General features: G+C 35.5%; 2 protein-coding genes across 6 annotated transcripts in view; both read left to right on the plus strand.

The window, feature by feature from the left end:
• Positions 1-4,859, plus strand: part of LOC109045053 (toll-interleukin 1 receptor (TIR) domain containing adaptor protein) — a 5,050-nt gene extending 191 nt beyond the window's left edge. Inside the window, exons 1-4 of one of the 2 annotated variants that reach the window (XM_019062933.2) lie at positions 1-237; positions 556-613; positions 2,008-2,616; positions 4,589-4,859. The exon at positions 1-237 is cut by the window's left edge and continues 191 nt beyond it. In XM_019062933.2, coding sequence (XP_018918478.1) covers positions 583-613; positions 2,008-2,616; positions 4,589-4,647 — 699 coding nt within the window. In that variant the 5' untranslated portion in view covers positions 1-237; positions 556-582 and the 3' untranslated portion in view covers positions 4,648-4,859. Of the gene's footprint in view, positions 238-555; positions 614-2,007; positions 2,713-4,588 lie in introns of those variants that run through there. The other variant, XM_042743659.1, reaches the window with a different exon arrangement.
• A 9,975-nt stretch (positions 4,860-14,834) lies between these two features.
• Positions 14,835-57,213, plus strand: LOC109105646 (CMP-N-acetylneuraminate-beta-galactosamide-alpha-2,3-sialyltransferase 4-like). Of its 4 annotated transcripts, none has more exons than XM_042743424.1 (11): positions 14,835-14,961; positions 34,106-34,177; positions 38,698-38,770; positions 38,909-38,998; positions 44,348-44,445; positions 44,720-44,783; positions 46,040-46,138; positions 49,932-50,121; positions 50,204-50,341; positions 56,563-56,715; positions 56,838-57,213. In XM_042743424.1, exons 2-11 carry the CDS (start codon positions 34,156-34,158, stop codon positions 56,925-56,927), a joined length of 1,017 nt encoding a protein of 338 aa, XP_042599358.1. In that variant the 5' UTR covers positions 14,835-14,961; positions 34,106-34,155; the 3' UTR covers positions 56,928-57,213. The 4 variants fall into 4 exon arrangements, with proteins under 4 accessions (XP_042599358.1, XP_042599361.1, XP_042599360.1 ...); XM_042743426.1 differs by having other exon boundaries at positions 14,837-14,961; positions 46,043-46,138; XM_042743425.1 differs by lacking the exon at positions 14,835-14,961 and adding an exon at positions 16,080-16,426.
• Positions 57,214-72,089: the final 14,876 nt, after the last annotated feature.

Here is a 72,089-nt window from a genome sequence, read left to right on the forward strand (position 1 = left end):
CAGTGACAAGACATGCAACTCAAAGCTACACCCATTCTTTCTATACTTCCTCGTATTCTACTGTCTTCCTATTCTTTTATTATCATTATGTAGTAAGAATGGCATTAAGTTATATTGGTTTGCATAATGACACATGGCTTCCGATCGCATGAACTTCCTCAAATATCTCATGCTGATCCTTTGCACTGCGGCAGTGCCCTCAGACGACTTGCACTCTCTTTTCAACTAAAAACAACTGTAAGTACCGATCGTCTCACTCTATACATCATTTACTGTCTTAACCATGCATTAAATATGATAGAATTATGATATCAGCTTGCAGTCTACTTCATAATAAGCACAAATGTACTTATATCCAGACATAAAAACTGAAAGTGATCCAGGGAAAAGTGGAACTGATATTAACTGTGAGCTGATGACAGTGTGCATGTCATGCAGGGTTTTTTTTTTTATTTGTCTGTTGTTTGAAAATTACTTGTGTGCATACTTTATGAGATGTAGTGTGCTATACAGTGTTTGTTTTTTAAACATTGTCTGTGTATGTGCCTTTTGTAGTTTATAACCTTGAAATGATGGAGAAAAATGGAGGAAGACCGCGTCAGCAACATTATGGGTACGTCTCTATTGCAGTTTCATGATGCATTGTCACTATCAAACACAGAGGAAGTAGTGAACAATTATGTAATACAAAATAAATGTTTTAATGTGGTAGCAGAACTTCAAGAAGATACTGTTATTATGACAGCTAAAAGTAGAAGATTTTCATCTTCTTCCCTAGTGACTCAAAGCAAATGAGCATTTATTGTAATACAGATATCACAGTCATGGTGAAACTATACATATACATATATATATATATATATATATATATATAAATATATATATATATATATATAACAATATCTGCTGAGATGTTACACTACATATTTGACAAGTAAAATATTTAACTGAAGTACTATAAAAAACTGTAATTAATCTCTGCATTACACAAACAGCTGAATTTATTTATAATATAATATTGTGTGTGTATCTCACTCTCTGTGTGTCTGTGGTTTAAATGTTTAGTCAAAATATAAATTCAAAAATGCAAAAAAATTTAAAATTATTCCAATGTAACAGCTGATTTATATTTAAACGGATAGTTCACCCAAACATGAAAATTACTTCATGATTTACTCACATTAAAGTCATGCTAGGTGTATATGACTTTCTTCTTTCAGATGAATACAATTGGAGTTGTATTAAAAATGCCCCGACTCTTCCAAGCTTTATAATGGCAGTGAATGGCTGTTGGGATTTTTAAGTGCAATAAAGTGCATGCATCCATCATAAAAATTGCTCCAGAAAAAAAAAAAAAAAAAAAAAAATTCTAAATGTTTAGTTAAAATGTAACATATTTTAATCATTTAAATGTAAAACTCAGAGACACCAGGTTGTTTAAATACTTGAATTAACACTTATTGTCAGTCTTCAGCTGTTGTGCCCTAGATGGCCACTAGAGGACACTGTGTCTTTTTGTGTGAGCATGTACATGGCTTGTGTGTTTGTGGGTGCCATGTGCTCTCCTGTCTATTGTTTGCCCATCTTGTTACGTCATTATTGTTTCAGTGATTCCACCAGTGTCTCCCTCATCCCCCGCCATATACTTAGACTCCCTGTGTTTGCAGTCCTGTGCTGGTTTGTCATTTGTATGTACCTGTGTTGCTCTCTGTCTTGCCTGCTGTGCCCTGTCCTGGCCTGCCTGTCTGTTTTTTTTTCCCCTCGGGGAAGTTTTTTTTTTTTTTTTTATCATTAAAAGCCTGTTTCTTCTGCTGACTAGTATATATATATATATATATATATACAATTTATTTTAATAGTTTATTTAAAATACAGGAAACCAAGTTTTGTTAAGTGCTTTAATCTTTGTCCCATTAAAATGTTTCCATTTATGCAACGGATGCTTCTTTGTATCACTTGAATATTATCTCTATAACAGTGTATTATTACATATCTTTGCATCATCAGGCTGGTTTCGTCAGCGTTTTGGAAAACAAAGGAATGATTCTGACCAAGTTAAACCATGTTCTCAGACGAGCTCCTCCGGACACTCCAACACCAGCGGCTCGGTGTGCTCCTCATCCTCCTCCTCTTCCTCCGTGAAATCCTCCATATCAGCCAAGCCATCATCCTCAGATCAGACTCTGCCCTCCGTGCTCTCCTCCCCCTTCCGCTCCTCTCTCAGATTTGACGTTTTCGTGTGTCACAACGATGAGGACAGTGATCTAGCACAGAGTCTGGCCTCTTTCCTAGAAGCCCCGTCTAACGGTCTGCGCTGTTACCTGCAGGAGCGGGACTGTCCCGCAGGAGGCGCTGTGTCTACTGAGCTGCTGCAGGCGGTGCAGGACAGTCACTGCTGGCTGTTACTCGTCACTCCAAACTTTGTGAAGGATGACTGGTGCTTGTATCAGATGCACCAGGTCCTGTCTGAAGGGCCCATGTCCCAGAGGATCATCCCGGCTGTAGTAAACATGCCCAGATCACAGCTTCCGCCCGAACTGCGCTTCCTCTTCACTGTGGATCTGAACACGAACAAAGAGTTCGGATACACTTTAGTCTTCAGAGCGGTGCTTCAGTGTGAGTATTTTGTATCTACACAAGTATTGGAGACTCCTGTTTGCAGGTTCAGATCCCACAATGCACTCAAAAATATGTCTTTGTATTGCATTTAAAATTTCCAACCCATACTCAAAAGAAATAAAATAAATTCACTCAGAAATTGCTAGTAAATTTCACAAAAATGGCAAATATATCACACTGAATTAAATTGGAATTTTTCAAGTATAAAAACTGCAGTAGTATTTTCTTGGAAAACATACTCAAATAAGCTTTGATTTACTAGCAACTTCACAAAGATTTAACATAAACTAATACATTTTAAATGTGACATAAATGACTAGTGAATCTCTAGTAATATCTAGTGAATCTCAACAGTTTATACCAAGTGTAGAGGAGCAAGCCGAAACTGATCGACACACTAATCGATGGCACAAACAAGGAGTGAGACCCAAAGGCACTCGAGACATCAGATTGTCACGAGCATCTCATATTGCTGCGGTAGCATCCCCTACCCCAGACATGACTATGACAAGGCTTGCAAACACTGGTATTCTACCACTCACTATACATCTTGAGAACAGATTTAAAGCATTAATGAATGTGGGTGAGGAATCCCCAAATGTGATTGAACATGGATCGTATCAGCAATCAGCTAACATCGCTACAAACAGGCGTGGACGTCCATGACATGCGGAGTCCCACAAGGCTTAATTCTTGCACCGCTCTTGTTCAGCCTGTATATGTGCTCCCACTAAGTCAAATAATGAGAAAGAACCAAATTGCTTATCACAGCTGTGCTGATGATACCCAGATTTAACTAGCCTTATCACCAAATGACTTCAACACCATTGACTCCCTTAATTGCATTTGTTAACAAAGATGAAGTTCTCAAGGTGAATGCATACCTTGACTCTAGGGGTCTAACAACTAAAAATCAAGTCAGGAATCTTGGTGTGATTCTGGAGACAGACCTTAGTTTCTATAGTCATGTCAAAGCAGTAACTAAATCAGCATACTATCATCTAAAAAACATTGCAAGAATTAGATGTTTTGTTTCCGGTCAAGACTTGGAGAAACTTGTTCATGCCTTTATCACCAGCAGGGTGGACTACTGTAATGGTCTCCTCACCGGCCTTCCCAAGAAGACCATTAGACAGCTGCAGCTCATCCAGAACGCTGCTGCCAGAATTCTGACTAGAACCAGAAAATCTGAGCATATCACACCAGTCCTCAGGTCCTTACACTGGCTTCCAGTTATATTTAGGATTGATTTTAAAGCACTTTTACTGGTTTATAAATCACTCAGTGACCTAGGACTGAAATAGATTGCAGATATGCTCACTGAATATAAACCTAACAGACCACTCAGATCATTAGGATCGAGTCAGTTTTGAAATACCAAGGGTTCACATAAAACAAGGGGAGTCAGCTTTTAGCTATTATGCCGCCCACAGCTGGAACTAGCTTCCAGAAGAGATCAGATGTGCTAAAACATTTGCCACATTTAAATCCAGACTCAAAACTCATCTGTTAATCTGTGCATTTATTGAATGATCACTCTGCACTGTCTGAACTGATTGCACTGTATTTTATGTATAATCATTTTCTATTTTTAACTGTTTTAAATCAATTTTTAAATCATTTTTAGTTTTTTATTTCCTTGTTTTATTGTTGTGATTATTTTCTTTTGATTATTTTACTTTCTTTTATGTAAAAGTACCTTTTTTGCACTTTTGCACAGTGTTGCGCCTGTTTCTGTTCTCTCATACAGTTTAGTGGAGAAAGTGCTTTACTCTTCTGGGTTTGTACAGCCAAAAAACTTCTTTCATGAAATAGAGATAAAGCCCCATTTCTGTAAACCAGACGGGAATGTTTATATTTCAGACTTTCCCACACTGATTTTGGTCGACACTTGTAGATGGTTTGTCACATTTGGAAACAGAATATAGATTCTCAACAATGTTTTAAATATTTTTATTTTTTTTAACAGATTTAAAGGACATGTCTGAGAAGAAAAAGCCCAGCAGTGCATCTCAATCTGACGGCTGAGAACAGACTCAAACTATCAGCATTCATTGCATTGACCGCAATGACAAGATTGTTCACTTCCATGAAGTGACGTCCAAGTTCTCAAAATTAATTTAAAGATGAATAATGTCAAAATTGGTTCATTTAACCTTCATGCCTTATACATATATAACACATATACCGGTCTTTTCTGCTCACCAAGTGTGCATTTATTTGCCAAAAAATACAGTAAAAATTATAATATTGTGAATTATTATTACGATTTAAAACCAGTTGTTTTCTATTGTATTATATTTTAAAATGTAATTTATTCTTTGAATGCAAAACTGAATTTTCAGCTTCATTACCCCTGTTCTCACATTTCTTATCAGTGTTGTAATGCTTAATACTTTTTTGGAAACTGTGATGCATTTTTTTTTTTTTTTCAGGTTTGGTTTAATGAATTGATATTCAATAATGTATGTCCTTGCTGATTAAAAGTATTAATTTCTTAAACAAATAAATAAATATGTATTTTTGTATGACTTGAATTGGTGTGTATAAAACTATTTTTTATCAGTGTTGTTTATGAGGTTTTTGCACAGATTGCACTTCTTTTGTTTTCCATAGTGAGGGTGTCAACCCAGACATTTATGAATTTATTTATATTGTGTTAAATCTTGTGAAATGAGCCCTAGATGGCAACAGATAGTCATAATACATGAGCTCAGACACGCTGGGGCATATGTTTCCCTTTCTGATTTTAGGTCAGAGTCAGATTAGAAGAAGGGCTTATGTGATATACTCTACAAAATATCATTTTAAAATTATTCTTAAAGGCATACACCCACCCACCCCCGCATACATACATGTGCACAGAAGGAAATGAAAGCAGTTGCAGATATTAATGACAGTAATTGCATTTAATGTAATGCATATAAAGGATATTCACATCAGTATTAAAAGCATATCTCATATGCAGATATTATTAACCACAGAGAGCTCAAGACTGGTTTTCTGCTTGTCATGCGTGGTTGAATTTTAAGATGTTTCACTGGCATTTCAAAGCCTTCAGAAAGGCTATAAGCCACAGTTGGACATGCCATGTAAACCAATAGGACACCTCAAAGAACTGCAAAGGTTTGATTAAATGTTCTTGGCAAATAAAATGTCACATGTCGTAATCCCTGCTGGCAAATGTGGCTTCAAGCGTTCAACACATTAAATCGGTTGCAAAATCCCCAAACACTGTTTTCTTTTATTTGGATTATTGTGAAATACTGTAGACTTTACTTTGTCATTCAGTAGATGCAACTGTTGAAATCAGCGTAAGCATGATGTGCATTAGAGCATCTGAGAGAAACGCCGCTGGTTTGTTGGGGGATTAAATACGATTCAAGATTCAAGATTTTTATTTGTCACATACGTGGTTATATGGAGAGCATATGACCAGCAGTGAAATGTAAGTCAGGTCCGCTCCATGGACAGTGCAATTATTAAAGAATACAAACACAAGAAAATTATACAAAAAAAATATGTTATGGAAAAAGTAAGATAAAAGAAAAGAATAAAACAAGATGCTTATAAGAAAAATGTGCAGGACAGTATACTGTAGACTTAATAAATATTTAGATGAGCAGGAATGTACAAGAGGAGAATGTGCAAACAGGTTGTACAGGGTATTTACATAGCAGCAATAGAGGTAATAAAGTAAATAAATAAAAATACAAATTGTAGAAATTGCTGTGTGCAAGTGCCAATGTCAGTACAGTATATTCAGTATCTTTCTGATAATTAAGTGAAGTCATGTAGATGTTAAGAGACTGAGTTTAAGTTTAGGAGCCTGATGGCCTGGGGGAAGAAGCTCCTCCTAAGTCTCTCAGTTTTTGCCATCAGGCTACGGAAGCGCTTACCAGATGTCAGCAAAATGAAAAGAGAGTTACTAGGGTGATTTGTGTCCTTAATGATTTTACCAGCTCTGCTTTTGCAGCGTTTGAGGTACATTAGATGTCCTGCAGAGAGAGGAGAGCAGACCCTGAGATGCACTCAGCTAAGCGCACAACTCTCTGCAGGGCTTTGTAGTCTTGACTGGAGCTGTTCCCATACCACACTGACATACACTGAGTCAATACACTTTCTATGGCCCCTGAATAGAAAGCTTTCAGGATTGCTGGTGAGACCCTGAATTTTCTCAGCTGACGGAGATGGTACAGTCTTTGCCTGGCTTTATTAACCTGTGTTTGAATGTGGGTAGTCCAAGTCAGGTCCTCGGAGAGGTTTACACCAAGGTACGTGAAGCTGCTCACCCTCTCCACAGGGGTCCCGCTGATCATAAGAGGAGTGTAAGGCTGCTGCTGTCTGTTCCTGAAGTCAACAATCAGCTCTTTAGTTTTACTCACATTCATAGAGAGACAATTGTCCTGGCACCATGATGTGAGTTTCTCTGCCTCATCCAAGTATGTGGCTTCATTATTGTTGGAAATGAGGCCTAGAACCACAGTATCATCAGCAAATTTGATAATGGATGTGGAGCTGTGGGAAGACATGCAGTCATGTGTGAAGAGAGAGTAGAGCAGGGGACTCAGGACACAGCCCTGTGGGGCTCCTACGTTCAGGGTGATGGAGTTGGAGGTGTACTGGCCAACTTTCACCACTTGAGGTCTGCCGGTGAGGAAATCAAGAATCCAGTTGCATAGTGAAGAATTCAGGCCGAGGTCCATGACTTTAGAAGCTAGCTTGATGGGGACTATATTATTGAAAGCTGAGCTATAGTCAATGAATAGCAGCCTTACATAGTTCCCGTTGCTGCTGTCAATATGCATGAGAGAAGAGTGCTGGATGTGAGAGATGGCATCTTCAGTGGATCTAATGGGGCAATAGGCCAACTGAAGAGGGTCCAAAGTATCAGGGATGGAGGAGCAAATGTTGTTCTTTATAAGTTTCTGAAAGACCTTCATGACTGTCAGTTAATGTACATATGGCAGAAATGTACGGAAAAATCAATTAAAGGCATGATCAAACAGACGATGTACACTATTAACAACAATTATTATATGATGCAATTAAACTTATATCAAAATGTGGTAGTTCTGTATGTTGTTTCAGGGTTGGCATCATCTGAGGTCCTCTGAGGGGTTGGCATCATCTCTTCTCAGGTGTTCTGGATCCAGACTGGAGCTTGTGTAAATCCTAGTTACATCCCGTGGCAAATACAGAGAAACAAAAAGAGACATAGTTAGCGTAGCTGCTGGGTTAAACAAATTGATTTGTTTAACCCAAGCTAAAGAATAATAATGTACATTTGATCAGATATAACAGTAGTACAAGATTATGAGAATAATTATTTGAATATTTGTCCAAAGAGATGAGTCTTTTATCTAGATTTAAACAGAGAAAGTGTGTCTGAACCCCAAACATTATCAGGAAGGCTATTCCAGAGTTTGGGAGCCAAATGCGAAAAAGCTGTACCTTCTTTAGTGGACTTTGCTCTCCTAGGTACTACCAAATGTCCAGTGTTTTGTGACCTTAGGGAGCATGTTGGATTGTAGTGTGGTAGAAGACTAGTTAGGTACGCAGGAGCTAAACCATTAAGGGCCTGTGCAGAGACTGTAAAATTGGGGTAATATGATCATATTTTCTTGACCTGGTAAGGACCCTAGCCGCTGCATTTTGGACTACCTGTAGCTGGTTTATTGAAGATGCAGGACAATGAGCTAGCAGTGCATTACAATAGTCCAGTCTAGAGGTCATGAATGCATGGACTAGCTTTTCTGCATCAGAAACAGGTAACGTTTTGTAGCTTGGAAATGTTTCTAAGATGGAAGAATGCTGTTTTTGTAACGTGGGAAATATGATTTTTAAAAGACAAGTTGCTGTCTAATATAACACCCAATCATTTTTAACTGTAGAGGAAGTAACAGTACATCCGTCTAGTTGCAAATTGTAATCTACGAGATTCTGTGTAATGTTTTTTGGTCCAATAAGTAATATCTCTGTCTTATCTGAATTTAATAGGAGAAAATTATTGGTCATCCAATCTTTTACATTTTTAACACACTCTGTTAGCTTAGATAATTTAGAAGTTTCATCTGGTCTCGTTGAGATATTTAGTTGAGTATCATCAGCATAACTGTGGAAACTAATCCCGTATTTTATAATAATATTACCAAGGGGCAACATTTATATTGAAAATAGCAGAGGACCTAGGACAGATCCTTGTGGCACTCCATATTTTACTGGTGATAACTGAGATCATTTCCAATTTAAATAAACAAAGTGGTAGCGATCGGACAGGTAGGATCTAAACCATCTTAAAGCCTGCCCTTGGATACCTGTATAGTTTTGTAATCGATCTTTGAGTATGTCATGATCTATGGTGTCGAACGCAGCACTATAATCAAGTAAAACTAGCAATGAGATGCAGCCTTGTTTGGAGGCAAGAATTAAGTCATTTGTAATTTTTACAAGTGCAGTTTCTGTGCTATTATGGGGCTGAAACCTGACATTCTTCATAGAGATTATTTTTTTGCAGGAATGAGAAAAATTGAGCAGACACAATTTTTTCTAAATGAAAGATTTGAAATGGGTCTGTAATTTGCCAGTTCATTAGGATCTAGTTGTTGTTTCTTAATAAGAGGCTTAATAACCGCCAGCTTGAATGGTTTTGGGATGTGAACCAAAGATAACACCGAGTTAGTAATATTGAGAAGTGGTTCACACACACACACACCACACACCCAGACACACAGCTACACATTGTGTTTATGAGGAAGTGACAGACATAACTATTTTGATAGGTTTATTAAAAACATCTGTTGACTTTAGCAATCTTTGTTGCATTATGTGCAAATGGTGATCTTTCAAAAATGGGGAAAGAGCATTTTTCACGTTTTTTTCGCCAAAGTTTGCATGCCTATAACTAGTAATAAAGATAGCTTAATGCCCTTTAGATATTGGATCTTAACACACTTTCCTTTTGGCATCTTCATTTTTAAGGCCCTATATGGTTCAGTTCCAGAGATACTGGGATCTCAGTATGGCTCCAGGGGTAAATCATTAAATTATACACATTTTCAATGGTCAAAAACCAAATGTGGATCACTTTGCAAAAATAAAATGCTTCTTTTAATTTAAAGAGGAATGTCTGAAGAACAACTAATGCTTAAGCTAGAAATGTATCTTGTATCCTTCTGTCAAAACAACTACATTGAACACACCTCTCTGAGTGCCATAAATATTCATTTTCCAATGTTTGCATGCCTATAACTCAAGAAGTATTAAAGATATCGCTGTATGATTTTAGATTCTATTTCTTAATAAACTTTTCTTTTGGAATCTTCATTTCCAAGGACCTACATCATTCAGTCCCAAAGATATGGGGGTCACAAGAGTCTCCATATTCAAATGGTTGAATATTACCCATTTTCAGTGGTTATACAGCGGATACTTAATGTTTTAAAGGTGGATTACTCAGCAAATATTCATTAATGACATTTAATATTTTGGCTTTCATCACTATACATGTTTGTTTTTTTGTTTTTCAGAAAAAATATTAGCAAAATCAGAAATTTGAGCCAGGGCCCTGTGGTTGAGTTGACACAGAATACTACAAGTGACTTTTTGATTCTTTTGGTCATTATTAGTATGATTATGTGTCAAATAAAATAAACTGACTGTTTGAAAATGTTTCCCTAAACTTGGTCAGACATATTAATATTGTTTCATCATTAACTTGGTACATCAGATGGAAACATTATTAAGTTGGCTTGAGAAAGCCAACTTACTGATCTACTATTTAAACTTATTATTATTATTCTTCTGAGACTAAAATTATCAACTCTATCTCCTCCTAGAGCTTTAACTCTACAGACTCCAAACTCAGCCCAGATCTTCAAACTTATCTGAAGTTAGTTGCTATATCTTTTTAGACTGATTGGACGTACAATTTTCATAATAATGAACATTAAAACTCATAAAAATCCCATAGACTTTCATTGACGGAATGTTCAGATGAGCCAAGCTCCAACTGTCAAAATTCAAATCTAAACAAACTGAAGCCAATTAGACTAGCGACATGCTAGTCACTCGCTAATCATGCTAAAAACATGCTAGTGACATGCTAGTCACTTGCTAATCATGCTAGAAACATGCTAGCGACATGCTAGTCACTTGCTAATCATGCTAGAAACATGCTAGCGACATGCTAGCAACTTGCTAATCATGCTAGTGACATGCTAGTCACTTGCTAATCATGCTAGAAACATGCTAGCAACATGCTAGTCACTCGCTAATCATGCTAAAAACATGCTAGCGAAATGCTAGTCACTCGCTAATCATGCAAAAACATGCTAGCGACATGCTAGTCACTCGCTAATCATGCTAAAAACATGCTAGCGACATGCTAGTCACTTGCTAATCATGCTAGAAACATGCTAGCGACATGCTAGTCACTTGCTAATCATGCTAGAAACATGCTAGCGACATGCTAGCAACTTGCTAATTATGCTAGTGACATGCTAGTCACTTGCTAATCATGCTATAAACATGCTAGCGACATGCTAGTCAATCGCTAATCATGATAAAACATGCTAGTGACTTGCTAATCGTGCTAAAAACATGCTAGTGACATGCTAGTCACTTGCTAATCATGCTAAATAAAAAAACATGCTAGCGACATGCTAGTCACTCGCTAATCATGCTAAAAAACATGCTAGTCACTTGCTAATCATGCTAAAAACATGCTAGTGACATGCTAGTCACTCGCTAATCATGCTAAAAACAGGCTAGCTACATGCTAGTCACTCGCGAATCATGCTAAAAACATGCTAGCGACATGCTAGTCACTCGCTAATCATGCTAAAAAACATGCTAGCGACATGCTAGTCACTCGCTAATCATGCTAAAAACATGCTAGCGACATGCTAGTCACTCGCTAATCATGCTAAAAACATGCTAGTCACTTACTATTCATGCTAAAAACATGCTAGGGACATGCTAGTCACTTGCTAATCATGCTAGAAACATGCTAGCGACATGCTAGTCACTCGCTAATCATGCTAAAAAAAACATGCTAGTGACATGCTAGTCACTTGCTAATCATGCTAGAAACATGCTAGCGACATGCTAGTCACTCGCTAATCATGTTAAAAACATGCTAGTCACTCGCTAATCATGCTAGAAACATGCTAGCGACATGCTAGTCACTTGCTAATCATGCTAGAAACATGCTAGCGACATGCTAATCACTCGCTAATCATGCTAAAAACATGCTAGTGACATGCTAGTCAATTGCTAATCATGCTAGAAACATGCTAGTAACTTTGCTAATCATGCTAATGACATGCTAGTCACTTGCTTTATTAAACTTCTTAAACTTTTCAAACTTTTCAAACTTTTCAAACTTTCTAAACTTTTCAAACTTTTCAAACTTTTCAAACTTTCTAAACTTTTCAAACTTTCTGTTCAGGCTTTCTCAAGCCAACTTAAAGTTTGTCTTGACGAACTTTTTTATCTAGTTTTATGTTGACATTTCAATTGTTGATTCAACATAACCGATTTAGCACCAACATCACATTAACTCTGATTAAAATATATTACCAATTTTTAGGAAGTTTCAATATAAACTCAACAGCAGTGATGTAGAATCAAAAATGTAACGCTGATTCACCTACATTACTATTGATTATTTTTGTTAAATTCAATATTGATTCAACATCAGTGATTTGGAATAAACTGTAGTGTAACGTTTTTTTTTTTTCAACAAAATTACAATTTATAATTTTTTTGTTAATTTCAATGTTAATTCAACAGCAGTAATGCAGAAGTAATGTTGATTCAACAATATTACCATTGATTATTTTTTGATAATTCAGGTTGATTCAACAGCAGTGGTAGCATTATTTTTTTTTTTTATTTATTGAAATCTTTATCTTGATTCAACATTAATTGTGGGTGCAAAAGTAATATTGAACCAACATCACTTAGTGACGTTGATTCAATGACATCATTGATTTTCTATTGAAATCTCACCATTGTTTCAACATTAATTGTGGGTGCAAAAATGACGTTGAACCAATGTCACTTCATGAAGTTGATTCAATGACATAATCATTGATTTTCTGTTGAAATCTCAACTTTGTTTCCACATTAATTGTGGGTGCAAATGTAACATGGAACCAACATCACTGCAACATTAATTCAATGCAGTTAGCATTGACACAGTAACACTGACTTGACATTGTTTCAATGGTAGCTTGCTATCTGGGATTTGTTTCTTCATTAGAATGGATTTCAAGAGTTTATGTCACTTGCTCCCCAGTGGATCCGCTGAAGTGAATGGGTCAGAATAAGAAATCCATCAGTTAACATCTTGAGAAGACAAAAGCGTTGTGTTTGTAAGAAACAAATCCAACAAAATGAAGACTTACCATGTTCATCATGTATGATCTCCACTCTTCTCAACCTTCAAGTGGGGGGTTGAATTTTACTGATTTCTTAAGTTAATCATTTCATTTATGTGAAAGAAATAAGGACACAATGACAATACTGTCCAGGGTGGTTTGGCAACATTACACAAGTTATTTCATCAGTCGCAACTCCATTAACTCCATATTATCTAGAGTTCAAGACATTTCTTTAATGCTGTTGTTGGACAGTAGAACTAGAATAATCGGTCATCTTCAGCAGCTGTGGCTTTCCTTCAGCAGTATGGCATCCGGTAATATCCAACCATCTTGGGTTGCAGACATTTTTAATTAACTTACAGTATTCTTATTACAGTCTCCATAGAGGAACCTGAATTTTATGGATTGATCCAGCTACCAAGAAGTCTGTGAATTGATCCATCTCTATCTCTCCCTGATTTTATTTTCTTGTCCTAAAGTAACATCCACTGACCATTATGGATTGACTGAAACTCATAATTTCTGTTGTGAACCATGAAGAGGTGAACTGTTGCCAGTAATCTTTTAAAGTCATTCTTAAAGGAATAGTTCACCCAAAAATTTAAATGTACTGAAAATGTCCTCACTCTCAGATCATCCAAGATGTTGATGCATTTATTTCTTCACCTGATTTGGAGAAATTTAGCATTACATCACTTGCTCATCAGCGGATGCTCTGCAGTGAATGGGTGCCGTCAGAATGAGAGTCCAAACAGCTGATAAAAACATCACAATATTCCACAAGTAATCCACAGCATTCCAGTCCATCAGTTAACATCATAAAAAGACAAAAGAAACAAATATATCAATCCATCAAGACCTTTTATAATCAAACCATTGGCTCTAGTCAAAATATGAGTCCATAATTCATAATAACACTTCCTCCAGTGAAAAAGTCCATCTCCTGTTGTCTCTCACATCAAAATCCAGCAAAATATTTGTGTAGAAGTGTTTTGACTTGTAAACGGTGCTTGATCTGTGCAGATTTCTCTCCTGATTCAGACTTTTCATGGAGAAAGCAGTATATTATGGATTATGGGCTAATATTTCAGCTAGAAGGGATGGTTTAATAATAACAAGAATAAAAACCATCCTAATAATGTATTTGTTTCTTACAGACTTGCAGATTTTCATGTCTCAAGACATTGATTGATGGACTGGAGTAGTGTGGATTACTTGTGGATTATTGTGATGTTTTTATCAGCTGTTTGGACTCTTATTGACGGCACCCATTCACTGCAGAGCATCAATTGCAGAGACACTGATGCAATGCTGCATTTCTCCAAATCTGATGAAGAAACAAACTCATCCACATCTTGGATGGCCTGAGGGTGAGGACATTTTCATTTTTGGGTGAGCTCTTTCTTTAAGAATTACTTTAAAGTAGAAAGATTGCTGGCAACAGTTCACCAGAAATTATTAGTTTCAGTCAATCCAAAATGGTCAGTGGATGTTTCTCAGAAAATAAAATAAAATCAGAGAGAGATAGAGATGGATCAATTCACGGATTTCCTGGTTCCTCCATGGAGACTGTAATAAGAATACTGTAAGTTAATTAACAATTTCTGCAACCCAAGATGGCCAGATATTACCAATATACCGTCCTACTGAAGGAAAGCCACGGCTGCTGAAGATGACCTGTTATTATTATTCTAGTGTCCAACAACAGCATTAAAGAAATGTCTGCAACTCTAGATAATATTTGTAGAATGGAATTGGTTTTCTCTGTGATTGATGTAATGACTTTCGTAATAATGTTGCCAAACCTCGTTGGAGAGTATTGCATTTTTTCCTTGTTTTCTTTCACATATCAATGAAATGATTAACTTTGGAAATCAATATCATTCAAACCCCCACTTCAGTTCAGTTGTAAGGGTTTGAAGGGTGAGGAGAGCAGAGATCATACGTGAACACGGTAAGTCTTCTCTCGCCACATTGGTTTATTTGTGTAAATCATTGAAATGTGGACATTCCTTATATACTAATGTATAGTATATTGATGTGTTAATGCTCAGGTTCTCTAAAACATCTTTTTTTGGCAATTTATCTTTTTTTGGACTAAAAAATATTCCTTTCAACTAATGTTTTCACATTTTCATTGACACTGTTAGCCTGAAGCCATTCTTGAGTTGCAAAGCTCTTCATCTCTGAAACTCTTCAAATTTATTGTTTTTCAGCTTTATAATACATTTACTGTTGTGACTGTTCATAGGCCTTTAACAACGAAAACATACTGCTTTGGGAATTGTTTTCTCATGAGTCATTCTGCTTCAGAAACAGCATGCGTAAACAGCCTTGCTGAAGATAAACCTCATTTTATCTGTGTGTCTAACTGTGCTTTTAAAATAGCAAGTAATAATATTATTTTTTTTTTAACCTGGAAAATGAGTCAACACAGTGTCAGTGTAACTGGAACATAAACTTGGATTAAAAACCATAAAAAACCATAGAGGACTTTGCCTTCTCGTTCCAAAACACCACAGCTGTGCCACTGCAGGAGTATGTGATGGAAACAATTCAAATTTTGCAGTCTGCACAGAATCATTTCCCTAAAACTATCTTCTCAGTATGTTTTTTTTCTTTCTTTTCTTTTGCAGTATATGTGTTAGCTGTGGTTTCTTCCAGAAGAAACTGCCGATTTTTGTAACTGAGTGTTGTTTCAGTATGCACTCTGTCACTTTGTTTCTTTCTTTTCTTGCTTTATTAGCATCTCAGTGGTTTTTAACGCTATTAACACTACACTATTATCTGTATTTCTCAGAGTAGTTTATTTGTCAGTAGCCTATGCATCTTGGCTATAAAACACCATTTTTATAAAACAAAGTTTTGCCCAGGCTTAAAGATCTTAAACACGCTGATCTTTAGTGACAAAATAACAGGGGTAAGTTATCACAATGCATTGAAGCGTAAAACGATTCATAAAACAAAAACGTGTCCATAGTTTTCAGCATCATCATCATAACATGAACGACTGAACTTTTCCTACACAGAGCTCTACAGTCGGTCCCGTTTGCGCATGCGCAGTCGGACAGTGTTTAGTGGGTACACTCTGTGCAGTACAGTGATGTGGCCCACTGAAAGAGCCCCATGAAAACAGCGAGAGAAAGATACCGATGTTATTGCGAGCCAAAGAAGCGACTGTTTCTGTTCTGGGCGCTTGAAGGAGACGCTAAAATCAGAGAAGTCATCTGACGGCGCCTCCCACTATCTGAGGCGCAAAGACGCCCGAGAGCGCACACTTAAAACGCGCAACTTTGCTCGTAGGATGTGACTGTACAGCGCGCTTGATCTGGGGGAGAGGGGGGGACTATCCGGACAGTCCACATTCACTTTACGGACTATCTTTGTGCTTTTAACTCTATCTAGTTACGTGCATCCTGGTAAGTTGATTTAAGTCGCAATCAAGTAAGTTTTAAAACCTAGTGCGCTGCCTACTCCATGTTGATGATGCCTGAACATGTAGTCTATGTAGGCTGCTCGCTGCGTTTTGAGACCGTTTAGAAATTAAATATGGAAAATAACGCATACATGATTGCTTAGTATTTTGTTCCCTTGATTTTGTTATTTCTGTACGAAGCACTGTCTCACACACATCTTGTCGCTTTTCTTTTTTCATAAAGGGCTGTTAAAAAAAAAAAAAAGCTTCTTGTTGCCAGTTGTGCAATAGCTAATCCGTTAGGAGGTGATTAGTTGGTTTGGTTTTAGTTCTGTAGTTGACATCTTGAGCTGGTTTTTAACTGGTAGGGGTAGACTGAGACACTTTCTGCTTTTTTCATCACTACACACAAACTAGATGCTGAGATGAAAAGATATTCACTTGAGTATAATAACCATATAATAGCCATAAGTAGTTTATATTTTCCACAATTATCTCATAAACATAAGGTGCATTTTTGTCTCAGCTGTACCCACATGGTGTACAGTTGAAACAGTACCATGGTACAGTTGAGACACCCATTCTTAATGCTCTAAAGCTGGCTAACCATTTATTGCAAATGCAATAAATTACTAAATTACAGTTGTGCATAAAAAAAAAAAAAATCATATTTATTTATTTGCTTTATTTAATTCAGATTCAGTTAAACAAAATAGCAACACATAGAAAAGATATTGCAAATATACATACCTGTATATTTGATGACGCTACCCCTACATTTTTATATTTTTTAATCATTCTGTATGAATTATAAGCTTGTTTTGTCATGGGGACCTAAAAATGTTCCCATATGGTTAGAATTTACTGGTATTACTATACTTGTGGTCCCCATAACATATGTAATACCAGTACACAAATACACACATCCTCTGAATATGCATTTTATTTTCTATGATTGAACTGTTACTGTATACATATAAAGGGCGTATCAACTGTACCCACCTTGTATATTACTTAAAATGCTATGTAATCCTTTTAACATTCTTTTTAGAAAGCATGTCCATTAATAATAGACAGTTGAAATAGATTTTATTTTTATTTTTTGTGTAGAATTTGTGTAGCATGTGTGTAAATGTAACTTTTAACCTATTATCATAACACTGTACAACTAAACAGCATGTGAAGCAATAGGACACCAATCTGGGTACAGATGATACACTGCGTCTCAACCGTACCCCACTGACATACTCACACGTTTCTCTAGATTATAAAAAGTCCTTGCATGGCACAATGTCATAAAATATGTCTATTTTTAGAGCACAGAGCTATTCACTGTGGAAAGGACACGATGAAATGAAATCGCAACTTATATATCGATATCTTCGGAGTGGAAAGATGCACACATTTATAATTTCCCACAATCCAAGAGAACACTAATACACATTTATGGAGCAAAAATCACAGCTTGGGGTACTTGTGTACGCAAGTTATTTAAGGTGTTTCAACTGTACACATGTCTCAAATGTACTCAGTCTATTCCTATCTGATTGACAACTGACTTTCCAGCAAAAATAGTGTCTAAATTCCTTTCGAAGTAGCAAACCAGTTTAGAATTGATTGACTGAATGTTTTTTAGGGCAGGGAAACAGTGCTTATGAAGAAAAAAAAATATTTGGTTTGAACTTGCCACTTTCATTTACCCATATCTTTAATGACCAGAATATCATGCATGAATTAAATGACTAATACAATAATGTTTTAATGGGTTATGCTGGTTTATCTGGACTCCCAGCCTGGCCAACCTACTTTTCATCTAACTGCTGGTTTAGCCAGAACCTCCCTAAAACCAGCAAACAGAACCAAGACCTACAAACCAGCTGGTTAATATCTGGAAAACTCCTTCTTATCATATATCTATATATATATATATATATATATATATATATATATATATATATATATATATATATATATATATATATCTATATATATATATATATATATAGATAGATATAGATATATATATATATATATAGATATATTAATGATAGAGGCAGTTTGCAAGGCAAATGTAATATGTAATGTATATTTTTTTTTTTTCGCATCATCTAGTCTCTAAGCTTTTTTGTGTATACATTTGATGAAATAAAGTTTGTGTACACTCGTGTGTGACTGGCAGACAGTCTTACAAAGGTCTTCTATCTCGTACCCTTATGTAAGTCAGGGTCTGATTGCATCAGTCTATGAATGACTGACTAAGACCGACAGATCATATAAACATTATGGAAATGATTAGCAATTCACTCAAGCTTTTAAAGGCACTTCAGATTGCATTGCACAGTTTTCATCAATGCATTAAAAGGCAATTGCATGGTAATGCAATTGTGGTGAGGAAACGAGAAAGGTTGTTTGAGGTGGCTCTTCCCTTAACTGCTTTTATTCTTTATATTTTGAGTGTGCAAATTGTGACAAGTTCTTCAGATGTCAAAAGTCTAGGCCTTTTCCTAACTCAGCAGTTCATTGCAACATTTGCCTTTGGTCCTGCATGCTTTTATGAGATGGCAGGGTGGCAGTTCAGAGAGAGCTTCTTCTCAGAACACAGGTCAGGCCAGAACTTCCCTTTCATGTTTGCAAATGACTTTTAGTCAGCTTTCCACATCATGAGCAGCCATATGCTTAGACATGTTACGTCACATCTGTTGTGACTAAATGACACATTGCTAGTTATTATTAATCTTTTTTTTTTTTTAAGACTGAGATTCTTATTTTTCATTTTTGTCAGTTGAACCCGGTAGATGTAAAATATTTACTTGAGATTTTAGGTTATAATTACAGTAATTTAACAACACATTTATAAGCTTGCATGTAAATATCTATCTAATCTATTTTTAGCAATTTGTAAAAAAAAAAAAAAAAAAAGTAAAATATTTATGTCATTATAAGGCTGCATGATCAAAAATGATACTATTTTGCGATTGAACTGCAACATGGCATTACATTTTATATGAAAATGTCTCTTTACTGCTGTCAGATCCAGACACAAAAACAAAGACTCTTCTGCTTTTAAGGTTGTTCACACTAGGTCTGTGCCAATAAGCAAGAGTATCATGTATCAAAGATAGCAAGACGATTATTATTAATATTGCTATTATTACTATTATTATTATTATTATTATTATCAGGCTAGTAATACAGTCTTATTAATATTATTATGCATCTTTTGGTTTCTCGAGACATTAACTGATGGACTGGAGTGCTGTGGATCACTTGTGGATTATTGTGATGTTTTTATTAGCTGTTTGGACTCTCATTCTGACGGCACCCATTCACTGGAGAGCATCCATTAGTGAGCAAGTGATAAATGATAATATTTTTCCAAATATGTCCTCTTAATAAAATTAACTCAATTACATCTCAGACGTCATGAAGTAGAGTAAATTTTCATTATTTGGTAAATGTTTTCTTTAAGCTCATTACTCTTTGAAATGTTAATGTTAAGTCAAACTGAAGTGCAGGTACGCTGTAGTATCTTTTCCCATTAAGACTTTCATATTCCCAAATAAGAATTTGAGAAGCCTTGCACTTTTCAAACGAAAAAAAAAAAAAAAAAAAAAAATCAATGCGACGAAAACCACCCACACAAAACTATAATATCAGCATAATACTCAATAAGTGCACAGTGGTGGCATGGTTCTCTCCATGTGTTCCTACCTGAGGTTAAACCTGAAATGGTTACATTACCAACCATAACCACTTTTTCTGTTTGCTCTCCGTTTGCCACACAGACCAGCATTGTTTCAGAGGTCGGGTCGGAACGTGGACTCACGGCCTTGCAGCATGTGCTGCTCATTAGACGCACCTTGAATGCAGTTCTGTGTTTTTTAAATGGAAAGCGTGCAGAGTAGAAGTGGTAGACATGAGCCATCCAGAAAGATGATAGGGGTTAGATGTAATTACACAATTTGGGATTGATGTTAAAGTTTAACTTTAATTTAGTTAAGTGCGTAGGAATGGTCATTAATGTTCAAATATTCAGGGAACATTTGTCTGCTGCATTTGCATCTGACGTCAACACTGCATTAGTGGACTGGACTTCCTTTGTATATACACAATAAGAATAGTGAAGAAGCAGGTCTGAAGTGAAATTTCAAATCCTAACCGAGAAGAATTTGTTATTGAGGGATGCTGTAAAAATGATAAAGCAATGTCACAATGTAGTTTAAACACGACTCATCAAAAAGCTCAGTTTTGACTTATTGTACATAATGTGCTTTTGCACTGGTGCCACACTTATTTATTATGAATTAGAGGTTGAACAATTGATCGGTTTGCGGATTAATCGGCATGATAATCGAATGCTAAGATTAAGAATAAGAGTCCGTTTGTAACATTAAGGTTAACAACCGCTGTTGAAGGATTGTTCATTGTAGATGGTTAAATACAACATTTTGTATCTTTTATCATTAGCTAATGCACTATAATTACCATGAATGATCAATGTACAGGCCTAATTAATATAATATTATTTAAAAGTATAGAGAATAGTCTTATCTTTTAGTTTGCTTCATAAAATGCTTTCATTTATAATGCTTTAATTTATAATGAATTTAATTTAAAAAAGTAATTTCATGTCGCTGCTGACACCATTACAAACCCCATGTTCCTCCTGTTAGTGATTTCAGAGTTCTTTGTCAGTGAGCTGTTGTGAAATGAAAATGTTTGTTGTTTTTCATCCTTTGATTTTGGGAGTTTTAGACCATTCCCACCATTTGGGCTTATTACTCGACGCCAAAAAGATAAAGTGTATGTGTTTGCTGGCTAATGTCAAATATGTTAATTAGAATCAAGTGTTTCAGAGAAGGGTCTCTTAGGCTGAGCATGCTGGGGCACGCAGACTGCTGAATGATGGCTGTGTCTGGACGCAGAGCCAGGGTTAAATTGGGTAAGCGGAAGAGCTGTGAGCTCAAGCCTATCAAGATTATTGGATTCTATTTCCAACAGCTCATAGCTATTTTTATGCCATGTCTCATGTGGATTGAAACAATTCAATTCAATTCAATTCAATTCAAGTTTATTTGTATAGCGCTTTTTACGATACAAATCATTACAAAGCAACTTTACAGAAAATTTAGTTTCTACAATATTTAGTAGTAGCTTATCAGTGGTGATTGTCAGTTCATGTGCATATAGCAGAAATGTTCAGAAAAATCAATAAGAAGACGTAAACAAACAGACGATTAACACTATTAACAGCAATTATGCAATCAAACTTATAGCAAAATGTGGTAGTTCTGTATGTTGTCTCTGGGTTAGCATCATCTGAGGTCCTCTGAGGGGCTGGCATCATCTCTTCTCAGGTGTTCTGGATCCAGACTGGAGCTTGTGTAAATCCTAGTTACATCCCGTGGCAAAGCAGAGAAACAAATAGAGACATAATTAGCGTAGCTGCTGTTCCAGCCAAGTAAAATTAATTAGTTTTAACCCAAGCTAAAGAATAATAATGCACGTTTGATCAGATATAACTGCAGTCCAAAATTATGAGATGCATTATTTGAATGCTTGGCCAAAAAGGTGTTTTTTTAATCTAGATTTAAACAGAGAGAGTGTGTCTGAGCCCCGAACATTATCAGGAAGGCTATTCCAGAGTTTGGGAGCCAAATGCGAAAAAGCTCTACCTCCTTTAGTGGACTTTGCTATCCTAGGTACTATCAAAAGTCCAGCGTTTTGTGACCTTAGGGATCGTGATGGGTTGTAGCGAGGTAGAAGACTAGTTAGGTACGCAGGAGCTAAGCCATTAAGGGCCTTATAAGTAAGTAATAATATTTTGTAACTGATACGGAACTTAATAGGTAGCCAGTGCAGATACTGTAGTATTGGGGTAATATGATCATATTTTCTTGACCTGGTAAGGACTCTAGCCGCTGCATTTTGGACTACCTGTAGCTTGTTTATTGAGGATGCAGGACAACCACCTAGCAGTGCATTACAATAGTCCAGTCTAGAGGTCATGAATGCATGAACTAGCTTTTCTGCATCAGGAACAGGTAACATGTTTCGTAGCTTGGCAATGTTTCTAAGATGGAAGAATGCTGTTTTTGTAACATGGGAAATATGATTTTCAAAAGACAAGTTACTGTCTAATATAACACCCAGATTTTTTACAGTAGAGGAAGTAACAGTACATCCGTCTAGTTGCAAATTGTAATCTACGAAATTCTGTGTAATGTTTTCTGGTCCAATAAGTAATATCTCTGTCTTATCTGAATTTAATAGGAGAAAATTATTGGTCATCCAATCTTTTACATTTTTAACACACTCTGTTAGCTTAGATAATTTTGAAGTTTCACCTGGTCTTGTTGAGATATATAGTTGAGTATCATCAGCATAACTGTGGAAACTAATCCCGTATTTTCTAATGATATTACCAAGGGGCAACATGTATATTGAAAATAGCAGAGGACCTAGGACAGATCCTTGTGGCACTCCATATTTTACTGGTGATAAATGAGATGACTCCCCATTTAGATAAACAAAGTGGTAGTGATCGGACAGGTAGGATCTAAACCATCTTAAAGCCTGCCCTTGGATACCTGTATAGTTTTGTAACCTATCTATGAGTATGTCGTGATCTATGGTGTCAAACGCAGCACTAAGATCAAGTAAAACTAGCAATGAGATGCAGCCTTGGTCTGACACAAGAAGCAAGTCATTTGTATTTTTTACAAGTGCAGTTTCTGTGCTATGATGGGGCCTGAAACCCGACTGAAATTCTTCATAGAGATCTTTTTTTTGCAGGTAGGAGCACAATTGAGCAGACACAACTTTTTCTAAAATTTTAGACATAAATGGAAGATTTGAAATGGGTCTGTAATTTGCCAGTTCACTAGGATCTAGTTGTGGTTTCTTAATAAGAGGCTTAATAACCGCCAGCTTGAATGGTTTTGGGACGTGACCTAAAGATAACACCGAGTTAGTAATATTGAGAAGCGGTTTTTCTGCTACAGGTAACAACTCTTTCAGTAATTTAGTGGGTACAGGATCTAATAAACATGTTGTTGGTTTAGATGCAGTGATGAGTTTATTTAGCTCTTCCTGTCCTTTAGTTGTAAAGCATTGCAGTTTATCTTTGGGTGCGATAGATAAACCTAAAGTATTAGACGCTGTAGAATCTAGATTTGTTATTGTATTTCTGATGTTATCTATTTTATCAGTGAAGAAATTCATAAAGTCATTACTATTTAACTGTGAGGGAATATTTAGATCGGGTGGCGTCTGGTTATTTGTTAATCTAGCCACTGTGCTAAATATAAAACCTTGGGTTGTTTTGGTTGTTTTCTATGAGTTTGTGGATATGCTCGGCCCTGGTAGTTTTTAGAGCCTGTCTATAGCTGGACATACTGTTTTTCCACACAATTCTAAAAACTTCCAAGTTAGTTTTTCTCCATTTGCGCTCAAGACTACGAGTTTCTTTCTTGAGAGCGTGGGTATTACTGTTGTACCATGGCACAGTACGTTTTTCTCTAACCTTTTTCAATTTGATGGGGGGGCAACAGCTTCTAATGTATTAGAGAAGATAGTGCCCATGTTGCCAGTCATTTTGTCTAGTTCATGTGTATTTATGGGTACACAGAGCAGTTGAGATAAATCAGGCAGGTTATTTGCGAATCGGTCTTTGGTGGCTGGAACAATAGTTCTGCCCGGACGATAACGCGAAGCTATATAGTTATTATTATTAATACGCAGAATGCACGATACAAGGAAATGGTCAGTAACATCATCACTTTGAGGTACGATATCTATGTCAGTAATATGGATTCCATGCGATATAATTAAGTCTAGCGTATGATTAAAACGATGAGTGGGCCCTGTGACATTTTGCTTTACTCCAAAACAGTTTAATAAGTTAGTAAACGCAAGTCCTAATGCATCATTTGTATTATCAATATGAATGTTAAAATCTCCAAAAATTAGCGCTTTATCAGCGGTAACCAACAGGTCTGAGAGGAATTCTCCAAATTCTTTTAGGAATTCTGTATATGGCCCTGGTGGTCTATACACAGTAGCCAGAGAAAGAGATACGATAGATTTATTTTGCATATCTGACAGTGTAACATTAAGCATAAGTATTTCAAATGATTTAAAACCTGTATCCTGTTTTCTGGGTAACACTAAGAATATCACTATATATTGTTGCAACACCTCCCCCACGACCAGTCTGACGGGGCTCATGTTTATAACAGTAGTTTGATGGAGTAGACTCATTTAGACCAATATAATCATTTGGTTTTAGCCAGGTTTCAGTCAAGCAGAGTACATCAAAACTATTATCTGTGATCATTTCATTTACAATAACTGCTTTGGGTGTGAGTGATCTAATGTTTATGAGCCCAAACTTTAAAAAATTTTTTTGTTCATTTATTTTACGTTTTTCAGGTTTAATCACGATAAGATTTTTTCTAGATCCTACATTAAATTTTATATTTTGACCTCACTATTCGGGGAACAGACACAGTCTTAATAGATTGGACAGCGCAAGTACTTCTAACATTTAACCGGGTAGAACAGAAGCCATCATAGCAGTTATTTGAGAATTGGCTTACTAGTCAAATGGAGCGTAGAGTCCTGGAGATGTTGTCCGAGAGTAGCTCCGCTCCGACTCTGCTGGGGTGCAGGCCATCAGCGCGAAAAAGCCTAGGGTCGCTCCCAGAAAAGATTCCAATTATTAACAAAGAGCAGTTTCTGTTCTTTACACCATGACAATAACCATTCATTTAAAGCAAAAAGTCTACTGAACCTTTCGTGTCCTCGTCGATACGTGGGCAGCGGGTCCTGACGCGATGATCGTCGCCGCGGGCGTCGTGCTGCGAACCGTCTCGATCAGGCTCCTGAAGTCCCTCTTCAGCGTCTCCGTCTGCCGCTGCGTGGTGTCGTTAACCCCGGCGTAAAGCACGACCGCTCTGGGGCTCTCGTCGGCCTTCAGGATCGCGGGTATCTGCGCAGAAACATCGAGAACACGAGCACCAGGGAGACAGTGAGTGTGCACTTTACCTTCGGCTAACGTAGCACGGACGTGTCGGACGATGGAGTCTCCGACGATCACAGCGTCGCGTTCCGTCTCGCGGAGGGGAGAGAAGCGGTTCCGTGTGGAGATCTCGAAGACCGGAGGGGGAGAATTCGTCGCCCGGGGCCTGGCTCGCGTCCTCCGCTGCGGATGCACCCAGGGTCCGTGGTGTCCCGGCGCCGGCGTGAAGGACATCTGGGCAGATCGCGTCCTGGGTGCACGGTCCTGTGCAGAGAAACACACGGGGTGGAGGTGGTGGGACTGTTAGCAGCGCGCGCTGTATCCTTACCCCGGACTTGTGAGCGTCAGCCCGAGATGATTCCAGCGTGGCTCTCCACTCTCTCAGCTGGGCCTGCCTCTGTTCCAGGTCGCGAATCTGCTTCCCCACGGCCTCGAGCTCGAGCTGCACGGTGTGCAGCTCGAACGTGTCGTCACCTGCACTCAAAGGAAGACAAACATCCGCCATTAAAGCAAGTAACAGTGAGTAAAGCAATTGTAATGTGTGTGAATAGAGTATTAACGATGCACGCGGGTTTAGCGACAACCACGCTGGTGATGCTAATGGGCTATAAGCTACTAGCGGACTCGGGAAATCAAAATAAAACTAGTGATAACAAGGCGCTCTGATTGTTTTTGTTGTAGAATACGATAGAGGATATATTCACACGTTATAGAAACGAAAATGATGGTGTATAAAATAGATTTCAACAATAAAAAAAAATAGAAGATAGAGAATAACGTGACGGAGCTCAAACTAGAGGCATACGACAGCAACAAACAGGGTATACTGTATACTGTATACTGTTTAACTGCAGATAAATGCATTTAAATGCATATTAAAATGATGTGGTATTGAGAATATAGTCATTTAATTACTCTTCCATTCTTGCAGGCTATTGCTTACTAGGTTACTTTAGAGAAGTCGTGTCTTAGACTGTTGTTTTTTATTGTTGTTCACATGCTCATTGCACAGTCAGAAAATTTGCCGTTCTGTCCCAGAACAGCAGCTTCAACATGATTTTTGAAGTTGTGTTTATTGATACTATACTGATGGTGAGTTTGCAAATGATAGTTTTTTTGTAAAGTCTGTGAAAACAATCCTTTTGTCATGGCTCAATACAACTAGTTCCTTCACATCAAGTTTCCACAGACATTTAGAATGATTCAGTTGCACAACATGAACTTCATATTGGCATAGTTTGACATTCGAGTGAGACTGCCTGGAAAAAGTATATATATATATATAGGTCAGAGACAAGACGTCCATTCTGATAGGTCTGCATCAAATTAAATTTACAAAAGTGACTTTATATTCATAGAAATCATAGCAAATGCAAGTAAAGTGTCTACTGTACTTTTATGTTTCAGTAACTTTTGTGAAAATAGAATGTCAGAATATAAGTGAAATAATCTTCCATTGCTATTTACGTCAATATGAAACAACATACTAATTCTGACCTGTACTTATTAAAATATATAAAAGAGTATGTGATTGTACTAAATTTTATTATATTTTAGCTGATTAAATCTTCTTGCTGACAAATGGGTAAAATTGAGTGGTTTGAAGGATAGTGGCAAAGATAATATAGATAATAAGATAATATATATAAAAGATTTAAAATTATGTTTAATTGAAGTTTTAAGACTGCATTGTGTTTTTTAATGCAATTTGCAGTTTCCAGCAATTAATATGAATCACTGCAGTTTGGGTTTCTTCTGTAAATAATGGTAAAAACATACAGTAGTCATTATTTATTTTTACTTTTTTTTGCTTAAAAGTACAATTAAACAGCACACAAACAAAACAAAAGAAAAAAAGTAAACTGAATTTAAAGCTTTATTAAAATTTTGTTTTGATATATATATATATATATATATATATATATATATATATATATATATATATATATATATATATATATATATATATATATATATATATATATATATATACACACCTGTCTTTATATTTCTCAATTTGAACTTATTTTGATTCCCTGATTTTCACTGTGGTCCCATAACTTTGGCCAGCAAAGAATGTGATTAAATAGCTGTTAACATTGTTAAATCTGCTTATAAACTGGGAAGATGGAAAATGAATCTTGCTTGATCCCAAAAAATGACCTTGGCCAAAGACTTTCAGTGCAGCACCTGCCCATCCCTGGACATGAGTGTGATCAAGAGAGAGATTCATGCTAGAACTGATGAAACTATATGAGAAACATCAGGGAATTATGGAAAGCAGAGTTAATAATCAGTAATCCAGCCTCCAGATATTATCAAAAGGGATTTACACACAGGATAGTTGCCAAGACCATACCATCCAATTGGGACCACATATATCAGAGAAAGTGGAAGAAACCATATACATACAGTATGCCTTCAGAACTGCCTTAGTTCTTCATGGCATAGATACCACAAAGTGCTGGATTGACATGATAGCATCATGCAGTTGCTGCAGATTTGTCAGCTGCACATTCATGATGTGACTCTTCCGTTCCTCCACATCCCAGAGCTGCTCTGTTGGATTGAGATCTGAATGAGATTTGAGCTTTGTAACATGCCACATTATCCTGCTGGAGGTAGCCTTCACAAGATGGTCAGCAACAATACGGCAATACAAGGTAGGCTGTGGCCTTTAAACAATGCTGAATTGGTGCTAAGAGTCCCAAAGTGTGCCAAGAAAATATCCTAACACCATTACACCAGCACCACCACAAGGCTTTCATGTTGTTTACACCAAATTCTGAAGCTTCCATCTGAATATTGTTTTTTCCAGTCTTCTATTGTTGACCCAGGCTCACTGGAAATATGTGCTTGTGGTGATGTTTCTGCAATACCTTACTGCATGTTTTGTGGCAGTTTTAAAGTGAAATGTCTAGTGAGTGGTGCTTAAACGCATGTTCAGTATGTGACCTTTATAAAACTTGTGCCATCCAGAGAGAGGTGATGGGGTTAGATGTAAATACATGATTTGGGATTGATGTTAAAGTTTTACTTTAATTTAGTTAGGTGAATAAGAGTGGTTATTAATGATCAAACATTCAGGGAACATCTATCCGCAGCATTTGTATGTGACGTCAACACTTCTTTAGTCGTTCATTAGACTGGACTTCATACAATGAGAATGAAGAAGAAACATGAACTAATGTGAAATCTCAAATCCTAAACGAGAAGAATTTGTTATTAAGGGGGATTTGGTAAAATGTTAGAGCAACGTCACAATAATGTAGTTCATTTATTGTGCAGTTACTGGTCTTATTTAGCATTTTTACATCTTCAAACATTACTCATCAGAAATGTTTTTCAGGCTTATTGTACATAATGTGTTGAGTTTCATATCCCGAGGGAAATCCATATAACATCTAATGCACATCCCTTATTCTCATCAACAGCTGTAATTCATTTGTGACCCTGGACCACAAAACCGTCATAAGGGTCAATTTTTTTGAAACTGAGATTTATACATCATCTGAAACCTGAATAAATAATCTCTCCATTGATGTATGGTTTGTTAGGAGGACAATAATTGGTCGAGATACAACTATTTGAAAATCTGGAATCTGAGGGTGCAAAAAAAATCTAAATATTGAGAAAATTACCTTTAAAGTTGTTCAAATGAAGTTCTTAGCAATGCATATTACTAATCATGAATTACGTTTTGATATATTTACAGAAGGAAATTTACAAAATATCTTTGTGGAACATGATCTTTACTTAATATCCTAATGTTTTTTGGCATAAAAGAAAAATCTATAATTTTGACCCATACAATGTATTTTTGGCTTTTGCTACAAATATACCCCAGAGACTTAAGACTGCTTTTGCCCTTACCTCTGAGATCCGGAAATGTGGCAAAAAAATCCTGGAATCCTCCCCGGCGTCCGAGTCTGCTCAGCTGAGTTCGGGCTTCTTGAGGCTCAAAGGAAATTACAGTTTCAGAATAATATGTTTCCCATAAATAAATTACTCAGAAACTTTTTTTTTAATAAAATTTTAAAAATGTAATAAAAATGAAAGTAACGGCGAGTGAGTCTTCACAATCGGAGTGCGGCCTCGCACACAGCTGTCATATCTATAACACCTCTAAAGTTATAAGTATACATTGTCTCAAAAGTCACACTTGTATGCAGATATATTAAAATTAGTAAGGCTATATTGAGAAGTTTATTGTAAGATGCAGCCCCTTCCTTGCAACATTCTAAATAAACAAAGCATATAACAACTTAAGCCACAAAAACAAATATTTATAGTGATCTATAGATCACACATACATTATACATTAAACTTCTATAATTTCGGAGCTGGAGCTTTAAGTTACTCGTTAATACTTGCAATTCAAGATTAATCCTAATATATTCAGCCATTTTTTATATGTTTTGTTTTTTGGAGATTTTAGTTATTGATTAATTCTTGTAACAAATGCAAATGTTAGAAAACCCAGACATACGAAGCTGTACATGTGTTTCAAATGCCACAGCATGTTAAATTTGTTTTGAAAAGTCCCAACATAATATTGTGCAAGCAAATTTTGACGCCTTCTAAATCGAAACTCTGTCCCTGTAAATCATACTTTGTGTGAAAAGGAATAAAAGTTGTCAGTGTTGTACTGCCTCTAATGTTCATTGTAACTGGAAACTGCAGTGATTTTTACTGATAGGTATGTTTTATGAGATTTGCAAACATGCAGGTAAAGCACATATTGGTGAGCTGCGCAAATGTATCTGCTTTAAGTTTCAATGCGCTTCTGCAGTCCTCGGTTGTAATGAGTGGTTTTTTGAGTTACTGTTGCCTGTCTGTCAGCTCAAACCAGTCTTACCAATCTTCTCAGACCGCTGGCATCAATAAGGCAATTTTTGCCCACTTAACTGCCGTTCACGGGATGTTTTCTGTTTTTTTTTGACCATTTTCTGAGATGGTTGTGCATTAAAAATCCCTGCAGATCAGCAGTTTCTGTAAAACTCAGACCAGCCCGTCTGGCACCAACATCTATGTCACTGAAATCACCTTTCTTACCCATTCATATGATCTGTTTAACTTGAGCAGATTTTTTTTTGACCACGTCTGCATGTCAAAATGCATTGAGTGTCTTTCATGTGATTTCATGCATTGCACTTTCATTTGCTTTTCTTTCATTCCGAACTAAATTGACAACTTTCTTACGTAAATCAGATAAGAAAGGTCTAAATGTTTTTGAAATTATAAGCATGACGACTTGATTTATGCTGACATTATGCGGTGACATTGCATGACAGTAGTGCAAACAAACTCCAGTGCTAGTCATGTGGTGAACCCAATTTCATTTGTCATTTGCTGCTCTTATTTTTTATAGAACTGCTGCGTTTGATTGCACAATGCAAATATAAGATCAGGTTTCTATGATGTGGTTTGTTACGTGACACTTTATTGAGTTTTATTTATTGTGTAAGAGTTGACTTAGATGAGTGCTTTTCTGCTCTGCTAATGGAGTTGAAGACGGTGGTTGCTGCTGCACTCTTGTAAATAGTATTAGAATCATTTAATCAGAATTATAAAATGCTTGAGCTGCACAATCTTCAGGCCTGTGAAAAAGTTGTTGTCCATTCAATATATTGTTGTCCTGCATCACATGAGATAAACTTGAATTAAGGTAGCAGATGTGAATCAGAGAACACTGGCAAAAAACAATAAGTAACATTTACTTAATTTAATTTAATACTAAAAGTTTTAGCACACTGTAGGGGAATTTACAGTTAAAACCCAAGGACCAGATGTGTCGCAATGAAGACCAGGAGTCAGAGATGCGTTCAATTAAAGAAAAATTGACTGAAGAACATGGTTTGCAGTTTCATCAGCAGAAGTCAGCTTCAGTACTCTCGATGGAGTTCGTAGGCCGCTCTGTGTACAACTCAAAATCACCAACAATTATACTCTTGACAGAGAACTAATTGCGTCAATGCATAAGTCAACAAAGTTCTGATTGGTTCCAAAACCTAGATAAACTCTCTAAAGACGTATATATCTGATAAGCTGGACATTGGCAGTTGAACGTTTGTCCTGGGACTGTCTGAACTTTTCACTGTACAGACAGATACTAACACACATACGCAGAAAACATATCAGAACTTCAAGGCCGTCTAGCCCTAGCTAGAATTGTATCAGTATGGTTTGTTACACACACACTATGAAGTCATTATCTTAGAGAGTAGAAGTACAGCATAAAGCAGGATTCTTTAATATCTCATAAGCGCACGTAAGGTTACACATTTTACTCTTGCCATAACTTGATTAATAGTCAAACAAGAAATAATGTAATAATATAATTAATATCAATATGAAGGATATAGCAACTCGGCATCCACTTCTTCAATTTAATTTTTTAATGTAAGTTTTTGAGTATGGAATTTTGTAAGTTATATTTATCTAAGTTATGTAAAATTAGCAAAGGAAATAAGTAAATTTAACGTGGCCAGTTGAGTTTGATGAGTAATTTCTACTTCACTATTTTAAGATACCGGTTCTCTGCAATACTCAAGTACATTTCACCCAGTCACTTACACTTACTATATAGCATTTAAAAAACAAACAAACAAACATGATGTTATTGGGGTGATATTATGATGCTGATAAAGAGAATTTTTTTTTTTTGTTGGTTTGTTTAATTGTTTTTGTTTGTGTTTTTTGTTGTTAAAAACACATTATTTTCCACATACTGTATATTGTTGTTTCTCCTCTATGCCCCGCCTTCTGAAATGTGTCGATTTTTACAAAGCGCATTATTCTGAAAAGTGAGGTGTGCCCTGATTGGCCAGCTATCCAGTGCGTTGTGATTGGCCAAATACCTCAAGTGTGTGATGGAAATGTTATCCTCCTTACTATACTGTGATGCCGTCTCCCGGCACGACGAGACAAAACCAATAAAACCCATTACAAACAAGCCATTTGTTGCATCCAGTGGGGACATAATTACTGATTATAATGACTTATACTGTGTTTTTATGTGTTGCGTTGCGTATCGCCGCGTAAACATAAAACTATGTCTGCATTTCTGATCTGAGAAACAACAAACAACAAGCCTACTCTACACTGCTCAAAACTCGCGTTTGAATCATCAGTGGCAAATTCTTTAAATATGAAAACGTACTTACAGACTGTGAGTTGGAATCGTGTTTGTAGTTTGTGAGTTGGGATTGGAGTATTTTATTGAAGAGTTGGAATTGATTGTAGGCTACTCTACCAGGGAAACATTCCTCCATAAAATGTGCTGCACACATCTGAATATTTGGGTTGAACTGTTCTGCAACAGTGTTGTAAATACAACGTAACCACTGATTTCTAGTTCAAAATGGCAGCGACAGCAACAGCGAGAATAAAAGTTATGCCTTCTTTCTTTATGTGAACATTTGGTCGGTTTATGCAAATCTTCCCACATTGTGACGTAGACATGTGGGGGCGTTTAAACGAGGCATTTTAGGAGGGCGTGAACAAGTCTTAACTTATTTAAAAAATATCTCTTTGGGTTTGAGACTTCAGTCTTTGCAACTTTACAGATCTTATTTATGCACGAACAGCTTGTAACACTCCAAAGAGAAAGGGAAACTTGAAATCACATCATATGACCCTTTAAAGCATGTGGTTCACTTACAAACATGTATGTAAACAAGTAGACAGCTTGTTGTCCTTTTTAAGATAATATGTCTACTCAATATAGTTATAACCCAAATGAATAAAGCAAGCTGACCACTTGGTACACAATACACAATGGTGGTAACAATCAGTTGATAGTGTAAAAAATGAACTCCAGATGTCACAAAACAGCACTTTACTAAACCTGACAACAAAACCAGCCATAAAACAGTGTAAATACAACTCGAAAGCAGTGAGAAATTTTATTTTATTTATTATTCATGCCCCGGTGCATGATGGGAGGGGAACAACAGGATCATAACTTTGATATTTACTCAAACAATCAGTTCTAAGTAAAATATACTTATAAGTGCAAACTTTAATTTCTACAAGCTTAAATTGAGTACTAATATAGAATTGACCCTTTCTTTTAAATTCTTGCCTGAACTAAATTATTTAATGTAGAAATTACATTTGTTTTTCTGTAGTATTTACTTCACCACAAAATAATTTTTATCAGTGAATGTCATAACTATTTTTAAAGCATGTTTGATTGTTTAATGTAATGTAAGTATTTTACAAATACATTTAATTGTTCGGCATGAATTAGCCATAATATGTTAACATACAAGTGGTTTTATTGTAATTTCCCTCCTTAAAAAGTGTATAAAAATTGAGTGTATTGCTGTTCCTGTTCATTTCGCAGGGAACCACATACAGGTAAAAAACTGAATGCACTCTAAGTCGCTTTGGATAAAAGCATCTGCTAAATGCATAAATGTAAATGTAATAAATGAGTCATTATGCATTTAACCTTAACCCTGACACACAAACACACTCTTCAGGGTGGAAGTATAATATAGAAAATGAAGAAGTGAAACATGCACAACTGAAAGGAGAAACGCTTGCGGGGACTGTTTTCATTTTACCTTCCTGTGTGTCTTACATATTGTCTTGTACAAATATGGGGCGGGAGGAGAGAGATGGTGAACATGATGTGATGTTGTGTTTTCTCAGGAGAGCAGTATGGACAGTTCAGAAATCAAAGGGCAAAGGCATGAGTGAAGATGACCTTAAAAGCAGCTAAAAGTGAGTATGCAAGCACACACATAAATAGTACAGTGGTATTTGTGCAGGGCCGTTAAGATGCTTCACTTCATCTAGAACACTTTAAATAGCACTTTTTATTTTTGTGTAATCGCATGTTAATTTATAGACTATGCAGAAAATATGTGATATGTTTAAATCGTTTTGTCAAAAAAAGATATAGACAAATGAATACAAATTGTACTACAGTAAAACAGCATTTAGGAGCACAGTTGAAGTACAGTCTGAAGTCCAGTACGTGCCACAACATTATGTGTAAAAGTATACATAAGAAAACCAGTGATCAATTATGACAAAATTTAGGAACATAGTGCAAGTCATGTCTGTTGTTATTTTTATGGAACTTATTGTATATGACTATACACTAATACTTCTTATAATAATCATACTTCGTCTTCTTATTATTATTAACAAAATTCATCCAATAAAGAAATGTACTAGTTTTGTACTAATACCTTTATACTGTAAAATAAAAATACAAAATTACAATATTATTATTTAATAATACGTATATAACACTGAATCATGAACTGCACACTGCCACACTCAACTCTGTAACACACATACTTATTATTAATACATTAATGGTTTAATTATATCATGTAATATTGTTATATTACTTTATAAAAATGATATCGATGAAGAAATGTACTACTTCAGTACATTTACCTGCAGATAAATAAATAAAAGCATAATAGTCAAAAATTTTGAAGCACAGTTGAAGTGCAGTTTTAGAGACTTTAACATTAATGTGATGCAATATAATATGTATGCGAAAACTGCTTAAAAACTACATTTACGAACATAGCATAAGTCATGCCTGTTGTTTTTATGGAACTTATTCCACATGACTATACAACAGCAATATTTTTTTTTTACAATAGTAAAATTAGTACTGCTATTTATGACTGTCTTAATGTCTTTGCTATACAAATAAGAATAATAACAAATGTTTTTTTTTTTTTTTTTTTTTTTTTTTTTTTTGTGGCTTTAATAAAAAATATATTATATTTAGTAATATTTATGTTTATTTTTTTATTTATTTTTGCTTTCTTTTTGGCGGGAACAGTGCAGGGAGACCTTAAGCTCCACATTTGATGACAACAAATTTATGCACTATTTTCATTACTAGATGGCCAGCACATCATGCTGCATTTTCAAATATATGAATTTATAAAAGGCCCAAACTCACTGCAGGAGATGGAGTGATTGTGGAACAGCATTTACTGTGAATTAATATGAGTTTTATTATTACACAATAACAACAAAAGTTTAATGCAGCTTCAAATTATGTTTTCTTCCTGTAAATTAGAATGTGTCCTGTTTTGATTATTATTACTATTATTATTATTTTTGGATAAAAAAAGTGCCTATCATATATTTTTACCCTGAATTACAGGAGACATGCACTCACTAAAATGTCATTCAGTGTAACAATAGTTCATACACCAAAAAATCTTGTCATGCATATTTAGAACAAAAACATTTTATGACATTGATAGACTCTATTTAAAGGGTTAGTTCAGCCAGAAATGAAAATTATGTCATTAATGACTCACCCTCATGTCGTTCCAAACCCGTAAGACCTCAGCAAAGATGTCAGCAAAACATCTAATAATTTTAAATATAATGCAATTTATTATGTATGTAAAATGTATTATATTATTACATTTTTTCCTTTAGATATTTTAATAAGTGGAGGCCAGAATAAGAATGTTGTTTAATTTTTGCATAAATATATCTGTTACAGTGAATGAATATGAAACATTATTAAACCCATATTTTGACAATTTATTTTCACAAAGGTTATTGAAATATTGAAGTACATTTACTTGCATTTTATATACTTTCTATGTATGTGTGTATTATGTATATTAAGTTGTAAAATATATATACAGGAAATATGTGATATGTTTAAATCGTTTTGTCAAAAGAGATATAGACAAATGAATACAAATTATACTACAGTAAAACAGCATTTAGGAGCACAGTTGAAGTACAGTCTGAAGTCCAGTATGTGCCACAACATTATGTGTAAAAGTAGGCACGTTGTAAAATATATACAGTGCATTTTGCTGACAAATGTAGTGTTTATTTTTTTTTCTCTCTCTCTCAGTTTAGAGTGTTAAAGATATCTGTCACAATTAACACAACGCGGAACATCTTTACAAGCGCATCGAATGGGAGACTTTTCAGATGCCCACTCTGACTTCACCTCAGCACCAGACACTAGAAAACAAATGCAGAAAAGGTACAGGTGATGAGGGAGTGTCAGTAGAACATCACTAAACTGTGGTCAGATGAGATGTTGTCAGGCCATATGTCAGTAAAAACTAATTTTCCCGTCCTGACAGCTGTTATACTGTGCTCGTAGCACATGCCCTTCAATTGAGCGCACAATATTAAAAACAAATTAAGCTACAAGCATGCAATGTCTTAGTTATGTCATCTGTTAAGTCATGAAGTTACCCAAAAGGTGAGTAAAGCTGCCTTAAAACTGTGCATGCATTGTTATAAACAAGTCACATTTAAAAACATGGAGGGATTTTCAAAACTGTCTTCCTCATCTAACACACCCGATTCAACTCATCAGCTCCTTAGTAGAGAGTAAAGTAAAGGTAAAGAGTTGATACATGTCAGATCCATGTCACGTTCAGCAGCGGCAGCTCTTAAAGTAATAGCAGCCAAATAACCTAATAACCAGCTGCTGTGACGTCTGTTAATCAAAGAACAGAATTTCTGTATATTTCCAACTTGCTGAAGGGTGCGGGTAAAATGTGACATTTATTAAAAATGGGTTTATGTTGAGATTGATTTAAGTTCATTTGAATTAAAAGTTGTAATTTTTAAAGTCTAATAAATGTTAAAATTGATAGCTCGGAATTATACTGTAATGTCGAATGGCTATAGTCAACGGTTAAATATTAGGAAAAAGAAAACAATTTCATAGAAACATCATATATTGGCCTTCAGTCATAAAAAAATATTTAAAATGTACTGTATGTTGTTTCTATTTTATTTGAAGATTGAATGTGAATTTAATTCAGTATAAAAGTATATATATATAAAACTTTAATGTTAGGTGAGATTAATCTTGATTATTATTATTATTTTTTTTTAATGTGGGATTTATATATGCAGTATAAATAAATAAAATGAATGCGACAGCATCATGTCAGAACTGCAAACTATCACACATTCGAGACTCACACTCTTATATCGTGTCCATTTTCTCATGCAATGCAATGCAAAAAAACACACACAAAAAAAACACCCTCAAATGACAGCAAGGACAGCTTCAGATGAAACTTTTGATAATAGGATATTTGTGATATAGAGTCAGTGCTCTTTGGAGAACCTCAGAAGTTTATTTTCAGAATTGTGTTTTCGGGGGAATTGAGCTCTGTAGCCAATCACAGACACACACAGCTGCTGATTTCTTGAACTTTCAAGTCAAATTCATTCGCTGTTCAAAAATCCAGATTTCTTTCTTGACTCATGATTCATGAATCGTCTCAACAACAAACAGTGTGTAGACACGATGTCGAGCGCTTTATTGATTATATCATAACAGAACATGTAATCGAGAGCGAGAGGGAGAAATGAGTTCATTTTCACAATCGCAGTGATTGATACAGGGACAACCAAAGCAATGGACGGGAGAAACTGGTAGAATTTCTGAATGTATGTAAATGGTAAAAATGAGGAAGAATCAAATTATAATCATTTATTGCTATTGTGTTAATATGGAATCATGTGAGCAATAGAAAATAACTAATCTGATTAGGAGTATTTTAAAATGTAATATAATCTAATTACAAGTACTTAATTTTTGGAATCTGATACCATAATTAGGATTACATGTAATTAGTTATAAAACAGCACTGCTCACGTATTACATTTGCATTTTACTAGAGCATCCTCGCTCATTTCAGAAGCACCTTTGGTTAGGACAGGGTTAACACTGCTTCTGTTAACCCCCGCATTGCAGAACCAAACTTCTACAGTGTGGAACGATGTGATGTTAGAGCATAACATCTAGATGCTAGGCAACAGTCACCCAATCAACTGCATCATTTACGTGCAGTTACGGAAACATAGAGCACTGTATAAACAGTTGTTTCATCGTTTGAGTGGAAGAAATGTCAAATGGTGACAGATTCATCCTTACCCTGCAGAAGTCCATTCTAGAAAACTTGATAGTGCAGTCGGAAATATGTAACATCAGGATGCACAACTCTAGAGCTCTTATGTATGCACAGCATATAATCCGATCAATGACACTGCAAATATGCAAATAAGAACCTTCACCTAAAATGAGTGTAAAACATCAGATTACGAATACCCAGGATTAATTGTTAACCCCGGGTAAATTATGAGCAGTGTGAAACATGAAGATAACCCAGGATTCCCTTTACCTGGTTGGCAGCCCAGTGCCGGTTTTAATAAAAACATAATAAAAGCTGTCTCTCTCTCTCTCTCTATTTCTTGTTCTCTTTCAGCATGGTTTTTAAGACTCCTCCCGGTTGTGTTCTTCTTCATCTGTTACTATTGCTCCCAGTTCTACTTTGAGAGGTTAGTGCCGTCACCTGCAGTGTATCAAATACATTATGCTTTCATTGGTTTTTATTGCTTGTGTTCTTCTCAGGCTGAGACATGCAAAAGCTTTCAAGGTGTTTTTATGCTAACTACTGATTTGCTCTTTTCTTTAAGCTATGGAGGCAGTGGAAAGTCCCCTCAGCCCACTGTTTCTCTCTGTCACAACTTTCACTTGCAGAGGAAATGGGAGAGTCTCAAATTAAAGTATGTGACATCATATTCACATGTATAACCTGTTTTGGGGAAACTGTAGCTTACCTAGCTTGAAAATTGGAAATTAAGATTCTGTCATCATTTAATCATTCTCATTCATGTTATTCAAAACCTGTATGACTTTATTTTTATTTTTTGTTTCTGTGGGACATAGATTAAGATGAAATACATTTTAATAGCATTAACATGTGTAAGTCTGTTTTTTTATATTTTTTATTATATATATATATATATATATATATATATATATATATATATATATATATATATATATAATTTCTCTGAGTGGTTCAAAACTTGATGACTTAGAAATGCAATCTGAACAAACAAAAAAACAAAAAGATTGACTCCATTCAGTAAGGCTAAATGGTTATAAAAAATGAACTGAAGTCAATGAATTGGAAAGTGCATTTATTTAAAATATGTTTTTGAATAAAATCTGTATACCAGATGCAAAGTTGAACGAACAAACACAACAATGAAGTTAGAGAGGTAGACAGTAGAGAGGTTTGCGTATTTGCTTGTAAATGATGGTGAAATAGAAGAATTTACACACAAATAAGAGCTGCATAATATCTATATTAGTGCTATCAAATGATTACTCATTATAAATTGCATTTAAAATAAATGTTCTTGTTTACACAATATGTGACCCTGGATCACAAGACCAGTCTTAAATTTTATTTATATCTGTATTATTAAAGTTATACTATTTATGACTCACCCTCATGTCGTTCCAAACCCGTGAGACCTCCGTTCATCTTCGGAACACAGTATAAGATATTTTAGATTTAGTCCGAGAGCTTTCTGTCCCTCCATTGAGAATGTATGTACGGTATACTGTCCACGTCCAGAAAGGTAATAAAAACATCTTCAAAGTAGTCCATGTGACATCAGAGGGTCCGTTAGAATTTTTTGAAGCATCGAAAATACATTTTGGTCCAAAAAATATCAAAAACTACGACTTTATTCAGCATTGACTTCTCTCCCGGGTCTGTTATGAGCGCGTTCACAGCACTAGTTTAGTGATATCACAGTTCGCGAACGAATCAGTGATAACCGGTTCTTCTTGAACGACGAATCACTCGATGTAACCGGATCTTCTTGAACCAGTTCACCAAATTGAAAGAACTGAATCGTTTGAAACGGTTCGCGTCAACAATAAGCATTAATCCACAAATGACTTAAGCTGTTAACTTTTTTAACATGGCTGACACTCCCTCTGAGTTCAAATAAACCAATATCCCGGAGTAATTCATTTACTCAAACAGTACACTGACTGAACTGTACATGAACACAGAGCCGAGCCAGATAACGAACGAAACATTGACTCGTTCCCGAGTCAAGAACCGTTTCTGTCGGACGCGTCCGGTTCGAGAACCGAGGAGCTGATGATACTGCGCATGCGTGATTCAGACTGACACATAGCGCGTCTGAACCGAACTGGTTCTTTTGGTGATTGATTCTGAACTGATTCTGTGCTAATGTTATGAGCGCGGGTAAACCGAAGGCTTGAATCAAGGGCAATCATCGCCAATGAAGTCATTACGTCGAGCGCGAAAGAACCTGGTGAACCGTTTTCGGCAACCGGGTTATTGAATCAAACTGTCCGAAAGAACCGGTTGGCGGAAAAGAACAGAACTTCCCATCACTACCGGTGATCCAAAAAACCGATGCAACCGGTTCTTGACTCAAGAACGAGTCAATGTTTCGTTCGTTATTTGGCTCGGCTCGTGTTCATCTTCAGTTCTCTCTTCACAGCAGTTCAGTCCGTGTACTGTTTGAGTAAATGAATTACTCCGGGATATTGGTTTATTTGAACTCAGAAGGGAGTGTCACCCATGTTAAAAAAGTTAACAGCTTAAGTCATTTGTGGATTAATGCTTATTGTTGACGCGAACCGTTTCAAACGATTCAGTTCGATTTGGTGAACTGGTTCAAGAAGATCCGGTTACATCGAGTGATTCGTTCGCGAACCGGATATCACTAAACTAGTGTTGTGAACGCGCTCATAACAGACCCGGGAGAGAAGTCAATGCTGCTGAATAAAGTCGTAGTTTTTGATATTTTTGGACCAAAATGTATTTTCGATGCTTCAAAAAATTCTAACGGACCCTCTGATGTCACATGGACTACTTCAAAGATGTTTTTTATTACCTTTCTGGACGTGGACAGTATACCGTACATACATTCTCAATGGAGGGACAGAAAGCTCTCGGACTAAATCTAAAATATCTTAAACTGTGTTCTGAAGATGAATGGAGGTCTCACGGGTTTGGAACGACTTGAGGGTGAGTCATTAATGACATAATTTTCATTTTTGGGTGAACTATCCCTTGCAGCACAAGACCAATCTTTGTAGCAATAGCCAAAAATACATTGTATGGGTTAAAATTATAGATCTTTCTTTCATGCCAAAAATCATTAGGATATTAAGTAAAGATCATGTTCCATGAAGATATTTTGTAAATTTCCTACCTTAAATATATCAAAACTTAATTTCTGATTAGTAATATGCATGGCTAAGAATTCATTTGGACAACTTTAAAGGCAATTTTCTCAGTATTTAGATTTTTTTGCACCCTCAGATTCCAGATTTTCAAAAAATTGTATCTCGGCCAAATATTGTTGATGTATAAATAATGATGTACACTTAAGACTGGTTTTGTGGTCCAGGGTCACATATATGTGTGTGTACTGTGTATATTTATTATGTTTCTATAAACACACACACATACAGTATATATTTAGAAAATATTTACATATATATTTTCATATTCATATCATTTATATTGTATACAAATATATTTCATATATAAACCTAAAATATTTTTCTGAAATATATACATATGTGTGTGTGTGTGTGTGTGTGTGTAGTTATATATATATATATACAGTACACACGCATATATTATATAAACAACTTTTATTTGGGATGTGATTAATTGCGATTAATCGTTTGAGAGCACTAATCTAAATGACCTAAACAAACAAACAAACAAAAGAAGTACATCATTTTATTGTTCTGTACTGTTAGTTACATTCTAACTGTTACGTTACGGTAAGTTACATTCCTTTCGTTCTGTCCCTGGTCAAAGTGATACGAATGGCCAAAGTGTGAGCTTTTTAAAAACTTTGGAGGGTTAAATAACATTTTAATAGAATTATTATAAATTGACATGCCACCTCTTACGGATTGGCACCTGTGTTTTCTGTATTGTAGTGTTCTGTGTGTTATTGGTTTACACAGCTGGCCGCTCCCCATCGGTGCATGTAGAGTCTCACCTTTCTCCATCTGCAGTTTCACCTTCTGCATGTATTTGTTTATAGATTTGCCTGCTATCGGATTTGGCTGCTAATGCTGTAAATTACTGGAGCAGTGTGCTGAATATTATCAATGTCTTTGATATTTAATGATTTTCTGATCGTCCCTGATTCACGTTGCTATCAGATCTAGGAAGACCAACCTTTTAGTATCATAGCAAAAATCCTAGTGTTTCAGTTTCAGTGTTTACACCAAGCAACATTCAATGGCAAAACTTAAGCTGCTCAAAAGACAGATCTGTCCACATTAATGCAGCACAACGAACTTGGGACCCACTTTACATTAAAGGAATCTTTCACCCAATAACATCTTTTGATTTAAAAAGCTGTGCATCTGTCAAAAAAAAAACCCGCCTACAAAAACTTACTTGTACATTTCTTGTTATGCTATTTGATTACCAAAAATTTGATTAGATTTTTTTATCAACTCGTTTTATTTCAAACAGCAAATAATCTGAGGCTTCATTAATCTGAGTGTATGCACCTCAGTTTTTGAGTCAACACTGACAAAATAATCCACAAATAATGTTTTTTTTTTTTTTTTTTATTCAAAAACTGAGGTGCATGAGCTCAGATCAACTTAAAAGGTTTCAGCTGTTAACAGTTGGCCAGTGTATCTGGAGGAAATGTATTCAGTGTGGAAATGTATAGTCTGGGGCAATGTATTCAAAATGGTTTACTCTGTCACAGAATACAGGCACAGAAATGGATGAAAATGGACAGCTTTTTTCCTAACAGCAGCTCTTAAAAGCCATCAGGATTTCTCCTGCAGCTGGTGTAGCCAGAGAATAACAGGGCACTTAATGAAAAAGGACACTCCCCTCACTCTCGGGCGGTGAGAGCGATTTAAAGCCTGGCAGCACTGTAAAACCAACACATCCACGTGTGATGATTCTGACTGTGCTGTTATGACAGACTAGCTTGGTTAACCCTAACTACAGTACACAAAGACAACACAGCCAAACTAGTGCCCTGTGTAATATGTATCCGTGTTGATTGTAAGTGGATATACAGTTGTCACAGGACAATTCTGTCATTGTTTTAGCATTGTTTTCATTTATTTTTGTGTGTGTGTGTGTGTGTGTGTGTGTGTGTGTGTGTGTGTGTGTGTGTGTCTTAAGCTCATCAAGGCTGCTGCATTTATTTGATCAAAAAATACAGAAAAAAATAGAATATTGCAAAATATTATTGCAATTTAAAATAATGCTTTTCTATTTTAATATGCTTTAAAATATATTTTATTTCTGTGCATCATTACGCCATTCTTCGGTGTTACATGATTCTTTAGAAATTATTCTAATGTGCTAATATAATATCTACAGGAACCTGTGATACCTTTTTTTTCAGAATTTTTGGATGGATAAAAGAACAGCACTTATTTAAAATATAAATATTTTCTAACAATACAAGTCTTTAGTATCACTTTTTATTAACTTAACACATCCTTGCTGAATACAAGTATTCATTTCTTTCAAAGAAAGAAAGAAAGAAAGAACAAATGTTAATTCTGTTATTAAAATAAAATAAATAAAATACTGCAGAGTTTTGAACAATAGTGTATATTATGTTTACATTTCATAATTTAAAAATAATGACTTTTTTACATTTATAAAACATACATATATAAATTTGTATTATCATTAATATAATATAATTATATTAATATAAAATGTTAACTGCTGACACACAAAAGACAATTTCCATGAATACATACAAAAATAGGGCAAGTTTTTTTTCATCTATGTTTGAAATAAATGGTCAGTAATATATGTATATAATGTGTATCATGAATTATTATCATATTATTATATGATGATAATATTAAGAACAAAGTTAATACACACGCGCACGCACACACACATATACAGTGTATTAAATATTTAATATATGTTTGGATGCTGTAGTAATTATTAAGACAGTGCTGCACATAATAATATTTTCCAAAATGTATCAGAAAATAAATGCAATTTTCACACAATTAATATTTTCTGTTTTTATTTTGTTTTACTGACACAGCATGAGCCGAAAGACCGAGCTCTTTCTAAAGCTGAAGGATTTCTTCTGGCTGGAACATCTCTCAGCTGAAGCTCTGCCCTACGGTATTAAAGGCAGCGGTATGTACAGCTTCTGTTGCTCTGCTCTCTTATAATCTTTCCTTTAATACAATAGTTAAATCTACTGCAAAGTCATTGAGCTAATGCTTATGTTAAACCTGACTTGCATAAATCTTGTTGCTGAAACCTCACATGCCCCCGAAACCATTCAGTCAACATATATAAAGAAGTTAGTCTGTTCTAACGATGCTCATCGTTCTGCGTGCAATCCGTTCATGTTGATACGTTCATAATGGTGCACTTTGTTCAGATACTTTCTTCTTTGTCTCTGCAGAGCTCCTGCTTCTGAAGGTCTTGGCAGTGACTTACAGCTACACAATGCCAGCAAACATAGAGAGGTGAAGTAGGGCCGAGCTGCTTTCACAAGTATCTTAACTCTGAACTCAAGCTCCCATAAACTTGTAGAAATCATTCCTAAGATATGGTCTTTTGCTTCAGTTGCTTATGACTTGTTGCGGTGTGGAGTGAATTACTGCACACATTAAAAATGAATTACAGTAATGCTCTTGCTCATGTTCAAAACTATCGTGCTTGATATAATAACCACTGAAAAGACAGAATGAAAGGAGAACGGGTAATAGTGACTAAATAACTAAAAATTATGATGTTTGTTTAATGTCTATTACTAAAGAAATAAAAACTTGCTAAAAATTCACTCGCCGTCAGGTCATCCAAGGTGTAGATGAGTTTGTTTCTTCATCAGATTTGGGGAAATTTAGCATCCCATCACTTGCTCACCAATGGATGCTCTGCAGTGAATGGGTGCCGTCAGAATGAGAGTCTGAACAGCTGATAAAAACATCACAATAATCCACACCACTCCAGTCCAACAGTTAACATCATGTGTAGAGAATACCTGTGTGTTTGTAAGAAATGAATCCATCAAGACATTTTAATTTTAATCAATTGCTTCCAGCCAAAATACAAGTCCATAATCCCTAATAACATCTCCTGTTGTCTCTCATGTCAAAGTCCAGTCACATATTTGTTTAGAGCTGTTTTAGCTTGTAAACAGAGCTTGATCGGTGCAGAATTCTCTCCTGATTCAGACAAGACAACGTTTTCACTGGAGGAAACATTATTAAGGATTATGGACTCATATTTTAGCAGAAAGTAATGTTTTGAAGTTAAAACCATCTTAACAATGGATTAGTTTCTTACAAATTAGCAGTTTTTGTCTTCTCCAGATGTTAACTGATGGACTGGAGTGCTGTGGATTACTTGTGGATTATTGTGATGTTTTTATCAGCTGTTTGGACTCTCATTCTGACGGCACCCATTCACTGCAGAGCATCCATTGCTGAGACACTGATGCAATGCTACATTTCTCCAAACCTGATGAAGAAACAAACTCATCTACATGTTGGATGGCCTGAGGCAAATTATCTTTGGGTGAATTATTCCTTTAAGTTGTGTTTAGACATAGTAAAAATGTGTAATTTAATAGAAATTGCAAAGAAAATAAAATCGCTTCAATAATATTTAGGTTGACACGCAACATTTTCTGAACTAAAGCACCTCATTTCACTACAAAACCAACTTTTTTGTGGCCTTTGTTGTGTACCGCACTCATGGAAAGTGCTCTGTGTGTCAGCAGCTTAGATTGCAGGACGTGTGCAGTCATTGGAAACGGCTTTTCCATAAAAAACAGTTCTCTGGGGGAGATCATTAACAAATACGACGTGGTGATCAGGTAAATAAAACCTTCACCTCTGTTTGACCTTTCAGTGTTTCTGTTACACTGTCTTTAATTAGCATTTAAGAAAAAAAGACTCTTTTCTGATGTAGGTCCTCAGAAAGTTTTAGTTACAGCTTTTTTTAGTTAATTTCTCCTCTCCATCTCTTGTTGTCCAATGAATATTTTTTTTTGTTTGTATGTACAGCGTGAAAGCCTTTCCATTAGACTGGCTTGCATTTTGCATTCTTGTTTTATTGCAAGTCTGTTGAGTGGCATATAACAGCCTCGCTTAACAATACCTCCTGAAATTAAAGCTCTGCTTGGCTACTGTTTCTCAAGCTGCTTTATAGCCTTGTAATGAACAAATGGCATTTTATTTTTTCTAAGCCTCTAACAAATGGCAGAATTTGGCTGGGTGTGTTTTTTCAAGGTCTCTCGTCCTCGCTGTGTTCTCAGAAGATAATCGCAGCGGGGGAGGAGAGCCGAGCCGCTTGACATTTGGTGTTGAGTTACAAATCCTGATGCTTCGAAGTTGCCATTATGTAGAGATTTGAGCAGAACACCAGCTCCTCTCAAATCTCATTTGTGAGAAAAAGGGAGGTTTTTCCTGCACAGATTCACTCCCATGAAAAATAAGTTGTAATGTGGGAGTTAGTTGATAAGGATGTGCTTTTAGTCTCTCACGCCAAGTCCATGACGTCAATAAAACTGTGGGAGCAGGGATAATTAAAACACTTTTGGTCATCTGATGTTTAATGTTTAACAGTTTGCAAAAGACTCATAATTGTATCCTAATTAGTGACTTGGTGTTTGGAAACAAAGGGCCTACTTTGCATCAGCAACACTCAATGACAAACAAGTCATTCATAAGAAGACAGCTGATGGCACCTGTAGTCATAGCAACTAGTTTCTAACTAATTAATCATTTGTTTGTTAATCATAAATATAATAACATCTTGTGTGTCAGGCAGTCGTTCATGCAATGGTATGCAAACTCATGATACTACTAAACAGCTAATTTAATAATTCAGCAATCAGATATTTATTTATCAATCATTGGACATCTATTTGGAAGTTGAAAAAGAAACATTTTAGCATTTCAACAATTATTAAATGATCAATATGTTTTGAACTACTATGTTTTTTTTTTAACTACAAAAATACAAAACACTAAAGTGTTTTGATACAAAATATGAGCCCATTTTTATCAACCCTATCAAATACAAATTACAAAATCCTATTTTATATTTGCAATACATGTATCATAAATACTGCCCTTTCCCGCTTGTCGGTACATTCAGCAGTAACTTGAACCATATTTCAAAGACAATACAAGTAATTATGAAATTACATATAAAGACATACTGAAGCCCTACTTAAGTGGGTCATAAAATGCACATAAGTTCCACTAAATACATTAAATTTAAACTCTAATACATTTTCATTTAATTTTAAATAACATGCTGGTAAAGTGACTTTAAACATTACAGTCAGTGCACACTTCAGTATATTCTTTTTAAGTATAATATTTCCATAACAGTAACTCATTAAAAGTAGGCTTAAAGGGTGGCTTTTCACAGTTTTGAACATCCTTGATCTTTCTGATTCTGATGAAAATGCAAATTCAATCTCTGACAGCAGGTGGCGCTTATAGAACACTAGCAGTGTTTCCTGAGTTATTGCTGCACGCAGCGCTGCGCTAATTAACACTCCTTTAATGGGTATTTAACAACGGTAAGAGGAAAAAGAAAATGCCATCTAAACTTTTCGGAAGACTGTCAGTTCTCCTCAGAAATACATCCATATTCACCCCACCCTAATTCCATAATTATGGTTTTATTTCAGTATTTCAGTGAATTTGTTCTGTCTGGTGCAGTATCTTCTCTTCTTGCGCGACTATTCTCTCCTCTTTGTGTCCGTCTTCAGTGCATCTGTCTTAAAGATAATATATCATGATGATCACGACGTTTGTGTTACCAAATTGCATTCTGTCAGGAATAACCTGCCCGCTGGTCATTTCTGATTACTGTCAGTTATGCTGGCGTTGCCAGATATTGAAAAAAACAAAAGAATCTAAAAATAAATGAACCGCAATGAGTCCAATTCTTGAGATTTGGAAATAATATAAAGATATCGCTGTCCCTAACTTGCAACCTCCCACTTTATTCACTTCCCAAATTAAGTGGAAAACAAACAAACAAACAAACAAACAAAAAAACCTTAGCTTATAATGCGTGCTTATAATACGTATATCTGGCAACACGACTGAGTCTGAGTCCGCATCCTCAATCACAACTCGTTCAAGGGACGAGGCCATGTAACCTTTTCACGATGATAATATTTATTTATTTATTTTTTTAAAACCCAGATAGCTTGCTGAAATACTTCTGCGGCCGCCTCATCTACCTGATCAAGACCTGTCCCGGTGACCCTGATCGCGCCTAATCTGCCTTCCTTTTCCACTATATGCCTTCCGTCTCCACTATACTCTCTCTCACACATACATACATTCTTCTCTTAGATACACATATTCTCTTCAGACATACATACATTCTATATATATATATGTATGTGAAAGGAGAATGTATGTGTGTGAGAGTAGAAATGTATGTGAATGGAGAATGTATGTGTGAAAGCAAAAATATATGTATGTGAAAGGAGAATGTATTTGTGTGTGAGAGTAGAACTGTATGTATGTGTTAGGAGAATGTATGTGTGTGAAAGCAAGAATATATGTATGTGAAAGGAGAATGTAAGTGTGTGAGAGTGCCAGAATGAATTATGGCTTGTACGGCCCCTCATATAAAACCATCTCTGATCTTTCTACCACAACTGTTCTTCGGCTGGTTCTTCATGTATACCTTGATTGACAGATGTCTTGTCCAGTCAGCTGTGAGTAATCGCGCGCAGTCTCAAACTATACCTACCTCTTCCGGTTTGTCTAATTTGTCGTTGTATTTTCTGACTTGCTTTTTTGTTTTCGAATTTGTCATTGAGTTTTCTGACTTGTTATAATGTTTTCTGAATTGTTGTTGTGTTTTCTGAATTGTTATTCTGTTTATTAGATTTTCATTTGCGTTTGTAACTTGTCATTTTGTTTTCAGAATTGTGATTTGTTTTGCACTTCCTCGGCCACCGTATAAAAAAACTGTATCTGTATAATCTGTACAAGAGAGGAACAATATGTTTAAATACGTCATTTAATGACAAAGAACTTTAAGCATACGTTTATAAATAAGCTTTTGTTAATTTTTTTGGATGTAGTAAAACACATACAGATGTAGCACAAAACAAACATTTCTTCTGTCGCTGACCATAATTCTGGCTAGGATTGGACATGAAATACTGTGATGCATGTGAAAATGGGCTGAGAATTGAACAAATAGTTGTAATGTGGCTCAGAGGAAGAGAGCAATCATGTCTTTGTGGTGTTTTTCTGCTGATTAAAACTTCTTCACCTTACAAGTTGTTGCCAATCACAAAAAAATGCTATGAAATGCACATCATGTTTTATGAGAAAGCATGAAATAGGCACAAGTTTTGGAATCGGCACCAAAAATAAGTAAGATACAAGGACTGGATTTCATTCAAAAAATACGATGCAGGAAGGAAGCAATGCTGATTCCAAATCTCCAAATCGGATTTGACCTTTGACCTTATTATGCACTGTTCAATTCAAGTTTATTGGTATAGCGCTTTTCACAATACAAATCGTTGCAAAGCAACTTTACAGAAAATGAAGTTTCTACAATATTTAGTAGTAGCTTATCAGCTTATCATGCACTGCTCCCATATCTTTCTGTGTCAGGCTGAATGATGCGCCGGTTAGAGGCTATGAGGAGGACGTGGGTAACAAGACCACGTTACGACTGTTTTATCCTGAATCTGCCTCCTATAATCCTGGTACCCACAATGACCCAGACACCTTGCTGGTCCTGGTTCCTTTCAAGCAGCAGGACCTCCGCTGGCTCAAAGAGATCCTGTATGATGAGAAGAGGGTCAGTCTGTCTCACTTCTTTTCCTCATGTGCCAGCATGCACCTGGTTTCCCAGTAGTCATGAGGCGCTGTACTCAATTTAGGTCCGAAAGGGTTTCTGGAAGCTTCCGCCCCAGATCTGGCTCGGCCGGGCCAGTCAGATCCGTGTCCTGGACCCATATTACCTTCGACTGACAGCCAGCAAGCTGCTTCAAATTCCCCTGCAACCGCGCAAACAACAGGTGAGATCTGCACACACGGCCAGGATTCAGAGAAGGATAAACACTCTTATTGCCATGGAGACACTCTTACTTTGGCAGAACAGATGTTCCAAATAATAGGATTGCTTTTGCTGTCATTTCAGACATGCATATGTAGTCCCATTTATGTATTTGATAGTAATGGAATGTTTATATATATATATATATATATATATATATATATATATATATATATATATATATATAGTGGGATATATATATATATATATATATATATATATATAAAATAAAAATTTAAAATTATATTATTTCTTATTATTTTCTATAATATTTATAAATGAAGAAAACATAATTCTGTTGAATTAACGATCATTTTGTCCAATATATTTTAAACTTCAAATCAGAACAGAGTCTCCTGTGCTTTGTGGGAGGAACACTGTATTTGCATTATGGAAAAAAGACACACAAATAAGTTCTGATTGCAAATTTTCCAGGTGACAGTGGAAGACAATATGTTTTTAGCAGACAGATTCCATGCAAATATTTTGGGATCTGAAACTTTTTAATCTTTTTGAAAGAAGTCTCATTTATTTGATCCAAATTACAGTAAAAACTACAAAATTACAGTATAATTTGAATTTTCAGCATCATTACTCCAGTCTTTACGGTGGCCAGGAAGTGCAAAACAGATTATAATTATGAAAACAAAATAACAAATTACAAAACAAAATGCAAATCTAAAAAACAAAATAACAATTCAGAAAACACAACAACAAATCAGACAAACTGGAAGAGGTAGGTATAGTTTGAGACAGCACTATTGGTTTGGGATTATGCACCACTGACTGGACGAGACATCTGTCAATCAAAGTATACAGGAAGAACCAGCCAAAAACAGCAGAGTCGTGGTAGAAAGTTCGGAGATGGTCTTAAAGTAGCTCAGTTTAAATGTAGTGTATGAATTGCGCTTACTATGGAATAAAACATACAATTGTCTATTTACTAGTGGTGGGCATAGATTAATTTTTTAAATCTAGATTAATCTCACTGTAATCTTGGAATTAATCTAGATTAAAATGGCTCATTTGAATTCTGCCGAAGGCATTCAAATTATGTTCAATAAGATGTACTTGTTAGTACTGATAGAGCTGTGCTGCACTCAAACACAGTAGTTTGACGACGACTCTTCCCCTGCGCTACATTGCTTGGCCCGGCATCTTCCGCATTAGCTAAAGGATGCTTTGCGTTTAGGTGGGACTTGAGACTGGAAGAACTCCAACAGTAAACTAATTCTGCATTGCACAAGTTGCAAACGACCTTATGCCGATTTCACACATACTCCGTCTGCAGTGCGTATGTGTTGCATTTTTTTTTTTTTACGCACCCATGTTAACGGATTCCAGCGTTCACGCGGTTTCGGTCCATCAGTGCGTTCCAGGAGCGGTGTGTCTGCAGCAGTGTACCGAGTCTATTTTTGCTGTGCTGCATGCGTTGAATTAAAATGACATGTCGTTTTTTAAGTTTTGTTTTTTGATGTGTGCTATTAGTATACTTATTTTAAACTAAATAATAGGAAAGTATACTTTTAGTTTACTTTTTATGTACTTCTCAGAAATGGGCTTTATGTACTTCTAAGATATATACTTATAATGACAATTAAGTATACTTCACTTATACTTACAAAAAGTCAAAATATACTTGAACTTTACTTAAGTATACTTAATAAAATAAACTTGAAGTATACTACTTTTTGGTAAGGGAGTGCATTGTTTGCGGTAAAAATTAACATGGATTGACACGGAAATGCAGTAATTTCACAATAAATTAATACTAATTAAAGCCTACTGTTTTCACACGCAACACATGGGTTTTTGGCTAGGTTTAAAACAAGAAAAAGAGCACCTTTAGATAAATGAGGCAACATGATATAGGCCTATGCACTTTTATGGAAGCAGAAAAACAAAGTTCATTAAGAACCGTGTGATTGCTTGTAATAAAGATTTAAATGCAAAAGCCACGAGAGTCGACTGTTTCTGTCAGTGGTGCCTTAATTTTAAATATTTGCGATATCCCAACAAGAAAAGTAGGCTAATTGTTGTGTTTAAATGTTTTGCCGCTTGTTTGAGCAGCTCATTATTCAAACCTAGAAGTCAAATGCATGAATAATATGTTGTTTATATTTATTAAGTTTAAACTAATGTCTATGATTATGAAAGACTGTTACTGTTCTGTGATAAGAGTCACATTTTTTTTTATACATGGTTTTAAATATAGAATGATGAACAAATGTTGTGTTTGTGGACTAAACAGCCGCGGATCAGTAGTGGACTGCAAACGCGTCCTGTGTGAAAGCACAATGAGTCCGTGCTGCTTCTGCACCACATACGTAACGCACACGGACTGCATACGCACTGCAGACGGAGTATGTGTGAAACAGGCGTGAGTTTTGTCGAGGTTTTTTTATTTGGGAAGCTTGGTAATTTCACAGTAGGCATACACACAGGTTCGAAGACTCGTTCTCGCCCCTACAGTGCAATTCGTCTAGGTATACATCCGCGCTAAACTATCACGGTGAAAGTCATCATAGCTTGCGTAGTATAGACCCAGCTCCCAACCCAACTTTGAGAATAGATTAACGGCGATATTTCTTTTATCGCCCGATAAGAGTCTCACGTTAACGCAGCACGTTAACGCCGATAACGGCCCACCACTACTATTTACACTTATTAGCATTTTGCCATGTGTTTTCTGACTTGTTATTCTATTTACACTGTTTTCACTTAGTGTAAATAGAATCCATTGCTAATACGAGAACTGAAAATGGAGAAAAAGAAAGTTCGGCAAAAGGTGGGATCGAACACGGGTCGATCACGTCAAAAACTTAAGGACACATACTTAATCACCTGCACCACTGGAGCTGTCAAAATGCCAATAAGGCAGGTTATTTGCACAAAGTATAAATAGACTCTCCGTATGTTTTATTTCATAGTAAGCGCAATTCATACAGTACATTTAAACCGAGCTATTTTAAGACCATCTCCAAACTTTCTACCACGACTGCTGTTTTTCGGCTGGTTCTTTCTGTATACTTTGATTGACAGATGTCTCGTCCAGTCAGCAGTGAGTAATCCCAAACCAATAGTGCTGTCTCAAACTGTACCTACCTCTTCCAGTTTGTCTGACTTGTTACTTTGTTTTCGAATTTGTTGTGTTTTCTGAATTGTTATTTTGTTTTTTAGATTTGCATCTGCATTTGTAATTTGTTATTTTGTTTTCAGAATTGTAATCTGTTTTGCACTTCTCGGCCACCGTAAGTCTTCACTGTCACATGATCCTTCAGAAATCATTCTAATATGCTGATTTGCTAACAAGCAATGTTAAATATTTTTGTGGAAACTGTGATACATTTTACTTTTCAGGATTCTTTGATGAATAGAAAGTTGAAAAGAACAGCACTTATCTGAAATTGAAATTGGGACATTATACTGTCACTTTTGATCAACTGAGTGTGTCAGTTAAATTCTCTTTAAACAAAATAAACAAAATTAGTCTTACTGGCCACAAATGTTTGAATGGTATCTTATGCCTTTGCTTTTCGTTTGCGTCCCTTACAGTAGTGAAGGTCAGATTATCATTCTTACAGATCGACTTAAACCATAAACAATGCTGTTTTTAATAAAATCACAATCCAGCTGGCGAACGTTTCACTCAGCAAAGCCAATTTTCATGTTCTTGCATGTTCTAATGTTGGATTCTGCTTGTTTGTCAAAGAGAGCCAAGAGGTTTGTCTGTACGGTCAATCATCTGTAGTGTTTTTCGAATTAGAGTCCACATGTGTCCCGATAAACCCACAGAGAAACACAGAGCCAAAGAATTACGATTATAAATGTGTCTGTTTATTTCTGGTCCATTCCAGTAACAGACATGAAACACAAAAACAAGCTCAAAGTGCATTGCACTTCCTCCCCACCCAACTCTTCTCTCTCTTTCTGTGTCTTTCTTTATCATTATGCCATTCATATTTTTAAACTAATCACAGTGAGTCACACACGCATATATCATCTTTACCCTCTGTGTACTTTTGTAGTTTTGGAGGCACACTCCTCCACAGATTTCTGACAGGCAGACATTTATTCTGCATGTTTGTCGGGCCGTGGTTGGACAGATTACAGACACAATCTTCAGTTGAACGCTGAAGGCCTAACTAGTTCTTAAAGTCCCCATGAAATCAAAATTTTGATCAAAAGTTTTTTAGCTTTTAGTATTAATATGTTAGTCTTAAGGTTATGAATAAGCTGGTGTGTTCCAAAACAATGACAAAATTCACATTTAGGAGATATAAGCATTCAAAACTTACAGTCTCTCACTTCTGCTAAAATGGATCACAGATTTTCATGACATCACATCGCACTTCATCTTCTCATCAACTCTTCTGTCCAATCAAATGCTCTCTAGAATCCGAAGCGCCCGCCCCCTGCACTATAAATAGATGCTGAAGCCGTGGCTGTAATCGGTCACTTGTTTACAGAATTAGTATTTTCTGTACAGTGAATGGCACGTAGTGCACTATATAGGGGACAGAGAATGATTCAGACAGTATAAATATGCTTTCCATTGAGGAAAAATAAGTTTTGTGGTATAAATGAACGCTATTGGCTATTTAAAAAAAGGGGCGGGGCTGCTAGATATGTCCAGCCCTGTCTTCCTGTTTCAGTTAAAATGAAGTCAACACATAGAATAATGCTGCATGTTTCAAAGCATTTCAGGGGACCTTTAAGCTAGACACTGATTAGCAGAAACCATCACAGCGTTCTTCCTGTCAGCCGTCAGTAGAAAGTGCTAGAAGAAACAACAGAAAATATTTAAGAGGGAATCATCAGGCTAGTCTCTGATAACATGCATAGTTTATTCAGGGTTCACAAGGTCATAGAAAGCATGGAAATAACAGGAAGTTTATAAAATAATAATGATTTCCAGGAGTACTGAATTAATAAAAGCTTGATTAAAAGAGCTCAATTTACTGTAGTAATTGTTTTGCTTTTCATTTTAAACACTGTTGCTATTTTTATCTACCGTCATTAGTTACTAGTTAGCCAGGGTTATTACAATTACCTAAAACTAAAACCATAACAGAAGATAAAATAAACATTAACTAAAATAAAACTTTTCTTTCCACTAGTTGCCAAGGCATCACTTCTCATTTTATTTGAGTTGTTTTAGGTCTTTAAGTACTAAAATAACTAAAACTGAAAGAATGAACGAATGACAAAATAACACAACAAAATTAACAAATTTAAAATGAAATCTCAAAATATATACATTAAAATGAATTAGAAATATTAATATCAATTAGAATAGTATATCAATGATACTAAAATAATACAGCTTATATATACAATGAGTTTAATAGTAGTAGTAATGATAATAAATAAATAAATAATAATAAAAAAAGTATCTGTTTGTCTGTCTATCTATCTATCCTCTCTCTCTCTATATATATATGCATATGTTCTAATGATGAACATGATGAAATAGTGACAGTGTTGTTGAAAGGCAGGCTGAGATGTGTGATGTCTGAAGCGGAGATGTATGAGCGTGTTTTGTGTGGGAGCACACAGATCAGTAGCTGCAGAAATCATGGAGCAATGCAGAAAAGCTAATGACTTGGAACGAGAGAGAGAGATTGACGCAACTTTAGCAGTCAGGGCTGGAAAAACCAAGATGCATTACCTACTTTTACTACTGTAAGTGAAAAGTTTCCAACTTAAAAGTTGCTGTCTGGCAATAATTTACAGAGAATACATTCGAAACGGTTTATTGCATTGTTTTGATGGATTGTTTTTACAAAGTTTAAAACCTCATAAAAGTGTTTAAAAGCACAGTTTTATGTCCTACATTGACATATTTCCTATTAAAGCTTGTGCGGGATGTGAAAGAGCTTCTTCTTCTTCTTCTTCTTCTTTTTTTTAAAATAGCCAGTAGGTTAAGTTACACTACAGGCTTTTTTTTTTTTTCGAGAAGTCTACAAGTGGGACAAAAGGAAGGGAGATCATTTGATTAGACATTTGTATAGCAAATAAGCAATAAAATCTGCTTTCATGGTTTAATAAAATCAGATGAGATCAGAAGGGGGTTTTATTCTTTTACAGGAGAGTTAAAGCTGTCTTCAGCCGCCCCCTGCAGGAGGCGAACACTAGTAAACACACTTTACCTGATCTGCACGTTCTCCGTTTCTCCGTCAGAAACCAGTCCACCCCACCACTGGCATTCTGGCTGTATTTGTGGCACTGAACTACTGTGACGTTGTGCACGTGGCTGGATTCGGATATCCAGAGTCTAGGAACCAGAAACAGCCCATCCACTATTACGGAAAGGAGACAATGAGATCCATGAAGGTTGGTTTTAAAGCGTCCATTTGCAATGGAAAAACTGAGCTGTGGTTGGTGCTATGATTCTCATGTTGCCGTATACTTTATGTCACGTTGAGCTGCTTAACCGAATACCGTTGTTGTTTCAGAATTCCTACCATGATCTCAATCAAGAGGCTCTTGTGCTTAAGAGACTGGAAGACCAGGGAGCTATTTTATATCTTCATCCTCATTCCTGACACTTAACATGAACACATAAATAAAAACACATAAACGCATGTAAATATGGCACTACAGACAATATCTTCATCTTTGGACTGATTTAGACTGAACTGAAATATCCAGCTCTCACACCGCAGAGCTGTTAGCAGTTTCTGCATTTCTGTGTGATTCAATAATTTTTATTTGACCTCGAGTATTTATAATTAATGAATCTTTTCTGCTTAAAACTTTAAAAAATATATATCACCACTGGATATTTTGTGAACTTCTTACAGTAAGTATTTAATAAAATGGAAATATGCATCGTGTTTGTAGATGACAATTTAATTACATAAGTAATAATCATAAGATCTCAGTTTCTCCTGCTTCTCATATCCTCACTCTGCACCAAAAGGCACTAGTTAATTTGCAAGGAGGAACCCCCACACACACACTAGAAGATTAGATCAGCTAAATTTTTTAAAGTGAATCTATTTAATTTTGAGATTTATGTTTCAAATAAGACATTATATTTGAGCATGCTGAGATGTTAAATATTTCTCTGAGCATAAGTGATTGTGAAGTTATGAGCATCTGTAGCAATGCCACACATCGCCTGAAGAGGGCGACTGATCTACATGACTGCGTGAGCGCGCTCTGTTTACAGAGAGAGAGAAACATGAGTCTACATGCATGCACTCAAGCGCATCATATGTACATGATGGCCTCATGTTCTCTTTCTGCTTTCTGCTTATTGTTTGGAAGGAGCTGCCTTTCTGTTTGAGTCAGATTCATTACTCAGAGCTTCACAGAGCAGGAACATCTGGAGCTGTGTCAGGCAGCAGAGAGTTTTTATGTGCCTAAATATGCTGCCAGACTGCAAGGCCTCATTGCTTACAGCCCATAATATGACCGATATTTGGTCTCAACAGCACAATACAGCAAACACATCTAGTGTGCGGTGAACTTTTGGCTCATTCAAATGGATGTTGCAAACCATGAACCAGCTGCTTTCATAAATCACAGCCATAATTGGAGGAGGCATATGAAGGCATCACATGAATGTTCCAGACTGTTCTAGAAGGTAAGCATCCTCCTGATGTCTTGTTTTAATCAAATTATAGGCAGCAGCACATCAGTACAGCAGTATCCTTTACTTACAGAAAATCAAAGAATACATTGCACCAAATTCGTTGAAAAAAGCAAACAAAATAAAAATCCTAACAACAACGTTTATTTATAGATCACATTTAAACACAACCGAGGCTGACCAAAGTGCTTTACAAATAATAAAAACACAATGAATAAACAAAAAGTAAACAGATAAACAAGATCAACAGAATAGAGCAGGAAACCCAGGTTAGCATACTAAGGATTGTTAAAAGTCAGGGTGAAAAAATATGTCTTAAAGGGGTACTCCACTAGAAAATGAAAAGGTTGTCACTAATCACTTATCCCCATGTGGTTCCAAACCCGTAAAAGCTTTGTTCGTCTTCAGAACACTATTTAAGATATTTTGGATGAAAACCGGGAGGCTTGTGACTGTCCCATAGACTGCCAAATAAATAACAGTGTCAAGGTCCAGGAAAGTATGAAAGACATCGTCAGAATAGTTCATCTGCCATCAGTGGTTCAACCATAACGTTATGAAATGACGAGAATACTTTTTGTACGCGAAGAAAACAAAATTAACGACTTTATTCAACAATTGGTCTCCTCTGTATCTCTCCGCATTACCGTAGCACCATTTTGGAGAACATCCGCTGAACGCAGGCAGCGTACGCTCTTCTGTGTCAGCCACGCCACAAGTATACACTGTTTTTGTTCAAATCAAAGCGTAAATTACGTTATCGCTTCATAAAATTACAGTTGAACCACTGATGGCAGATGGAGTATTCTGACGATGTCTTTCATACTTTCCTGGACCTTGACACTGTTATTTACTTGACAGTCTATAAGACAGTCACAAGCCTCCTGGTTTTCATCCACAATATCTTTAAATTGTGTTCCGAAGATTTTTACGGGTTTGGAACGACATGGGGGTAAGTGATTAATGACAAAATTTTCATTTTGGGGTGGAGTAACCCTTTAAGATAAGATTTAAAAGTACTTATAGATGGGGCATGCCTGACAAAGGGAGGAAGGCTATTCAAAAGCTTCGGACCAGCAGTAGCGAAGGTGCAATCAATTTTTAAGTTTAACTCTGGGAACTCTGAGTAGGCCAAGGTCACAAGATCTCAAGTTTCTAGAAGAGGTGTATGGAAGCAGAATCATTTAAGTATTGAGGTGCCAGGTTATTGAGGGCTTTATATACAAATAGTAGAATTTTTAAATCAATCCTATACTTGAAACGGAGCCAGTGTATGGACTTTAAGACAGGAGTTATAGGGTTGTATATTTGCTTCCCTTCAAGCAGTCTAGCAGCTGCATTCTAAACCAACTGAAGTTGAGAAATGGACGAATGAGAAATAGCAAAGTACAGTGAGTTACAATAATCAAGCTGAGATATTACAATGGCATGGATAGCTGTTTCGAGATTTTTCCTATGGATGGAACAGGCTTAACTTACTGTTAAGGTGAAGTTGGTAAAAACATGACTTGACTACAGTTGAAATCTGTTTGTCAAACTGTAAACTGGAGTCAAATAGAATGCGCAAATTCTTGGCACACTGTGTATTATATGGAGTGAGGAAGCCAAGATCAAAACTGAAAGCAACGATTTCCTTACGACCAAACAAAATAATTTCAGATTTGTTTTCATTTAGATGCAAGAAATTACTTGAAAGCCATAACTGAAGTTAGTTTAGGCAATCTAACAGTGGCTGAAGAGAGTATTTGTTATTAGGCTGCAGGGGAAGTTAAAGCTGTGTGTCATCGGCATGTAGATGAAAAGAGACACCATATTTTTCAAAAACAGAAGCCAAGGGGAGAAAATACATGGAAAACAACACAGGCCCAAGGACTGAACCTTGCGGAACACCGCAACCAAGAGGAATGTTAGAAGATGAATAATGCTCAAATTGAACAGTATAACACCTTTTTTACAAATAAGAGCGAAACCACTGTAAAACTGTACCACAATGTCCTACACAAGACTCCAGGCATGACAGACGAATGTTTTGGTCAACTAAGTCAAATGCAGAGCTTGGGTCTAAGAGGACAAGAGCCATGGGTTTCCCTGAATCTGTCGTAAGAAATATATCATTAAAGACTCTTAACAGGACCGATTCAATGCTATGCAAAGCTTTATAAGCTGAAAAAAACTATATTAATATATTAACATTATCTGACAAGAAAGACTGTAATTAAGCCAGTTCAACTTTCTCCATAATCTTTTAGATAAAAGGAAGATTTGAAATGGGCTGAAAGTTGGAAAGAGACATAGACCAAGATTTTTTTTTTTTTTTTTTTACTGTGTTACAGATGTTAATGAAATAATAGGCCACTTAATTGCCCTTAAAGAGAGAGAAACTTTCATGACTGTTTCTTAACACATTTATTTAAGCGACACTTAATAATAATGACAAATTATTTATTTTTTTTACCATGAAGTGTATTTTAATAATATTTTGTCATGCTTTAAAGAAGTACACTTATTTTGATGTGCTGACTAACATACTAAAGCACGTATGGAGTACTTTATTTTATTGTTACATTTTACAGTATTGTTGCATCAAGTTTTTATTTTTTACAAACACAATTGTGAATCTGGACCAAAAAAAAAAAAAAACAGTCTTAATTGTCCATTTTTTTAAATTATACATCATCTGAAAGCTGAATAAATAATCTTTCCATTGTTGTATGATTTATTAGGATAGGATAATATTTGGCTGAGATACAACTAATTGGGAATCCGAGGGTGCAAAAAAATCTAAATACTGAGAAAATCGCCTTTGAAGTTGTCCAAATGAATTCTTAGCAATGCTTATTACTAAACAAAAATTAAGTTTTGATATATTTACGGTAGGAAATTTACAAAATATCTTCATGGAACATGATCTTTACATAATATCCTAATGATTTTTGGCATAAAAGAAAAATCGATAAAGTTATTATTTATTTTATTTTTTTTGGCTATTGCTACAAATATACCTCAGCGACTTAACACTGCTTTTGTGCTCCAGGGTCACAATTGTGAAATTATATATAGAGATACACTGAAGTCCTACTTAAGTGGGTCAATTGCATTTTAATACTTTAAATAATTTTTTATAAATACATTTAAACTATAATACAGACAGTTAATCTCAATTTCAATTAATTGTAAATAACATTATGCCTATTGCATTCAGTTCACAATTAAGTAGCTATTTTATTTTTGTAATAAGCACTATTTTTTAAAAGTATGCTAAAATGTACTTCTTTTTCAAAAGGTCTGATTCATAGTTGTTGGAACATAACTACTATGTAATTTTATAGTCTATTGAGATGCTCATGTCATATCATCAGCCCTTTTTGCTATCAGGTTCTTCTCTGTATTCTCCATTAGTACACACTTAATTCAGTTCCAGGCCAGTGCAGACAGAAACTGCAGCTGGAGTTTCTCTATGTAGGGATGGGTGGCCACTCGTGAAGTAGTTTAGGGCACAGCAGAGTCATTGAAGTGCGTCACTGGCCCTCTTCTTCTGAGGCTGGAGTGTCTGAACAGCGGCGGTCTCCTTCCCCCTACAATCAGTGCGGAACCTGAATGCATTGCTTTGCCATACCTGATTGGTCATCCTAGTCTGTGTTATGCAACACACAGTTACATAATCAAAAAATATCTGTTTATATGACAACCGAAAACAAGGACAGTGCAAGTTATCAATGGGACACCTTGTTCAAACATGCCTGTAGATGTGGGTATACATATGTTTACCTGTGAAATTGCATCAAGATCGCAGGCTTTGAGCAGAAAATACCTGTGTGTTTTTCATCAATAATGAAGGAATGTGTATGATTTTTTCTTAAATCAATGTTAGAGTAGTTAGTAGTGTATTTGCACATTTTTTATTATTATTTTTTAGAAGACATATGGTGTGGTAAATGACAGATCTGTGTGATATTTAAATGCTCAGCTCTGTTCCAGTAATCAGTGTAGCTGCCTTGCATGAAAAGTATATGCAAATGGGAAGTAGAAAAGCTAGAAAAGCGGTTGCTCTTCAATAATTTTCTCCTGCAGTACGATGCTGCTGCATCATCATGATGCTTTTTTTTCCCTCATAATTGCAAAATCAGCTCTCTTTACACACTTGAACTGTTTGCATGTGCCAGCAAATCTGTTTGATACTGTTGCTTTTTTTGTTTGCCGACGGCATTTGAATTCTGAAAGTGTTCTTTGAACGTTAAGACGGCGTTGAGCAGTGATAATATTATGTACCTGAATGCTGTATTGTGCTCAGTGCACCCACACTCTCTTAAAAATTGTGCCAAACCTGAACTGGTCTTTTTTCCCCCATGTGATGAACCTTCCCACACGTTGTGTAAAGCAGGGATTGTGCACGTAAAAGCGAACACACACTAATAACACGGCGAGTTTTGGTGAAGAGGTAGATATTGGGTTGTTCTTTTTTCACATTCTGCTTCTATTATCAGCAGCAGTTCATTTTGATACCTAAAAATGGAGACAAGTGAGAGTAATTGAGAAACGTCCAATTTTCCTACCTAACTTAAAATCATGTTATTTGCAAAATGCATTTACATTTAGTAATTTAACAGACAATTTTATCCAAAGCTGCTTACAACTGAGCAAATGCTTTAACTGTAATTTTCTGTTTGATATTTGAGAGTCCCCAGGGCCTTTTAATAGCTCAAAAACAAACTTAACATTTCAAGTCAGTCAAGCAAAGTATATAATACATTATATATATATAATACATTACACATAATATAATATATAATATAACTTAACACAAGTAGACTTTTACAGTGTTTATTTTGTAACAATGTGAAATTAAAAGTTTTATTTCAAAATACATTTTAAATCATTGTTTTAATAACCTTTTGTCATGCTTTACAGAATTCTGATGTGTTGCTAACATACTAAAGCACATTCAAAGTACCTGATGATAATTTTATTTTATTTTTATGTGATATTACATTTAATGCATGTACTAAATTGCAACTTCATCATTACAAATGTGTATTTACGAATATGTGACCCTGGAGCACAAAAGCAGTCATAAGTCTCTGGGGTCTATTTGTAGCAATAGCCAACAATACATTGTATGGGTCAAAATTATTGATTTCTCTTTTATGGCAAAAATCATTAGGATATTAAGTAAAGATCATGTTCCATGAAGATATTTTGTAAATTTCCTACTGTAAATATATCAAAATGTAATTTTTGATTAGTAATATGCATTACACTTCATCAGTATTTTGATTGTTATTATTCTTTTTGCACCCTGAGATTAAAGATTTTTAAATAGTTGTATCTCAGGCAAATATGGTCCTATCCTAACAATATATCAATGGAAAGCTTATTTATTCAGCTTTCAGATGATGTTTAAATCTTAATAAATAAAATAAAATGACCCTTATGATTGGTTTTGTTGTCCAGGGTCACATATGGGTCACATATTTCAATTTCAAAATTTAAATACACGACAAACAACTTTCAGGATAAATTACATTAAAGTATATTTTAGTTTATCATAAATGCTTATCAGTATGTTCCACAACTTTAAGTATATTTCAAAGGCAACATAAGTAATTGCAATAGAAGAAATTACATATAAAGATGTACTGAAGTCCTACTTAAGTGGGTCAAAAACACTCTTAAGATCAACTGCTGTAATTGCATTTCACGTAAATTTAAACTAATACACTTTCGTTTAATTGTAACAAGCAGTTCAGTGTTGAAACCATTACACTTAGTTCTTTTGAAGAATTTTATGTCTGCAATAAGAACTCATTTGGAAGCTTTGTTTTTCACAAGGAAGATGTGTTGTTAAAGTACTGGGAACAATCTTATTAGTGTCTAAAGCTAGTGAAAGTTTGCAAAAGGGCAGAAAATTGCGAAAAGCATCTTAATAGCTCATGACATCCTGAAAGCATTGCATAAATGGTTGAATTCTGCATGTGTGATGCTGGTGGGTTTGCACAGGGTTTTCCTGCTCCACAGACGAACTGATGACAGTCAGACACTCTTTGTCTACGTGTCAACATTCATGACCTGTCTATCTAGCTGAAGATCTGAATCACACGTGATGGGTTTACGCGGGCTTCACGAGTGTCCTCAGCAGCCGGATTTTGAAATCACTGCTTTGATTAGAGCCAGCGGGCTCCTGCTGCTCAACACGTCTCATTGGTTTGGATGTTATTACGTGCTGAGTCTTCTCTGGCGGCGGTCGCTGAGGTGTAGCGCTGTGACTCTGAACCCAGCTGTTCAGATTAAAGCCCTCATGTCTTTGTTCAGTACACATTATTTGTATACACCTGAAAGAGAATGCACAACTAAAGAGCGCCACTGCCCTACATCACCCCACAGACAGACATGCACGCACTAAAGATCTGTTTCATGTATGTGCATGACTTACTGTACATGAAAATTGTCATTTTTCGGTTATAAATGTGAAATGTGCCTGTCAATTAATAAAAAAGTAAAAAAATAAAATAAAATAATAAATAAATAAATAAATAATCACCTTTCATTTTCAGGGCATGAAGACCAAATATATTCTCAGGTCAGGCCACCATTTTCTTCTTCTTCTCGGAAAGCGATGACGTAGTCAAAACATCCAGTAGAACATATAGCTGACACAACTTTGTTGAATTTTGATAATTATGTTTTTGTTGTTGTTGTTGTTTTGTTTTTTGTTTTTAACCAGTAGAACATATAGCTGACACAACTTTGTTGAATTTTGATAATTATGTTTTTGTTGTTGTTGTTGCAAATGATCCCTAATGCGGTTGCACTAAAGCTGGATAGGGGGCAGGAGGATAGGTTATGGTTATAAATTAACATGGGAGATTTATTCTGTGGAGCTAGCCGGCTCCAGACCAGGGTTAAAATCCAGGATCTATTTAATCTCATCCCTAATGTCAGTCAGCAGTCGCCACAAATGGAAACCCAATAGTTATTGCACTGCTCACTATCCTTGTTATCACATATAAACTAGGAACCACTGTCATGTGAGTTAAACTGATGAAAAATCAGTTTTTACCCCTTTTGACTGATCTGAAAAAAAAAAGAAAAAAAAATAATCTTTTGGAACTGATAATTAATACAGAATAAAATAATATATATATTTTTAATTTTGTTAAAATGTAAAATCATTATATTATATTATATTATATTATATTATGTATTATATTATATTATATTAATTATATTTCGCAAAATTATATATATATTATATTATATATATATTATATTATATTATATTATGAACAGACCAATTATATTAGCCTTATATTATATTAATAAACTTGGTAACATGCATAAAAAGTCCTCCAAGAAAAATGTGGCTCTACTCAAAGACCCTATTTATGGATATATGCAATACATTTTCACATGCTATTTATTGCATTATTGTTGTGTTGTTAGATTTTTGGATTAGTTTTAATTTTATTTGTAAAAACAACATTTTTTTTAACAGATATATTAGATAACAGGGGGAAAAAACATTTCTAAAAACTGCATGTCTACTGTATGATGCAACAGATGGGTTAACGCTGCAATAGGCCTAATATCTGACTGCATTCGTTTGATTAGGTCAAAGGATATTTCTCAACATTTCTCATTTTGTTTAGTTTACACTGAAGTACTAAAATAATGACAGAAATAATTACTATTATGAAGCTCTAATTAAAAAAAAAAGAAATACAGACAATGCAGACAGAAAATATACTCAAAACATGAACAAAAACTATAATAGTATATCAGTGATATTAAATTTGCACTGAAATAAACACGGTAAAATAATCTGAAGAGAAATTACTAGGTTATTTTGAAAATTTGCATTTTTACACCTATATTATTGGGATCTCCAAGACTCCTTAAGAAAGTCCGTGATGTAAATACAGTGAGTTCTCATAGGCATGTGATCCGTAACATGTTCTTTTAAGCTCTTTGTGTGTGGCCAAACACAGTGCAATGTATTTACTGTAAATTGATTGGTGCAGCTGATGCCAGGCTCTCGTCTAACTCGCTGTGAAGTTTCTCTGTCATGCCAGTGCCAGCGTTCTGCAACAACTCTCATGATATGATTATGAGCGTCCAGCAGGTAATGATGGGTTATCCCGCAACAACACAGATGTCCTAAATCCATACATGCTGGATTAAATGCGTGCACGGGAGTTCAGGGAGTGCAAAATGTGGAGTTTTAATAAAGTTTTCTTTTAAGAAGGCTACACTAACAAAGGCTACACTAACAAAAAGGTGTGATAAAGTATAGAGAAGATGGGGTGACTGTAATACTTTAACAAAACATCAATGACTCCACATGACAGTTCTCACTCTATTTGAGAAAAAGAAATGTGATTCTAAATATTGCTAGATGTTTTATGTTATGCATGTAATGTAAGGTTTTTATGCAACTGTCCCTCACTGGATTTTTTGTCACTTTTACTGAAATGTAATTATATTAAATTAAATTTACACAATGGAAGTGTACTAAGTGAACTGTAATAAACTGCATTTTACTGCACTTTTTTCCACCTGGGAGATTCAGATTTGATGCAAAAACTGAAGTTATTATAGACCATATTTCACCCAGATTTCAACTCCATGTATAAAATATGAATAGGCTATCTATATATTTATCCGGAGGACAGATTCAATAATTCATCTGTCATCTTTTGTAGCTTTACTCCTCTTTTCCTCTCTCCTGTGGCTGGAGTTCCAGGAAAAAGAGCCCCAGAGGTTTTCCGAGCACCAAAAAGGACAGAGAGCGAGAAAGACAGAGTCTCTGAGGACATGGGGGTGACCCTGGGGGAAGTGGCACTGAGATACAGCTGCAAGACCGAGTCCCTGAGCTCCTGGACTCATTCACACACAAGCACTTACAGCCACATGCACAAAATTGCCATTTACTGTGAAAATTCTGCTCTTTCTGACACATTCCAGCCTAACGTGCTCTGCTGTCTCCAATCACAGACGCCTCGGCTGTCTCATGGGATAGTGCTCTGTCAGTTTGTTTTCTGGAAAAGGACTGCAAGTGAGAAGTCATGCTAAAGTATGAGATTAGACAGACTACAGTGTCAAAAAGATTTTTCAAAAGTTATTGTAGTATATCGTTGAGTCATTGAATCATTTATTCAACACATTCATTCAGAAATGGTTCATAAGAATAGGTCGTTGAATCATTCACTCAACTGATTTGCTCAAAAATGCAGATTAATTCAGTGACCAAACGCCACTGTTTAGAGATGTACAATTCTGATGTGCTTTATTTGGAACTACTTTTGTTGGTGTAAAACACACTGTAAATTCAAAAATTCAATTTGAAAATTTGAAAAAAAAAAAATATATATATATATTTTATTGTAAACAAAACAAAGGTTATTGGAGTCTGTTTTACAAGAAAATGCTGTTTTAATCTTTCTACTTGTAAATTTCACACACATCGCTTCTTTGGAATTATTTGTCAATTGTTCTAGCAATTTCCGAGGTAAAATTAAGTTAATAAAAAATAAATAAACCTAGAATGCAAAACATTTTTTTTTTTTCTAGGAAAATATTTATGTATAATGAGCAGTGACATATCTATTTTGTAAATGTTTTACCTGTACTGTACCTGTATGTAACTGTTATAGAAATTGTATTGCGTAACACTACAAGTCCTAGAAAAGTAGAGACCTTAGGGTTACACTTGGTTTTGATAATCCACTTTAGTTATTCTATTACCTATAAGTAACTTTGCAACTACATGTCAACTAACAATAATTAATTTGCTACTACATGTCAGCTAAATGGCTTTAGTGTATTAGAGTATTAGTGGACTGTTAGGTTAGAGTTATGTACTTGGAAGTTACTTATAGTCACTAGAATATCTGTTGGGGACCATCAAAAGAAAATATATATATACATATATATATATATATATATATATATATATATATATATATATATATTATTAGAATATCTGTTGGGGACCATCAAAAGAAGCAGATATTAAGCAGATCATCTACTTATACTCTAATGACTGCTAGTTGGCATGTAGTTATTTGTAGTTAATAAAATGTCTAAAATGGACTATTGAAATAAAATGTTACTTTTCTTAGTAATAAAAGTGAAGTATAGTAAGGAAGTATAGTTTCTCAAGAGCTTTACACTCATGTGGAGGAATGCAGACTCATATCACAGTTCTGATGCATTCAGGACAGTACAAGAACAATACATACAGTACCTGTTGACCTCTGCTTTTGATGCGTCAGGAGAAATATTGGATTTTCTGCACACTGTTCCTCACAGTGGATTTCTACAGATTGAACTATATGGCTTCAGGCTATGCGCGTTCCTCTCCTACTCAATCTGAAGCTACATTTGTGCCGTGTAGAATAATTCTAATCTCTCATGAGTCTGAAGACCATTCAAATGGAGCAAGTTTATGTGCATAAAAACAGAACCAGAAATTATTTATTTAATGTTTTTATGATTTTTTTAAATTAATTTTTCTAACCACCCATTTCTGCAAAACAGAGTGCAACAGTTATATAACAGTTATATATTATCATATAATAATAGCCACATTTATTATCTTCATGGGAAAATTGATTATATAAATATTTAAAATCTTTATCTATAAATGAAATGCATACCCCACGTATTTCAAACAACCGGAATGTTTTGCCACTGCAGTTTGTAACCCTGCAACAAAACCACATTTTTCATTTAATTGTTGTTAAGTAGTGATTTTTTTTATTGTTGTAGAAGATTATTTTTTTTTTTATTTTAATCTGCTAGGGAGTTGTTAGTTATTGGGAGGGGGGTGGGAAATGGGAAAAAAAAGATGAATGTGGAAAAAGAGATGAATGTGGATGAGCAGGCTGTTTCTGGGTTTGTGGCTGTAGAGAAGGATCGTCCTGGTCGGGACAGCTTCATTTCCCAGCCAAAGACCCAGTTCAGCTCATCCGATCAGCAGTGAAAGATTCCCACATCCTGCTGCTGTTTTCTCTGGATCTTTATTAGACGGTCAAAACAGAGCTGTTGTCTCAAAATCTTTAAATATATGTTTCATTGCTTTATTTCATTTCTTTATACGGGTTTCTTATAATGGTAGATAAAAGTTGTCATTGTCACAGTTTTTATTTTATTTTATTTTATTTTATTTTATTTTATTTTATTTTATTTTATTTTATTTTATTTTATTTTATTTTATTTTATTTTATTTTATTTTATTTTATTAATCATCCCTTTAATATGAGTTAATTCCTATGATTTAGCAGTTTATTTTATTTTTTAATTTAATTTAATTTAATTTAATTTAATTTAATTTAATTTAATTTAATTTAATTTAATTATTTTATATAGTGCAAGTGACTCTTTTTATCTTTCAAAGCTGAGGGAAAAATGAATTGCTTTTGATAATAATCATCCCTTGGATATGAGCTATATTTACGATTTGTCAATTTTAATTGTTTTGTTTTGTTTTGTTTTGTTTTGTTTTGTTTTGTTTTGTTTTGTTTTGTTTTGTTTTGGGCCAATTTAAGAAAGTTTGTGTTCTGAAAGTCTTTGCATTTTCATTTATGATGATCATCCTCACTTCAATCTGAGTTTCTTTCTACGATTTGGTATTTTGATGAAAATACAATAAGTAAACTTGGAAGAAAGAAAAAATCCTTTACAATGGCTCCTGTCTGGCAGAGGAAAGCGAATGTGATACACAGAACCCTGAAGTGGGCTCACATCCATCTATTGATGTTGTAATTAAACTTTAACTAGGCTCAGTTTGACTGCTGAGTAAAAGATTTCATGTGTGAGAAGAGGAAATAAGACGGATTGAAAGACAGTCTTTCTCTCTCTCCCTTGTTCCCATTCGCTTTCTGACAGCAGCACTCATTCTAACTCCAGTCCTGTCGAAATGGAATACAGTTATTAAACCTTTGGCTCTGGTTGGGTGTATGAGGTCAGGATAAGTTTGTGATGTGTTTTGTAACTGCTTACAGTAGTTGTTTTCAGTAGAGCAAAGAAAATACACTGAACTTTTCTTCGTCCAGCCATGCTGTGAATGTTTCTTCAGGCATTTAGATCTCAAAGATGAGTTCAAACTAGGACAGACCACAACATAATGACTTCAAAAGGGAAAGTAAAAGGTTTTTATTGAATCATATCATTTAAATAAGGAAAAAATAAATGGTTTTCTTTTGCACTTTATACGATTTCATATTTCTGTTCTCTGTGTAACTGTGACTCTTTGGGGGATTGAAGCAGCAGATGCTGAAGCAAGCTAATGTCTTCAGAATAAACAGGCCTAGGGCATGATTCTTAAGAGAGACAACAGAGAATAGTGTGTGTGTGTGTGTGTGTGTGTGTCAGAGAGAGAGGCAGGTTTGAGGTTTAATAAGACCTTACATTGTGAACATATATACCATTACCCTAATACAACTGACAAGCTTTGAAGAAATGTAAAATTTTATCAGTGTATACATTTTTATCGGTTCATGCATTCTCTGGGAATCGAACCCAGGACTTTGGCATTGTTAACATCATGTTTTGATCATAGCATTTTGAATACATGACTATGAAATGATAGAAAAAAAAGAAAATATACCTTTAAATATGAAACTAGAACTGCCAGTAGGTGGCAGCTAGTCACTGTCATAATGAGTCATTGAATAATTTATTCAACCTATTCATTCAGGAACACATCAAGGGACTCTCTTTATGAATCATTAAGTCATTCCTCAAATTATTTGTTCAAGAACGGGGATTTACTCAGTGACCAAATACCACTGATCTGAGATGTTTAATTTAATTATTTTAGATGTTTTAAAACCTTTTTTTTTCTTGGTACTGCGAACATTAAGAATGTTTTATAATGTTGCAAACATTATGGGAACGTTACTTTAAATGTTCTCTGAAACAAGTACTAACATTCAGAAAATATTGCATGGATTTCAAACTGAAATGTTTTGAAAATAAAGCTTTCATGAATGATATCTAAATGTTTTATTATTATTTTTCCCCCATTTGCTGGCTAGAATCTGTCTCTCATTTCCAATCGTGCTGCTATTGAGGAAAACAAGCACTCTTGCTCCTATGCTGTGGTTTAATCAGGACGCTGCTGGCCAAAATGGTGCCCGAAGCAGAATTGTATTGTTGTGCCCCCTCCCCCAAATATTATTGATGTAATAAAATAAACACCCACTATAGCTGTCAAAATAGAACTTTAATAAAACACAAAAGTAAATAAATGAAATTAAATTGTATTATTTAGAAATGACAATTACAAAGACATTTTTTTTTATTCGTAGTATAACCATGGCTAATTTTCGTGAGAGAACATGGAAAGTCAGAGAGAATATTAGATGTGTTGTTGGTGGTTAAACATTTACCGACATTAAAACACGTTTTTACGTCAACAGCCAAAAAAGTTTGACAGGATTACTAATGTACCTAAAAGAGATGCATGAGCTTCATCTTTTTTTTTTCTTTTTCTTTTCTCGGCGCCGGATTGCTGATGTGTTTTCACGGGCATAGTTATCCATCAATTCTGATTATTTGCATTCAGCTGCAAACATGATGTGAGGTCGCGGATGCTGGAATGAAGCGTCACATGTGCTTAGCCTACTGCCTACTGCATCTGCGTTCACCATAAAAACAACTCTCGGAGGGATTGGCTTGTAATGTACTGTACATAACAATGTTAATGTATTTGGTCTTGGCGGAATAGATCTGCTACACTGCTGCTGCTGTGGCAGAGGAAGTACAGAGACTTGCTACAGCAAATACATCCACAACATGCTGCTGTGAGGCATGTAAGAAATATTGCTGCTGCAAATATAACATTCATGAAATAACACCATATACTGTAGCATACATGAATCACCTCGTAGCAGATCTATACAGGTGGAGCTGGGGAAGTTGGAGGGTTTCTGAAGCAAGCTGCAACTGCTACGGCAAGCACTAGTCATATATTTGAATGTTGAGCAGCGAACTCATTGGCTACTGATACAGGAGAGAACCAATCAGCTGTGCCATGTGATAATGATGTCATTAGGACAGACTGAGTTAGACCTATCAGACTGCACCATCTTGAGTTTCATGACAGAAT

The sequence above is a fragment of the Cyprinus carpio genome, chromosome B18, assembly GCF_018340385.1.
Source record: "Cyprinus carpio isolate SPL01 chromosome B18, ASM1834038v1, whole genome shotgun sequence".
Lineage (NCBI taxonomy): Eukaryota > Metazoa > Chordata > Actinopteri > Cypriniformes > Cyprinidae > Cyprinus > Cyprinus carpio.

Bases quoted from the DNA above. Each gene is read 5' to 3' on its own strand.
- LOC109105646 (XM_042743424.1), top strand. From the start codon at position 34,156: ATGACCTTAAAAGCAGCTAAAA. The intron at 38,771-38,908 runs GTTAGTGCCGTC...CTTTTCTTTAAG, and splicing joins TCCCAGTTCTACTTTGAGAG to CTATGGAGGCAGTGGAAAGT. The intron at 46,139-49,931 runs GTAAATAAAACC...TTTCTGTGTCAG, and splicing joins AAATACGACGTGGTGATCAG to GCTGAATGATGCGCCGGTTA.